The 69,885-nt window shown below is 56.1% G+C and overlaps 2 protein-coding genes across 2 annotated transcripts; one reads left to right on the top strand and one right to left on the bottom strand.

Annotated features, from left to right (window-relative positions):
- Positions 1-18,319: 18,319 nt before the first annotated feature.
- Positions 18,320-35,679, top strand: CD5 (CD5 molecule). The gene is made up of 11 exons (XM_037515702.2): positions 18,320-18,371; positions 26,945-26,989; positions 28,884-29,198; positions 29,614-29,673; positions 29,937-30,269; positions 31,696-31,980; positions 32,940-33,065; positions 33,762-33,815; positions 34,604-34,726; positions 35,156-35,247; positions 35,601-35,679. Exons 1-10 carry the CDS (start codon positions 18,320-18,322, stop codon positions 35,242-35,244), a joined length of 1,482 nt encoding a protein of 493 aa, XP_037371599.1. The 3' UTR covers positions 35,245-35,247; positions 35,601-35,679.
- A 4,300-nt stretch (positions 35,680-39,979) lies between these two features.
- On the bottom strand, positions 39,980-60,843 carry VPS37C (VPS37C subunit of ESCRT-I). The gene is given in 9 exon segments (XM_037515701.1): positions 39,980-40,251; positions 40,254-40,376; positions 40,379-40,708; positions 40,711-40,918; positions 41,478-41,560; positions 42,210-42,381; positions 45,155-45,192; positions 45,195-45,252; positions 60,773-60,843. Coding segments are annotated over 8 exon segments (1,278 nt in total). The 5' UTR covers positions 45,247-45,252; positions 60,773-60,843.
- Positions 60,844-69,885: the final 9,042 nt, after the last annotated feature.

Raw genomic sequence — 69,885 nt, 5'->3', positions numbered from 1 at the left:
CTGAATGGCAGGATGTGGTATTGGCTGGCCCCACGGGGGGCAGCCCCCACTTGCCACCCACCCTCACTTATCCAGATGCTCCCTAGACCCTCCGGCCACTGGCCTGGCGTTGGACAGAGCAGGTGGCACCTGGCCTTCACTGTGCCCTTGAGCCCAGAGGCCTGGAGTGAAATAGGATAAACCACAAGGTACCCACAGGGCCTTCGGGAGTTCTCACCCCAGTTCTCCAACTCGCCGTGTGACTTGGTCCCTTGCCTTCTCTGGGGCTCATTTTTCTGGCCCATGCAATAGAGTGTTTGGTCCCTGAGGTCCCATCTGAACCTAAATAAGTGTAAGTGTCCAGGTCTGGAACCTTCTTCCTGTGCCAGAGGAGAACAACTACCTATTAAAAGTGGAAAGGATCCCCAAAATTTGGTGGGAAGTTGCCTAGGGATTTAAATACATGGACCACTGTTAATGTCTGAATCTTACTAAACCTCTTTGCCACCTGCAAAGCATTCCTGAGATGCTATGGACCTGTTGGCAGGTACTGCCCCTTCCATCCATTTCTTTGTTTGTTTAATCTACTTTTGCTCATAAATCTGGAACCCATCAATTGGCATTTTGGCCATGATTTCTTGTACAAGCTGGATCTCCCCATAGATTAAAAACTCCTAGAAAGTAGGGTTTATCCTCTGCATCCTTGTGCCCAATGTCCAGCACAGTGTTTAAACCCTATGATGAGGGGCCTCCCCAGTGGTGCAGCAGGTTGAGCGCAGCGCTGTGGAGCTATTTGCAGCCTCTGCAGCATGGGTTTGATTCCCGGCCAGCCAGGGAGCAACCCACATGGCGTGGCAGACCTCTCCCGCCTCGCCCACTGCTCCCCTCAGCAGTGTATTTCATCAGTCTGCCTGTTCTATTCACCACTCTGTCTCTGGTGAATCCTCTCACCCTCCTGCTCCTCTGGCCTGTACCCCAGTTCTTGTATAAATAAATAAATCTTTAAATAAATAAATAAACCCTATGATGAGTTATTCTAGTTTTCAATTATAGAACAAAGGGGTGTCACATCTAAGCCAATCTCTCTCTTTACAAATGGGGAAACTGAGGCCCAGAGGGTAAATTTTAGTCTAATACCAGATCCTCAATGGGAAGGTTCAGTATTATAATCTAATTAATTCTACTTCAAATCACTCTATACAGTTAATGGAAGTTTAAATCTCATGGAATTTTTTCAGGCGTGGGGAACTTGACATATTCATTTAAAAATGAGTGAGAATAACTAAGAAATGTTTGAGAAAGAAAAAGAATGACCTTCCAGCTGTCGAGAATAGTAAGTCTACAGATTCATGGAAATTAAAACTGGGTGTACTGTCTTTTCATTAATGGAAAAGAAAAGAGTCCAGAAAAGTCTCAGATTTATAAGGAGGTTCAACAATGTGGAGAGAAAATGTGAAATTTTCAAATAATGGCATTGAAGCAAGGGCCCTCCTGTTAGAGAAAAAATTCAAATAAAATTTTAAAGATAACCTGAAATAATTAAAATGAGTCACAGCTCACACTGTACTCAGACTAAATATATGTGTGTCCTTAAATAAAACAATAAAAACTTAACAAAAACATAGGGGAAATTGTATCCCTTCGAGCTGGAAAAGCTTGATATAAAAAACAGAAACCTTGAAGAAAAAGAAAAAGAATTTGGACCACATAGAAATTTAAACTCATGCGTAGTGAAAGACACCATAAAGAGAAATAACAAACAAAATGGCGGCATTGGACAATGTATTTGCACCAGGTGTTAAAGATAATTACTCTCCATTATACGTCAAGAGCTTCTATAAATCCATCAAAATGTCACAGACAACACAAAAGGAAAACAGACATTTAACAGGAATAGATAATTAACCAATAAAGAACCAATGAAGAAATATAAATGCCCACAAAGCATAAAGAAAAAATCTCCAGCCCCCCTGGTCATGAACAAAATAAAACTTTAGGGGGCCAATGTGGAGGATGTTGCCTTGGAGGAGGGTATGGTGTGATAAAAGACTTCTGAGGTGTGAACCTATCCCACAATCATACAGTGTTGTAAACAAATGCTATCTCAATAAATAAAAAAGATAAATGCTAAACACAATTAGATATTTGATAGCCATCGTGTTGGTAAAAGTTAGAATTATGGTAACATCCAGAACTGAGAAGAGGGAAACAACCAGTATGTTCCTACCTTGACAGTCACCATGGCCACCGAGTCGACTGTCTTAAGAGAACCACTTTGGTGTTATCGTTGACAACTGTAACTGTGAGTGCACACGAAAGCCACACCACATCTGAACAGCCATCCCAAAAGATGCTGAACGTGTGCCTGCTGTCACGCCTCTGTGCCCTCCCTCTAATAGGGGCAGATGTAACATTGAGAGGAAGATAACAGAAATCATAGCACATCCACAGCACTGCACAAACACACCGTTAAAAAAAAAAAAAAGGCATAATCCACAGGGGATGACATAGCAAGAGTCTTGGTTTATTGGAAAGTGAAAAAAGGAAGTAATTCTGTAACCAGTGGTATAACGTGATCCCATTTTGTAAAATAAAAATTCAGGCCAAATTTACTCGCTGTTCTTATATCTGGGACGTAGGTTTGGTGTAGAACGATACACATAAGGGAAAGTTGCTCTTTAAAAATTGATGCTGTTTACGATAGTCAAGATGTGGACACTACCTAATGCCCCAGAATGATGACTGGATCAAGATGTGGTCTATACACACACTGGAATACTACTCAGCCATCAAACAAGATAAACTCAAGCCATTTGTGGCAACATGGATGGTGCTGGAAGGCATTATGCTAAGTGAAGTGAGCCAGAAGGAGAAAGATAAATACTGGTTGGTTTCACCTGTATGTGGAATCTAGAGAAACCAAAGATAGAATCACACAGCAACGGTAAGACTGACCCTTGAAAGCAGAAGGTAGAGCTGAGACACTCGGGAGGGGAGAGCAAGGACTAGAGAAGGAGGAGGCAAGCCAGGTGGAGGGTTGGGGGGGACTGTGGACACTTTGGTGGTGGGAAAACTATAGTGACCCCATCTGAGGGGAGAAATCCTATACTGTGAAAAAATAAACAAGGGATGTTAAATAAAAAAGAAAGAAAAGTGATTAGGTGTGCCTTGAAGATGTGTCATTTGGCACATATGTACTCTGCGGTGTGTAATTAACAACAAAGCAGCTTATCCTTGCAGGCCCCACACAAAGCTGTTATTATTTTTATTTTAGAGATGAGAAAACAGTCCCAGGTTATTTCACCTGCCTGAGACATTTGCAGGCTGTGAGAACTGAAAAGAAATTCTAGTCCCAGTTTGCATGAGCTCATAATCAGAGAGGACTCTTCCACCCACCACCCACCTACCATTACCCCAGAGCCTGGTCTGTGAATTACTTATGTGGCTGTCAGATGAGGGCAGCTGGAGGTAGCGTGAGATTTCATTCCTCCAAGTGTTACATTTAACATTTCTTTCTCTTTTAAATTCATTAGACATATCCCCCCACCTCCCTTATGAATCTCTCTCACCCCATCCCTCTCAACCTCACAAGACTCAATTTGCTTATTAATGTATGTTAGTTTTTATAAGTATTTTACTTAATCAAACTGTCTGCTACATAAATGGCCAATATTTGTCTTTGTCATTCTGACTTGCTTTACTATACCTCATTCCCTGAAATCCCTTCCATTTTGCAGTGAATTGCAATATTTTTCTTCTTTATGGCTGAGTAGTATTCCATAGGGTGGCTAGACCAGTCTTCCATTGAAGGACCTACATTTAACATTTTTGATCATCAAAGTTCCATAGACACTAGGCAAGTAGAGAAATGCGAAGAAGCAGGGGGGAAAAATACCAACCACCCAGAGACCACTGATATTTTGGAATATTTCTTCCAATATTTTTACTTTATTTTTAAAAACATACAAAATGATTTTGTACTTTTCCTTAAAAATTATGTTGTTTCACAGTTCTCAAATACATCTCAGTATTAACACGGTCCTCTACACACACCCTTATTTGCTACTGAAAAGTGAAATTGCACATCAAAAATTAACACCCATTGGTTGTTTTTTATTTGTTTGTTTGTTTTACATTGCTCCCACACAAATTACTTTGCTTTAAATTCCTGTGTTGGGTTCATCTTACTGATTCAGGTATCTAAAATACACAGACAAGACCTATTAATGTGCTTCTTTGAGCTCAATAAAAAAGTGGAACTAAAATAAATTCAAATCATTCACAAGCAAGCTTATGGGCCTTCCTGGTGGCGCAACAGGTTGAGCGCAGCGTTGTGAAGCTGTCCGCAGCCTCTGAAGCGCAGGTTCAATTCCTGGCCGGCCAGGGAGAAACCCACATGGCACGGCAGACCTTTCCTGTCTTTCCCGCTGCTCCCCTCAGCAGTGTTTTTGGTCCACCTGCCTGTTCTGCTCCCCTCTCTGTCTCTGGTGAATTCTCTCACCATCCCATGCCTCTGGCCTGTACCCCAGCTCTTGTATAAATAAAATAAATCTTTAAAAATAAAACAAAAGCAAGCTACATTAGATTCCTAAGTTACTGGAATCAAAATAGACGAGAGATGCAAGAAAGATGTTACAGAACTTACATCGTAGGTTATCCAATTATGGCATGCCGTGTTCACAGCATGGAGTAGCTTTCCCAAGCTGCTAAATAATGATCCTAAAATCATTACTGAGAAAAAGCAGTGCGACAATAAGGTTTATGGCTAATCCCATTCAGTGTCATAATTGTTCTCCATGCTGACCTTCTCAGGAACTTTCAGGCAATAATGAAGACTGCGTTGACATTTTTTTAGTTCTTTTTTTCAATCTCTGTTTCCTTCCATCATATTTCTTCTTGAGCAGAGAAAATCGGTTGACCTGTTGGTGTCTGATTTTCACCATCCTTTCCCTCACTTTCTGCCGAGCAGTCATCAATGTCCCTACTCCCCTCCGATATCGGGGGTACCACTGCCAATCCCCTATAAGTTCTTCTTTCGGTCTTGCTGTTGGGAAGGATATTCTGCTAAACAGGAAGGAAGTTTGATTACTAAGGTTGAGAGTCAAGTTACTAAGATTCTTTATTAATCCTTCTGAGTTAAGTTGAGAGGCAGCTGAATCCTCCTGGGAACTGTCTTCAGTGGACCTGGGAGAAGACTGCAGGTTGAGATTAGGATAAGCTTCTTCCGTGAGTCCAGTAGAGTCTAGTCACAGCCTGAAGTGCCTCCCCATAGATTTTTTTATGATATTAAAATCTTCATAAACATCAGAACTTTTAAGACATATCAATAAGTAGCAGTGTTATATAATCTAATTATCATAACTTGCTGACCCATCCCCTTCCCGCCTAACCTGCAGGCACAGAAGCCTCCCTTCCAAGATAAAGTGTATTCAGGACATATTCTGCACAGGCACAGAGATGACTAAAACATGCTGTGCCTCGAACTACAGAATACCATTAATTCTGTGGATTAAAGGGCTAAAAGGGAGAACTCACAGAAAGACTCACATAATGTTGCTAAGAGTATTTGTCAAACTTTCTAAGCCTAGAGCTGCTGGAGAAACCACAAAAGAAGAGATCTCAAGATTTGGCTACCTAACATGTTGATACTCTGTAAACATTGTGTAGAAAAGTAAAGGTCAAATTGCAACCTGGGGGAAATACTTGCAATAAATGTGAGACGATTAATAGCTATAATATATAAAAAGCTCCCACAAATCAATACAAAATGCCCACTGAGACGCCAATATAGAAGTGTAGAATAGCTTAGACCAGTGCTTTTTAATACAGTGGCCACTACCCACCTAAAGCTAAGTTAATTTAGATTTTAATTCAATCCTTAGTACATACAATTTAATTTAAATTGAAAATTCAGTTTCTCAAACTAGCCACATTTTAACAGTCAGCCATATTTATCTAGTAGCTATCTTTTGGGTGATGTAGGTACATATAGACCACTTTTACCTTTGCGAAAAGCGTGATTGGAAAGCACTTCAGACAATTCACAAAAGAAGATATTCAAATGACTAAACAAAAATTTTAAAATCAACTTCCTTAGGAATAAAAGGAGTGTAAATCAAATGAAGGCAATATTTTATATTAATCTCATTTAAAAAATTTATTCATTTCCTTTTTAAATTGAGGGAACGTTAGGATCTCCCTCAGTTGGGTATCACCAATGTAGTGTTATTAATCTAATTTAGAAGTAAAGCGGGTGGTGTTAATTGAAGAGTAGAGAGTTACTGGCCACCTAGAAAATAATTCAGCAATAGAAATTAAGAACTATAAAAACCCTCAGTCCAATAATTCAGGTTCTGGGAATAGATCTTAAAGAAATAGAATATAGAAACAGTTTTCTGCAGAAAGCTGTTTGCCCCTGAGTAATCTGAAATTCAGAAAGAGAGCCCAGAGCCCCTGGGAAGTGATTATAGTCACTAACCAGCCCCACTCCCTGGACTGATAAAAATCAATACAAATTATGTTTTTCTGAGAGTCTCTAATGACCCAGCAATACCTATGACATAAAATTAGATTTTTTTAAATCATTCAAAACTAAACAGGATAACATCAACTATAAAAATTTGGGGATAATCAATGCACGAAAAGCTATCAAATGTCAGAAATAAACCCCCAGGATAATGGGATTCTGAATATGCTTGAATCTGTTCAGTCATTTCTGAATTGTTAACGATGGCCATTTGCTGCTTTGTGTGGAACAGGAAATGTTGTTAAATATACAGAGGCGTGGACATCACCTAGTGACTGGGGGCAGGGATCCCCAGTACTGCAGCTCCCTGCTCCCCGATCTCAGACAAGGTCACCCCGACTCCTCACCAGTGACATTGACAACAGCCCCTGCCTCATGAGGTCGCAGGCAAATAGGCAAGACCTGCCTGCAAAAGCGAACACACAACAGACCAACCGAGAGAGCCACTCATTACAACAACGTGGGGAAGGATTGGCTACACGATTTCCTGGCAGTTACACAACAACCCAGAAGCCTCTGCAGAACATGCCCTCAACCGCACACTTATTAAATGTCCATTTCAAAATGTCCACAGGGAAGAGGCAGGTATTCCAGCTTGTTCATCAAGCTCCCCTGGAGAACGTGGGTTTATCAGCTGCCTTTTCTTTGTTAAAGAAGCCAGAGAATCTCTTCTGTGCTTTCCAAATTTTCTCCAGTGAGCATGCAACCTTGCCATCGCAAAGCCGGCTTAAAAAACACAAACAAGGTGGAAAGAAAGAAATTCACTTCTTCGGCTGTGTTAAGAGAGCTGATGTAAGCCTGACACCAGCATAGCCTTAGGGGGATGGGTCACCTCTGGGCGATGGATCCCTGGGGTGACCTCAATTTTTTTCTATGTATTTTCTGGGTGGTACTGCTGTTTGTAGTCAGAATAAATAGTAGTTAAAAGAAACGAGGTTCCTTTACCTTGAGTTGGGGGGAAACTGAGTCAGACAGCGATAAGTCCTGAGGGGTCAGAGCTAAGTGTTGGGAGGCGGGCAGTACCATGGACACCCCAAGAGGAGCCCATGGTGCTGGCTGTGGGCGGGGGCTGGCCCCAACAGGCCCCGACCCCCACACCAGCCCCTCCACTCCACCCAGCATAGCAGTCACAGATGGGTTACCTAGACTGAGCAGTGGTGCCTTTTAATTTTCTGAACCTCCCACAAAATGTCTGTGAATTTTTTCACTGTCAGAGCAAATACGAAAGGAACTTGCATTTTGCCGCTCGCATAGCTGACAGATCTCTCGCCTTTCTGTCACTTACAGCTTTTTCCTGACAACCTGGAAGTGGCCATCCCCACCCCTTCCCCGGGAGACCCCAAAGCTGGGACTAGTCATTCCAAGCACTCCTAAACCCACGGTCCTAGGAACAAAAAGGAAACATTTGACCTCAAAAAAGGGCCGTGACTATAAGAGGGGACAAACTTCCTCCCAGCCTGGGGTTCTGTCAGTCCCTCTTTACCAGGCCAAGCTCTGTTTGATTTCCTCTCTTGAGCCCCATGCTCCCCAAATTCCCCAGATCCTCATACCAAGAGTGGGAAGGCTCTTTGTCAAGCAAAAATCAGGGGGTTACAGGGGCCCCTGTCAGATCTGCTCAGCCCTCATGCATCTAGAGATGCCTGAAATGAGTGGACTGAGGCCTGGAGATGAGAAGAAGCCCACAGCGATGCAGGAAGAGGTCACGAACATGTGAGGAGACAGCTCAAGTTCGTGGCACACACGGGGGCCTGAGGAGGACAGCAGGCCCTGGCCTGGTGATTCGTCCATGCTGGGCAGTGGTCTGAGGTGGGACATGATCCTGTTCTTGCCGGGTGGGGTGAGCAGTGGATGAACTAAAAGCAGGAAAGTACTAGGAAATCCCATCTCTCCGGGGACCCTATTCTGTTGTTGCCATGGCAACTGGGAAGCCGGTGATGTTGGGGAATAAAGAGATGAAAGGACCCAGGACCCAGAATCGAAAGTGCCAGAAGCCATTGTGGACTGACAATATGCCAGCACTCGACCTTGGGGGTTTTCTCTGAACAAAGGGGTTCACGGCCCCTGCAGCCAGCGCCAGCCAGAGGCGTCTCAATGAGGGATTGGAGAGAGGACGGAAATGCGAGCAATCTGTCATCTCCGGAGAGCAATCGATGGCCCACGGAGCCCGGCAATAGACACAAAGAGCTCAGCGCCCGGCCCCCAAGCTGCGGTTTCCTAAGTGGGGCGAAACTGTATTCTCTGCAGCCAAGCCACGAAACCACACTTCCCGGGTCCACGGCCTCATCCCACACTGGAGCCCCTAGAGCTTTTGAGCGGGGAGGGAGCCACGGACTCGGACTGAAGATACGGGGCTTCTCCCCAGAAAAATGCACAGATGCACACACGGGACATCAGGCAGCTTAGGGAACGCTGATGCAAAACCTGGGCTCCACCGTGGGGCCCCTGCCCCACCCCAGGACTCAGGGTGCCCCCAGATAACTTGCCCAGCCAGAGGCAGCCCCCAGAGGAAGCAGGAAGTGGCTAGAGGTCCAGCAGCGCTGGGGCCTGACCGCCATCCTGGCTGGTGTCATTCTGGCTGCGCCCAGGAGGTCTCAAGCCTTCTCCCATGGCCCCAAGCTCTGGGAAGAAAAAAGAGGGTCCTGGACCCCAAAGGACCCCCTTTAGATTCACTCAGAAAGGGGCATCATTGTGTAACAGGACTCCCAAAAAGCAGCTCAGTCCCAGGGCCTCTGAGTGCCCCACAGGCAGAAAGGTCCAGAGGTAGGAGCTCTGTGTCCAGCCTGCTCTTCAGCACGGCAGGGCAGCCCGTCTGCCCTCGACCTAGCCCCAGCCCCCACCCCCGCATCAGCCCCCAACCCCAGCATGCAGCTGCCTCTTCAGGGCCCAGCACCCTAGAGGGAGGAGCTCTCCAGCTCACAGAGTTTAGACTTGCAGCTACTTTTCCAGCCCCTTCATCAGAGAAGGGAAGCCGGAGAGCTTAGAGAAGAGAAGGAGATGGAGGGAGAGAGGCAGGCCATCCCTCACTACAGAGTGGGAACCAAGGAGGGCTTCCTGGGGGAGGAACCCCAGGGCCAAAACCTGGCTGAGGGTGAGAGTGGGGGCAAGACCAGCTCCCCCTTCCTTCCGTCCCCCACATTGCTTCCCACGCCCCACCCAGACCTCACCCCTGGGCGCGTGCCCCAGCAGCAAGCCCAGGGCTTCCTCCCCAGTGCCTGGCTCATGGAGGACCCACACCAGCCCTGCACACTGACTGCCATAGGGGCACAGTGCCAGGCCCTGAGAGAGGCCCCTCAAAAGCAGGACCCAGCTTTTGATGCCCCAGGACACACAGCCCAGATAAGGGGCTGCCCTGAAAATAGAGTGGTGCTCCCCCAAATAAGGAGGGCGTAGTTTTTATGCGTGGGGGCATATTTCACTTTCCAAGTGTGGACACACTGTAAGGCCTTCTGGGAACACAACCCTTCCCTGCTCTAGCGGACAAGAGAGCAAGGCCTTCGGCAGAGACCTGAGGTCTGAGAAACGGCCCCGCAAAACCTGCAACCTGAGGCTCAGCCTTTTCAACCCTGATCACCAAGAAGAACTTTCTAGAATATAAAACCAGCTCCAGAAGTCTATTTAGCCCCCTGACCCCACCAGGGAGGTTATCGTAAAATCAGCCTGCTTGGGGTTCTCTGACACCTCACCCCTCAGCCTCCTTGCCTGGACCCCAACCTGCAGGTGACGGGAGGAAGGAGCCATGGGCTCCCGCTTGGCCTGACTTTTCCTCTGTGTGTCCTAGGGAAGCCCCTAAAATCACAAGGCCCCTTGTCCCTGTTGCAGACCCCAAGGCCTCAATATGGAGGTTCTCAAAAAGAGCCCCGCAGGGGTAGCGGACAAGGCCTAGCATAGCTGCAGGAACGCCCATGCTCTGGGTCTGAGAGGGGGGACCGTGGGTCCCTGTTCTTAGCCCGCCAAGTGACGATGGGCGGGTCGCTCCACCTCTTTGAAAAATGGGGCAAATGTCATGGGCGCTGCCTTCCTCCTCGTGGTTGTAAGTTCGCCTCCAGTGAATGTGAAAGTACACGGCTGGGTGAGGATGACAGGCAGGGTTGTCTGATCCTTGGGACACCACCCTCCCCCTGGGGAGAAGCAGGGACCCTCCTGGTGTTTTTCAAATAAAATAGCATGAAGCTCAATGGAAGGAAGGTAACCTCTCACTCCAAACCCAGGGGTCTGTTCGGGTGTCAAATCCTTCTCAGAAGCCAGCTCAAATCCCCAGCTCAAGGGTCTCCAGCGCCCAGCAGGCCCCCGGAAGGAGGCTGAGGCCAAGGACTCAGGCTCAGGAGACCCAAGTTCAGAGCCTGCCTCAGTTTCTTTGTGGCCATGTGATGTGTCTAGTCCTGCCCTGAGCCTCGGCTTCCTTGTTGACAGCTCATTGGTAGGGCGGTGAGATGCTGCTGGGAAAAGTGCTTTATAAAGTACGATGCTGCAAGAGAAACGTTAAGATTGTCCAAACCACTCACCACCCAGGCCACCTCAAGGCTGCTTTGCAATTAGGAAAGCACCAGCCTCTGTAATTGTGGGTTTGTGTGTTTCACACCCGTTTTGGTCTCTAGCTCTTTGAAAGTCCTGCTTACTCTGTGATGAGCAGGTATCTGTGTGAGCAGCAGAGCGCCAAGGTTAAAACACATGGATTTTGTGCAACCTGAATGGCGAACACGGTGGAATGGCTAAAAGGTGGTGTCCTATCACAGTGGAATACTATACGGCAATGAAGAACAAACTCCTCTTGTCCGCAAACATACAGGCAAATCTCCCGAGCACGATGTCGAATGAAAAAAACAGATGCAAAAATGTACAAACTGTGTGGTAACATTTAAAGTTCAAGACCAAGTAAATGCAATCTATGATGATGAAAGTCAGGATGGGGAGCGTTTGGGCGATGTCGGGGGTGACCAGAGGAAGGTACAAGAGAGCGCCTCTGGGTCCTGTTTCTGGAGCTGAGTGCTGCTTACATGAGTGTGTTCAGTTGGTGAAGCTCTTCAGAGGTGATTCGTGACCTTGTCTGTGTGGGGCCCATATTAAAATGAAAAGACTTTAAAATTCAGCGTCTGGGTTCAGGGCCAGCTCTGTCACTGGTACCCGGTGATTTCAGGCTAGACTCTCCGTTCTACTCTCCTCCGCAAAACAGGACCAACAATGCATCTGCCTCAAAAGGTCCCAAACTTCAACTACTTTAAAGTCTCACCTTCTTAACATCTACCTTTTCCAGGTGGCAAGTACTAATATTTCCCCCTCTATTCAACTCAATAGCTTTATATAAATAATCTACAAATGTGGGCCTCCCTGGTGGCACAAGGGGTTAAGACACAACCTATGAAGCTGTCCACAGCTACTGCAGCACAAGTTCGATCCCCGGCCGGCCAGGGAGCTACCCACATGGCACAGCAGACCTCTCCTGTCTCACCCGCTGCTCCCCTCAGCAGTGTATTTCAGTCAATCTGCCTGTTCTGTTCCCCACTCTGTCTCTGGTGAATCCTCTCACCCCCCATCTCTGGCCTGTACCCCAGCTCTTGTATGCATAAATAAATAAATCTTTAAAAAAAATAATCTACAAATGAAACTTTATGCCACTGTTATAAATCATGATTTGGTATGTTGTCTATTTTCTAGTATATTAATTTATTATAAATGAAAACAAACAGATAACTAGTGAGATAAAGATGTTCATCTGTGAGGATCCTCCCTGGTGGTGCAAAGGGTTAAGTCTCAGCACTATGAAGCTATCAGCAGCACTGTGTTCGATCCCTGGCCAGAGAACTGAGCCACATGCCTCAGCAGACCTCTCCTGTCTCTCCCGCTGCTCCCCTCAGCAGTGTATTTCAGTCAGTCTGCCTGTCCTGTTCCCCACTCTGTCTCTGGTGAATCCTCTCACCCTCCCGCACATCTGGCCTATATTCCGGTTCTTGCATAAATAAATTTTAAAAATCTTTAAAAAAAAAAAAAATATATATATATATAAAAGGTGTTAAACAAATACCAGGACTCATATATTAGCTATTATAGAGTTATTTTAAAAAAAAGTTAGATAAGCCTTGACTAGGGAAGATACCCAATATATATTTTAAGAGAAAAATCAGGTTACAAAGATATATAGTGTATGTATGTGTGTGTCTGTGTAGCATATATCTGTATATGCGTATATCTTTATGTATATATCTTCTATATACATATATATCTTATATATAAATACATACACACATGACATCAATTTTGACACAAAATATAATTATTATAATTATAAATAAAAATTTATAGCTATGATTATAGATAGAAAATAGAATAAAAATATATGCACTTATATGTTAACAATGGTGCTATTGCATAGAAGATTGTGGGAGGCTTTATTTTTGTCTTTATTCATACTATACTTGCTGCTTTTTCTCAATAAGCCTTCCTTATTTTTATCATTAAAGAAAATCGTATTTATAACAATGTTCTATGCCATGTAGAACTACAAATAAAGACAGGGAAATTTTAAAGATTTTCAGCAGATCCTTTTATGTCATTTTGTCTTGCAAGCATTTTTTATTTACAAAAGATATTTTTGCCTTATAATTAACATTTAATTAACAATAAGAATGTTTTATATTATTTTAATCATAATATATATTCAATGAAAAAATGAATGCACAGAAGTGTAAGAAAATAAAAACAAAAGTCCTCATTCTTCCATCTCTATCAAATCCACCCCCCATGATTCATTATGTTGTCATTATTTTTATGAAATTCTGTAAAATCTATTTCTGTGAATGTTGAAACCTTTTCTCTAACTACGCAATCCACTCCCGTTTTTATTTTGTGAATATATGATATATATAAGCTTCCCTGAAACTGGTTTTGTCATTGAACATCAGTATATTGGATCTGTGTTCCTTTTTCTTGCCTGTATTATACTCCAGAATGGAGCTGGGGTACAACTTAGGTGCCCTGTACTCTGCGTTTCATTGCCCCATCTGACCAAAACACCCTTACATATACTTTTCTGGTAAATTGCATTCTTTAAATAAGATCCCAGATGACCTCAACTCACAGACTGAAGAATCTTGGGGACCATCTGGTGTAACCCCTTTATGTCATAGGTAAACTAAGACCTAACAGAGACACTCACAGTTAGTGAGGGCTGAGTCAGGCCTGATACCCAGGTCTCCCAACTTCTAGACCCTTCTCACTTATAGTAACATGGATATTGTGCTAACAAGACCCACTTTGCCTTCAATCTGGAAAACCAATCCCACTGCCAAACTGACGAGCTCCTACTCACCCTTTGGGTCTCAGCCTGGATGTCACTCCCTCCAGGAAGACTTCCTTGACTCTCCCAGAGTTGGACGGGACATGCCTCCTCCTGCAGGTGCCCTCAGGCCTAGCCCTTCCATGCACTGTCCCAGACGCCTGCCAGGTGATTGCCCACTATACTAGAAGCCGAGGGCCAGGACGGGGGTGGGGGAGCTTGTCAGCCTGCTTCATCAGTCCATGCTGAAAGCTCCCTCTCATTCATTCATTCACGTGTAGGAGAAGATGTCTGCCAGATGCTGGGTGCCGGGAGAGAAGACTCGGGTTGGAGTACTAAAGGAGACTGAAGAGCTTCCAACAAGCCAGGGACTTTAAAAACAAGGGACACTGCTCAATCAGCTGGGGAGCCCAGGGCTCTGAAGACACCTCACTGAAGACACACGACGGGCCTTTGCACAGGTGCAGCAGCCACACTTGCCCAACCCTCAAGACATGTTCTGCTCTGCCCATTTTACAGAAGCGATCTGAGGCTGCCGGCCAAGGACACACACATGGGGCCCCATGATCTCTACTGTAATACAGCCACCCCTCAAAGGGCAGGAAAGCCCCAACTATGAGAGATGCTGTGCTGAAAGGGTCATCTACATGCCAGGAGACCGGGAGTCCAGTCTGAGCTCAGGGTTGGTTTCTGTGTGCCATGTGGAATTCACCTAACCTCTCTGCTCCTTAGTCCTTTCACCTGAAAAATGGGCTGGGTTAGCTCTTGCCCTCTGTCCACAAGGTGGCCTTGTTTTCTCAATCAAGATTTATGCCTTGTGGTCGAACAAGTCTAATCTCACCGACAGAGCATCAGAAAACATGAAGGCCGGGTCCTCGAGACTTACGACTCACGCACACCGTGTGTGTTTGTAGGACACCCCCGGGGGAGGCCTGCAGTCGGGGGTGGGAGTGAAAGAGTAGGTCAGTCCGTTGAAGGGGTCTGCAGGGCCTGTGTGCACACAGCCCAGTGGGGAAATGAGGCCCAAAGCTGGCCGGTCCTCACCCTCAAGGGGGGGGCACAAGGTTTACAGGCCTTTCACGTCATTCTAATAGAAACGACCAGAACCCCTGAGATGCAGGGATGGCTCCCTACACACATTTTTATAGAGCAAGATAATCAGCCTCAGAAAGGGGATATGACCTACTCAAGGTCACCCACCTATTCAGATGGGCCCCCAAAACCTGTACCCCTGCTACCCTCCCCCAATACTCATCATAACACAATAGCTATAGCTCCTGGAGCCCTCAGGATGAATCACAATCCTGACTGTGCTTTGGTTTTAACAGAGAGTCCTCTCATAGTCAACCATATTTTACAAATGGGGGGATTTAGGGAACTTGTCAAGGTTTTATGAAGGAATTTGAGGCCAGTGTTAAATGATAACAAACCCCTGGCTCCACAGAAGAGCTTGGAAAATGGGAAGGAGTCCCTGACCTGTACCTGCAGGACCCACAGCCCGGAGGAGCCCCACTCCCACCTGGGACTCTGCAGGGCACACACGTCCCAGAACCAGCTGTGCCCACCACCGCTGCACCTCTGCCCTTTGCTCTTCCCAAAAGCATCCTTGACACGCAAGCCACAAGAGACAGTCAAGCCCTCCAGGCTCCAGAACCAAGAAATTCCCCACCTCCAGCTCCGTTCCTAGACCTGGCCTCAGGGTCACCCAAGCCCATTTTACAGAGGAGCCAACTGAGACCCTGAGTGGGCAGGGGGTCCTTTTGGGCTGAGATGGACTCCGAGGCAGGTGCCCCCCCCCCCGGGCCAGTGGCCCTCTGCCACTCCTGCCTGCCCCTCAGCTGTCCGTCAGAACAAGAACCACGATCTCAAGTGCCTCTTCCCCCACCTCCCTGCCTCCAAACCAGAGATGGATTGGGCTGAGCAAAGGTGGTGGAAGGGCGCGCTTCTGGAGCTGGAGGGAGAGCTGCCGCAAAACCTGGCCCCTCCTTGGGCGCCCCCTCTCTGGGCTGCCAAGTACAGGTCGTGAAAGATTCAGATCACTGAGTCATTCAACAAATACTCGCGGGGCTCTTCCTACGCTCCACAGAGCTGAGGCGCCTCCTGAGGCCACCAGTTGACCCGTGGTCCTTGGGATCATCCCACAGAGTCGTGCATTCACTCAGCAAACGCTGAGGTCCGACCGGGCACCAGTCGTGTTTCTGCTCCTTCCTCCACGCCGCCCAGTCCAGCCCCTCCCCTTCCCCCCGTGCTGTCCCAAAGTCCCTTGCCACCCCACGCGGCGAGGGCAAATCCTGGGGGTGCTGGAGAGTCACGAAGCCAGAGGGACCGGGCAGCCCGGGAGGACCGGCGGGCAGACGCGCACCGTGGTTACCTGGGCTGGGCCGGGAGCGCAGCGGCCGCCTCTCCCGCTGAGGCCGAGCAGACACTGAGCTGGGGGGGAGCCTGCGGGCCCGGGGGCTGCCTGCCCCCTCCCCACCCTTCGGCCTCTGCCCTCCCGGCCGTCAGGGCGGCCTGGAAAACCCGGCCGGGCGCAGCTGACTTCCTCTTGAGTCATGGAAAGTGCGGTGATGGTGAGGGCAGGAAGCTGCACGCCGGGATCTGGGGTCTGCGTGCGGACTGGGCTGGAGGCCCGGTGGCAGGGAGGGGACCCGACTGGGGTGGCGGCAGGGCGGGTGGGGCTGTGGGAGGCAGAGGATGAAGCAGTGGCTTTGGGGTGTGGGGACCCCGTCCCCCGGACAGGCAGGTCCCACGCCCTAGGGGCCATCCGCGCGCCCTTGGGCTGCTTCCAACTTTCCAAGCACAAATGAATAAACAAACAAAAAGCAGAAAACATGCCCCTGCCTGTGCCGAATACTCCGGTAGGGACTAAGGAGCCCAATTTTCTTTTTTCTTTGCTTTGGGGACGGGCAGGGTGGAGGTAGAGGCAAGGGTTGGTGGGTTCTCGCCTGACACTCTGAGCTTTGGCTTCCTGGGTGTGCAACAGAAAGCCCCACCCGCTCCCTGGGCACGTCAGGAAGGCCCAGGTCTCTGGAACACAAATCCCTCGCCCTGTCAGCGCAAGTCTGTGAAGTCTGGAGACCGGGCGAGGAGGGCCGCCGGGTGCGCACAGCCAGCGTGGCCCGTGCACGCCGAGGCCTCCGCGAGAAATGATGGGGGAGGCCTTGGGGCGGACGCAGGGCGGACACCAGGCCCGTCGCCACACCCCTGGTCCAGAACCATGGCAGACCCGAGGCACGAGGGACCGAACAAGCGAAGCAATGGGTGAAAGCCAGGGCGTTCCCGAGCCGCAGGGCAGCGGGGACCGACACAGGGCAGGGGCAGCCGGGTGAGGCCTCTGCTGGGCAGACACCCCGCCTCACCACCCAGGAAGGACGGGGGGCCCCTCCCGCCCGAGGCAGGGGGTGTGGCCCTCGAGCCAAGATGGAAGCTCTGGTTCCCCGGCCTGGACCTTTCCCCTGGTGAACATAGTCAAACTCCTCCAGCCCTGATGTTAGCAGACGGGGAGTGTGGCCTGGCGGAGCGTGAGTGGCCGCAGCCGGGTGGCTGCCGAGCCGCCCACTGGCCAGGGCGGGGGAGCCCACCGTCCGTGGGAGGGAGAGAGGAGGGAGGAGAGGCTGCAGCCATAGCTGTTCACGCTCAGCTATGGAGTGGCCTTTACTGCTTCACTTCTGCCTGGGATGGCCCGGATCTGAGCAGGGCTGGCAGCCTGGCTCTGGGTCTTGGTCGACCCCACCTGGAAAGCAGAGGCCTGGAGGGAGTCGCTGAACCCACCCAGGGCTGGAAGCTGCAGCCCTACCCTTCAGCCCTGGCCTCCCCACCAGCTCCCAGGACCCAGCGCCCTGAGCCCTGCCCGTCCTCAACAGCCCCAGTGGGACTCTGGGGCAGCATCCATCCAACCAGAGACCGGCACACATTGTCACAGTGAGCGCGCACACACACACACACACACACGCACACACACACACACACACACACACAGCGTTCCTCCCTGCAGGAACCCTCCCCTGCTTGCTGGTAAAATACCACCTGGGGATTCACCTCCAACTCCCACCTCATCACAATCAAAAGGGGAGGTGGAGGCGCCTCTGGATTTCCATCAGGCTGCAGCAAGAACCGTGTTGCACCCTGCGGCCCACTCCGTCCACTCCGGCACAGCTCAGTCCTCAACCTGGGCCCCTGCCCTGCGACCCCACAGACCCGCCCTCCCTCCTGGCAGCTCCACCCCACTTGGGCTCCCCACACCGTGGTCCTGTGCCAGGGTGGCACAGAGGGGCACCTCACACAGCCGCTCCAGCCCGGCCACCCCACGCAGGAAGCTGGCAGAGGCCAGAGGCGCCATTCAAACTCCGGCAGGTGGTTTTACCAGAAGGAAGTTGACAGTTCAACTTCAAACACGGTGACGCAGGCCCGCAGTGCCTGCTCCCCGGCCCACCCCTGCCCACGCCTGCCGCCCCGCCCCTCCTCTCTGGAGGGTGCCTGGAGCCATACACCCTCACCCACGGGTGCTGAACTTGCCGGGACTGAGGCAGGAGGAGGCCGCGCCCATGGGATCTCAGCTACCGCCACTGGCCGCCCTGTACCTGCTGGGGGTGCTGGGTGAGTACCCCTTTGGGGCGTCCGCCAGGGTGTCTGGGAGCAGGAAAGGAGATGCTAATTCTTCCCTTGGTCTGATTCTGGTGCCCACATGTCACCTCTCTAGAGCATCACGGGGGGCATTCAGGCTCCCGCAACTTGGTCTCAGTTCTCAGCCTTGCAGGGACCACCCCGCGGCTGCCATTCTGCTCTGCCTTGCACTGCTGGGGACCTGACTGCGCCCTTCCAGGGGGTGTCCGTGCTCAATTCAGACTCAGCCTGGAAATCAGGGCCACTTCCCTCAGCAGCATCCCCACCCTCACCCGGTGAGTGCCCGGCCTTTACCTGGAAGCCTCCAGGGACGGGAAACTCACCATCCCCCTCGACCTGGGCAGGATGGACCAAGGCAGGGCAGGGACTGCCTCTGAAAAGGCGGCAGAGCAGATGGCAAACGCACACCGTCCTTCTTGTCCTGCCCGTTCGGTCCCAGAGGTCCCAGTCGGGACAGCCAGGCAAGGCTTGAGCACACCCCGGCCTGGAAGAGGGGTCCTGGCCAGTCCCCAGGGGCCACTTGGAAAGTTCCGGGGCTCTGGGGAAGCTGGGAGGGAATGAAGTCAGGGGAGACTGAGCTGGGGCCTCCGCGTGGTGGGGAGGAAGCGGGGTGTCCTCCACCTCAAAGCTGTGGCCCCGGCTCGGGACCAGACCCCCGCCCTGCCCCTGGCACTGGCACCGGGGCATGGGGAGGCGCCTGGGCCAGCCGGGTGAGAGACGGGAGTGCCGGTGGCCAGCGCTCTGGGTCACAGCCCGGGCACCTCCGGGCCGCCATCCTCCCATTCGTAAAACGCAGCGGCGCCAACAGGACGGGCTCCGACCATTTCTCAGGGGCATGGAAGGTCTGGCGGGGTGAGAGAGCTACCTGGCTCCAGGGCTGGGACGAGCGGTGTGGGGGCATCAGGTGGGGACTGGGGGAGCTGTGTCTTCCACGTCTGCCGGGGACTGACTTGGGAGACGTGACTGGCCTGGACAGGGAGCCACAGTCCCTGCTGGAGAGGCCAGCGTGTGAGTGCGTGTGTAAGGGGTGAGTGTGTGAGAAGGGAGTTGTGGATTTGTGTGAGAAGTGTGTGTGTGTGGGCATAGTACACATGGGTGTGCGTGTGAATGTGAGCATCTGTGTGTGAGGATGTGTGTGAATTTGTGTATGTGCATGGGATAAGGGTGTGTGTAAACATGTGTGAGGGGTGTGTGCGTGTGTGTGCACGCGCGTGCTTTCACAGGAGTGGGGGGGCGCTCAGCCCCACATGCAGGTTCACGTCCCCGGCTGTGTTCACGTGGCTGTTCTACATGGAGCTGCTGGAGCAACGGGAGGTACAGAGGCCTCCCGTCCCCAGGGCAGAGGGCGCGGGCCGCCCGGGCTGCCTCCGGGACCCTCCCAGGAGCTACTGGGGCCTCCTGGGCCCTGGGGACTTTAGGCCCTAAGCCTCCACGTACCCTCACCTGTGGCCTCTGACCCCACCAGCTAGGTGGGGGGTGGGAGCCCTGCTCCTACCCCCTGAGGCCCGTCGTGAGGCTGACTCCTGGCAGGACAAGGCAGGGTCTCCGGCCCGCAGAGCCCAGAGTCGGGAGCACAGGGAGGCAGTGCCTTCCCCTGAGTGTGGAAGCCCCTGGAACCCAGGAGCACGCAGTGCCCAGGGCACAAGCGTGCGTGTTGGGGGATCACAGGCATCCCCTGCTCAGAGGGCCACCGCCTGCAAAATACCGTTAAAGCCATTTTCTTCTATACGCTTCACAACAGCCTGCGGCATAGCCTGGGCCAAGTGGCCCCATTTTACAGAGGGGAGAACTAAGACCCCCAAGACCCAAGTGGCAAGTCCAGGCAGGGGTAGCTGGTGAGCAGCAGAGCGACCCCCGCCCTGCACTCATGCCCCCCTGTGATCCCCGGTATCCCCTTGCAAATCACTCCCACAACTAAGAAAATGGCTGCCAGACACAACCAACCACCGCCAGTGACACGCAGCCACCAAGGGCCGTGCTGGGACTGGCCGCAGCACAGGCACCCTTCCAGCCGTCCCAGGAAGAGAGGCCTTCTGCCCGCGCCCCAGGTGCCAGCTCCCTGACTGGCCGTGGGGGCTGTGCCTGTGCCCTGGGGACCTTGAGGTGTGAAGATGCCCACGGCTGGCCTGAGGTGTCAGGGACCAGGCTTCCCACAGGCGCCGATCCGGCCCTACCCGTAGCCCCAGCCTGCCTGGGGAGCACCTGCTGCTGGGGGTGCAGGGAGGCAGCCCTGGGCCCTACAGGTGGTGCCCAGGCTGGACTCCAGAAGCCAGCACTGGGGCACGGGACAGTCAGGGACTTGGGGTTTGAATTCCCGTCTGCACTTGCCAACTGGGTGACCTTGGGCTCTTTCTGGTAGCTTCCGTTAGCTTTTCTGTACAGTGGGAATGACGGACACACCGGCCTCGTGGATCCGTAAGGACTGAATGGCACAGGGAACGTGGAGCTTCGGCAGGAGGGTCTCGTCGTGTAGGAAGTGCTCAGGAAGCGCCAGTGATTCCTGGGGCCAGTATGTGCTCGCAGGTATCATCACCATCAGAGTCAGCAAGAAACAAGGCCGGGCCGGCCCTGGTGGGAAGGGGTCCTGCCGGACGTCAGGGAGCCAGCAGCTTTCCCTCCCCCAGTCCTCTTGCACAGGCTGTTCATTCATTCATTCATTCATTCATTCGTTCATCTGTCAGACTGAGCGTCTGCTCTGCGTTCAGCTCTGTGCAAAGTTCTGGGGTGCAGCAGGGAACAAACCCGGAGCGCCGCCCCGCACGGAGCTGGCACATGCACAGGGCTCCAGAGACCCCTTAGAGGACACAGGCTGACTGGCACCCAAAAAGTATTTCTAAATACAGCGAGAAGTGCAGGGGAGGAAGTGAAGGGTGAGATGCAGGGACCGAGTGCACTGAGGGACTGTCCCCCAGGCTGGGCAGGCGGGAGGGCCTCTCTGAGGCGGTGCGGCCTCACTGAGAGAGAAAGATGGAAGGAGTCAGTCAGGCAGAGAAAAGGGGAACAACGCCCGCAGGGACTGGCAGAGGGAGACAGGCCGAGGGGCTGGGCCCACACAGGAGAGGAGGGGATAGGCTCCAGGAAGGAGCAGGCTGCCTGGCCGGGCCCAGGCTGCAGAGGCGGAGGCCCTTGCTGGCCCTTGTTGGCACTGGGCACAAGGCACCATGCCCGGAGCACCAACCCAGCTCCTCGGGGAATGGAGGCTCTGAGAGCTCGGGAGGGGGCTGGCCCTCCCGGTCACTCTGCCCAGGCCCACAGTGACCCAGTGTGGCCCTTACCACAGTGACCAGGGAGGGACTTCGGTTCCATCCAACAAAACTCAACAGCTATGAGTATGTAGGAGCATACGTAAGCATGCGGGGCGCATGCATGTGTGCCGGGGCACGTGTGTTGTGTGTGTACATGTATGACAGTGGCGTGTGTTGTGTGCTGTGTTGCGTTGCTGTGTTCATGTTTGTGCATGCACACGTGTGTGTTGTGAAGGTCTATAGGGCTTGGAACAAAGCAGATCCAGGTTCGAGTCCTACCTGGCCACTCGCTGATGACAAAGACCTCTCCAAGGGTCAGCTGCTCGTCTCTAAAATGGGGGAGACCAAGTTGATGAAGGGTCGTGGCAATCATGAAATCCAATCCACGCAAGTATTTATTGAGCACCTACTGCATGCCAGGCACTGCTCTAAGTGCTGGAGACAAAAAGTCAAAATCCCTGCCGGGTGGACCATCACAGTTGTCGGAGTGGGGCAGGGGTGGGACGGGACGGCAGACGAGAGGCCCCCAGGCCAGTGGGTGTAGGGGTGCCCGAGGTTGTGAGCTGCATGGAGACAGCTGGTTGGGGGGGTGCTTTATCTGGCAGATGCCAGAACAAGGAAAGGCTAAAATCTGAGCAAATACCCACAGAGGCGGGTGAGTGCTGGAGGGTGGGGGTCTGGGGAGGCCCAGCAGGTGAAGAGCTGGTCAGCACGCGGCGGCGGGAGGCAGCTGGCCTCTTCGAGGACTTGGACTTTTTCCTCTTTGAACTTGAGCCACCTGATGCCCAGCACCCTGGGAAGAAACGGTAGCTCGCTTCTCCAGGCCTTGCGGCGGGAGCATGTCAGAGCTCAGAATTTTTCAGATTTTAGAGGGTAACATCGTATGTGCTGTGTGCAATTAGAGCCAGCCAGCCTGGGAGGGTAACACCACCTCATCAAGTCCATCCGCATCTCTGCAGTGAAAGAGACAATTCCTGCCCTACCAGGGTCCCTGGAAGCTACAAACAGCCTCCCACCAAATGCGTTAGAAAAGACTTTGCTTTTGGAATTGGAAATGCAGACAAGGGAGCGTGGCCCCGATTCACCGCCTCTGTCACTGTGCCCACTACCAGCGCCCTCATCCTTATGTGCCCCGGGGCTGGCTCTTACCTTCTCACAGGGACTCCACACTCTCTCCGAGGCTCCTCTGCCCGCCATCACCTCTCCATGCTCTTGGCACAGGTCTTGGCTGAGCAAGAGCAGAGACCCGAAAGTGCTGGGCCTCCCACCCGCTCCTTTCCGCGGGCCACTCCTGGCAAAAGTCCGGGGTGATTCTCTGCAACTTTGCACTTAAAAAGGGTCCTGATCATAAGCCGCCTCATCCGGGCTCCCCTGCCCCAAGCAGAATCGCAGCACTTTGTTTCCCTGAAGCTCTGATACAGCTTCCGTCAGACAAGTCTCTGCTGATTTGTGTTGTTGCCAGTAAGAGGGATTTCTGGCCTCCAGGTCAAACTCTCATCAGAGGATGAAAGGAAGGAAAAGCCAGAAAGCCCCTGAGGCTGTCGGGCATGTCACGTTGGAGGTGAATTGATGGCTGTGGCTGCCGCACATCAGGCCCCACGGCACACCAAGCGCCTGCTGGCTTCACTACCCGGCAAGCAGGGTGAACACGGGCCCCCTCATGGAGGGAAGAACGAGGTCTTTATGAAACCAACTGGGGTCTGCTGGGGGAGGAGTCCCATAAACGCCTCAGCATCCTTGGGGGTCCCGATGCCAGAGGACCCTCAGCAGACCATGCCCTGGCCTCAGTTTCCCAGCCTAGGGGCTACAATGAGATGCTCATGGGTTCAGGCAGGGCCTATGAATGAGCAGGAGGGGCCTGGCCTGGGCTATTTCTGACCCTGGGGAGCGCTGTGAAGCTGACCGCACACAGAGCCGTAAGTGTTCACCTGCTGTCCTGAAGCCAGAAGATACTGTGAGTTTCTGGCAGATGCTCTCCATGCAAATTCTGCCCTGAGCCAACAGGAGGCTATTAAAAATCTTGATGCTTTCCCACGTAGGAAAATGCCCATGGGTCTGCAGAAACCATCAAGGATTTGAAGCTGGGGCTCGCCAGAGGCAGGGGCCCTGGGATGCCGGTAACCCAATCCGGACAGGCTCCCCATGACATGGCTTGCCATGGCCAGGGCGTCCTACTTTTAAAAAAACATCTAGATCTTTTGATTTTTTTTTTTCAAAAAGCAAAGTAAAGCAAAGAAACTTATTTTAAAAGGGGTGGGGGGACTCAAAAAATATCTCAAGCACTGTGCAGACCCAACAGAACTCACCCGTGGCCTGATGCAGGCTCTGGGGCTGTTTCGCAGGGAGCCAGCATGAGAATCATCCAGAATGATGGGGGGCCAGCGGAGTAGGTATAGGGGATGAAGGTACCGTGCCTTCAGGATTCACCCTCACTGAGACCTCACCAGGGCAGGTAGGGTCAAAAGCCCAGGCATTTCTCAGTCTAAGCCCTAAATTGTGGGGGCTGCACAAGGGTTGGCAGGGGAAGGAAGGAAGAACATTCTCCTTCCCAGCTCCAGCCTCAGGAGCAGTTGTGGGTGCAGACGTGGAAATGGCAAATGCTTCCGCGCCTCATCCCGTGGTCTAAAGGATCTCAAGGTTTCTGTTTGCAGATTCTGCAGCAGGAAAGCCTTGGGCTCCAGCCGCTGGCAGGGGCTGAGAAAACTGTAAGCCCAGGGGGGTCACGAGAACCTGAGCCCAGTTTGCCAGGTTCAGGAGAAGGAGGATGTTGGGCTGGCGCCTTTGAGAAGCAGCAAAAAGAATGAAAATAAGTTGCAGAGGATCCAAAGCTGACTGCATCCCTAGACGAACAGAGAGGCTAAGTCCCCGGGTCAGGATGCCGCACCGTCCACCTCCACCCACACCCTGCCCTCCCCTGATCAGGAGCCAAAGATCAGAGATCGCAGAAGGAGCTGAGGGCTTGTGGAGTCTACATAAAAAACCAAGCCCAGAGAGGTTGAGTGACTTGCCAAGGACACACAGCAAGTTCGAGGAGGTCTTCCTGCAGCACGTGTCACTGCTCACAGGCATTCCCTCCCATCAGGCCTGCCCGCAGGAAGAGCAGGAGGCAGCCATCGCTGCCTGCCCTCTGCCCGGAGGGACGGCAGCCTGGCCCGCGGCCAAAGTGCAGACTGTGCCAGATGGCTTGATTTAGAGTCCGGCCCAGCACGCACCAGTTGCTCGGGCAAGTTATTTATTCTCTTTCCATTCTCTTGTCTGTGAAATGGAGATCAAAATAATAAGTACCTACTTTACAGAGCTGTGGTGAGGTTTGAGAGCGTTAATTCATAAAAATGCCTGGGAAAACACCAGGTCGTGTCTCTTACATGTGGAATATAAAGAAGCAAAACAAAGGGACAGATGAAAGCAAACCCTAGAACTCTGACTGCAGAATTGAGGCCACCAGAGCGGGAGGGGGCAGGGCAGAGTGGGGAGGGGGCACAATGGACTGTGGTGGAGGACTGTGGGTGCCTGGTGGTGGGTGTGTTGTGGTGACATACACCTGAGGGGTGTGAATCTATACCTCTAAGTCACATACAGCATTGTAAACCAATGGTGCATCCATTAGAAAACCTTAAAATAGCAAAGGAGAATAAAATCAACAATAGTATTAAAAAATGATGATAATGCTCGGGATGGTGGTGGTGCTGGTGATGGTGGTGCTGGTGATGGTCATGGTGATGGTGATGGTCATGGTGCTGGTGATGGTGATGCTGGTGATGGTGGTGCTGGTGATGGTGGTGCTAGTGATGATCATGGTGCTGGTGATGGTCATGGTGCTGGTGATGGTCATTGTGTGGTGATGGTGGTGCTGGTGATGGTGGTGATGGTGATGGTGGTGATGGTGGTTAGTGGTGGAGATGGTGGTTGGTCATGGTGCTGGTGATGGTCATGGTGCTGGTGATGGTCATGGTGCTGGTGATGGTGGTGCTGGTGATGATGGTGGTGGTGATGGTCGCGGTGGTGGAGATGGTGGAGGTGGTGGTGATGTCCTCCTGAGGTGCCCTGTCCACTACAAGAGATCAGATGATTGAGCTGGTTGACACGCTTCTCCCCTCACGCCCTCCAGACCACTGCTCTGGATGGACACTCCCCGTCTGTGAGAAATTCTCTGCCCTTCGGAGGCCCGTCACCCCAGGGCGACGGTGACAGACTCTAGTCAAGATGGAGGAAGTCATCTTTTCTTCTTCAAAGAGTCTGGTCACAGGAAGGGTGTTGGTGGGGGCACATCCCCTTAAAATTTCACCAGCAGCTTCAGAACACTTGGGCAAGAATAGGCTTTTAAAAATACACCTATTTTTTTTTTTTTTAACACCCAGCAACCATTTCCCAAAAGCTACTTCAACACAGCCACGTACTGTGTTGCGTGCGCTGACCTGACCCGACACCGCAGCTGCCCCCGGCTCCCGGCTGAGCAGCCGCTGGGGAGTGAGACCCGGGCCAGCTCACAGCTGCTCCCGGACACTCAGAACTGGGGGCAGCCAGGGCCCAGCACCAGCGGGCCACCCACCCTGTCCCCACCCACAGAGGAGCTGGCTACCGGTCACTCTGCAGGGAGCCCCCCACTTTCTAAGCCGCCATCCCACATTTCTACTGGATGGCCAGAGGGAGGGCCAGGTCCCTAGGGACCCAAGTCCCCCAGGGCTGTGGTCCCTGCTCCCGCACCAGCTGTGGCACCACCTTGGGCAAGTCCCTTTGCATCAAAGTCTCTCTGAGCTCTGGTTTCCTCTGCTGGAAACTGGGAGCTGTTACAATAAATTGCTCTCCTTCTTCCTCTGATGGAAAGCAACACACAGGCTATTTTGCATTGCAACCCAATCCTTAGCCACACGACGTCGTGTGCATTGGACAGCCTCTGTTCTAGTCCATTCCATTAAAAATTACTATTGGTGGTAGCATGTCCGCGAAAGGATAGCATGAGGGAATCCGGGGGCAGGACGGCAGTGCCGTCGACGCCGTGATGGTGCTGGCGACCACGGATCTGTCTATGATACGGAAAATTCATTTTACTATACGTTCATTTAAAAAGTAAAGTTTTTTTAAAGAGAACAAAAATGATGGTCGCAACCCCCGCAACTCATTCCACGCCCACCCAGGGCTTAGGACCGTGGCCCGGCCCTGGGAGCAACCCAGGCGGTGTAGCATGAAAACCCTGCCCGGAGCCCCAGCGGTGGGGGGACAGGACCGTCACCAGGCCTCGGGCGGGCGAGCGCGATGGGGGAGCAGCGGGAGGCTCACCTGACACCTCTCTCCTTTCTCCAGCCACGTCCTGCCGACTGGGAGAGCTCAAGGGGAGCGATGATGCAGGTAAGGAGAAAATGCAGGAGGCCTGCGAGGGGGCAAGAAGCCGGGGAGGGAGCAAGACAGATCCCTCAGGCTGTCGCCACCCCACGCACAGAAAGCAGGCTGCCCAGAAACGCGCCTTGCCACGTCCCTGCCGAGTTCTCAGCAAAGACGCTTGCAGCTCAGTTCCCGACGGAACGTGAAGCCTAGAGACTGCCGCTTCCCGAGCAGGGTTCCACGGAACATGTCGGACAAAGGGTGGGCACTGGCACATCACCCGCTGAGTGACGGTGCGCGCGGCCTAGCGGAGGCTCTGAGAAGTCCTGCGGGGGAGAAGCCTGCGACATCTTTAAGCTCAGCTGTTCCAAACCCATTTCACCACAGAGCACTTGTTGTCACGTTTCCCGAGGTAGCACCATGTTGAATGCATTTAGGGGACCATGGGGCTGGAGCTTCTCAGGAAGCCACCCTGCACCGAGAAAGGGCCGGCGGGACTTTGCTGGGCCCTGGGCCAGAACCCGGAACCCCACAATAGTGTCCTAGCTCCTAGCTCTAGCAAGTTCCTTGTTGTCTGAGCCCCACCAGTTCCCCGACTGTAAAATGGGGAGGGCTGAATCCTTCCTCGCGAGGCTTCCACCAGTCTGCTCGCTGGAGGGAAGGGCAGTGCCAGGGTTGGGGCGAGGGTCTCTGACGAGCCATGTGTCCTTGGCTCGGGCTCTGGGCCCCAGGCGTCTCATCTGTGGGAAGAGAACGTCAGTCTGCCTGGTAGTCCCCAAGCAGGGTTGGCCTCCGCCTCAGAGCCACTTGGAAGAGGCTTTTACATTTTTGAAAAATTCCTTGACTGGCTCAAAACCTTACAAATATGAAAAGACCTAAGTAAAGAATCTTATTTCCATTTCCGCCCCCCATCCGCCCAGTTCTTCCCCACCCTGACACCCCACACAATAACCGCATATATTCGTGTTTTGCATGTCCTTCCAGAATCCCTTCACGCAAATACAAATATATACGGTTCTTTTTTCCTTCGTGGAACTTTAGAAAATCACATTAGCTCTGCTCCTCGCTATGATCCAGCAGCTCCACTCCTAGGTATTTACCCAAGAGAAGAGCGTCACGTCCCCCACACAAAGGCAAAGGACAGGAATGTTCCTAGCAGCTCTATTCACAGTAACCCAAACCTGGGGGCGCCCAAGTGGTGGACAATGCCGGGACAGCCAGACAATGGCATGTTATCTGCAGTCAGAAGGAGTGACCAGGACGCAGGCAGCGACACAGAGAAAACTCCACCCCTGCTGAGCCAAAGCAGTCAGGCGGGAACGCAAACAAATGAGACTGTGTTCTCAGGGCCACGTCTGTGACATCTGCCCACAATCAGGACCCGCGTCTAATGACAGAAAACAGGCCTGTGACTGCCTGGGGCTGGATTCAGGGCAATGGAGGGAAGTTTCCAGGTGATGGAAATGTCCTTTGTGCTGAGTGTGGCGCTGCTCACAGGTGTGTGTGAATTTGTCCAAATCTATTGGACAAATACCCTTGAAGTGAGAACATTTCACCACATGCAAATTAGACCATCGTATTGATTTTACAAGTTGGGGTGGGGGTGTCGCAGGCTGTCTCAGATCTATTGGAACAGAATTTCCTGGGGTGGGTGAGTCTGCTGAGCAGCGGCTGCCGAGAACCTGCGTCCACCGCTCCACGGTTCCCACTGAGGTCTCGAGCCTCATCCGCCCGGGCTTTGGGGACCACCTGGGTCAGGTGCAGCCCCAGCCTGGGTTTCTGAGAAGTTCCTGCAGAAATTCTCATGGGGCAAGGCGGGTAGACTGGGGCAAAAGGGAGCTTTGCTGGAGGGGGGGTGCAGGGAGGGGCCCCCTGGAGGGCCCTTCCCTGCCTGAACCACACACACCTCTTTGATCCACAGTTGGCCTGGTGGAGCTAAATGCCTCCAACTCGAGGTGCCAGGGCCAGGTGAAAGTGCCCTACGACGGCGAGCAGCGCACAGTGAGCAGCCGGAGCTGGCGCCTGAGCCGGGGCCAGAACCGGGATGACTGGGAGAAGTGGGCCTCGGAGCAATGCCAGAGTCTGCAGTGTGGAGATGCCGTGGCCCTTGGCTACTTGCCTATCTTCAACCATCTCCAGAGCCATCCCCAGATCTTCTGCCGAGGACAAGTGGGGTCTCTCTCCAACTGCACTGAGGAGACAGGCCCGCAGGACTCTCTGAGCCTGATCTGCTTAGGTGGGTAACTAGTCGGCCACATGGAGGCCCCTGACCTGGCACCACCCTGAGGAGGCCACCCAGGAACTGGGATGTGGGGCCTGAGCAGGCATGTGGGAGGGGGTCCCTGATTTACAATCACACCCCCCAGAAATATAGCCCAGGGGTGCTGGCCTCTGCCTGCTGGGATGGAAAAGATCAAGTTGGCTCCTTATTCCTTCAGAGCCTGTTTTCCCAACTGTAAAAATGAGCTGGTACTGCCCACCCCCAGGGGCTCAGAGACAGTGTGTGGGTGAGCCGGGCTTCCTGGGGAGCGGGGGCCACATGGTGATCCAGGTCTTTCTCAACACTGCCGGCTGCCCCAGCCCTCCCTGGGCACCCCCCGCGCCCGCCCACCCAGGTCCCCTGCCCTTCCTCACCAGGAGTCTCATTTCAGAGCCGAAGACGACACCTCCTCCCACGAGCCCCCCGCCCACAGCCCCTCCGGCGCCCACAGGTAAGAGGGTTCTCAGCCCCTGGATCCTGGTGTTTTAGCCAACGGCTTGTTTAGCAAAATGTTGGTGATTTAGCAAATAAAGCACAGGAAGCCCAGTTACGCTGCACTCAAACACGAGTGTCAGCGCGTCCCAGACGGTACCTGGGGCCTCACAGGCCCCCAAAGCCCCCGCCTGCCATTCGCGTAATGTCTGTGTGTGGGAACCACAAGGCTCCGAGTAAGGTGGGCCCCCGCGCGGCCATCCCTGTCTCCCCTCCCTCTAGCTCCTCCCGTGCTGCAGCTGGTGCCAGGGCCCTGGGGCCTGCGGTGTGCCGGCGCGGTGGAGTTCTACAACGGCAGCCTGGCTGGCTTGGTGAGCTCTGAGGACCGGGGCAGGATCCAGGGCCTGGAGGACCGCATCTGTGCACAAGTCCAGTGTGGCTCCTTCGTGGAGCACCTCCCAGAGCCCGAGGCGCCGTGGGGACCTCACCCAGGGGCTAGCGGCTCCTTGCCCATTCGGTGGAAGGTCGAGAACACCAGCTGTGGCCTGCTGGAGCCGTGCTTCTGGAAGGACCAGCACCGGGACGGCGGCCAGGCGCTCGCCCTCGTCTGCTCTGGTGAGTGAGAGCCGGCCAGCACCCGGGACTTTTCCAGATGAGCCGTCAACTCGTGCTCCCCAGGGTGCCGGCGCTGTGCAGAGCGCAGGGTGGTGGACAGCTGACCGCTGGCCTCAAACACAGGGCTGACCAGGCCCAGCAAGGCTGTTCTCATACCCAGCAAGAGCCGTGGCGATCTCTGCAGAGGGACACCCCAAACCCAAACATACTGCTGGCTTGGCAGCCATGGGGGGGGTAGGACCCCAGGACTTCCAGGGAGGCAAGGTCTCCTCCTGGGTTTGGTGAAGAGGAGGAGGTGGGGAGTCATGGCTTGGGCCAAGGGCATTTTTACAAGGTGGGTGCTATTAGTATCCCCCACTTTATAGAGAAGAAGCTGAGGCTCAGAGAGCTCAAATTTCTTGCCCAGGACCACACAGCCCTCGCTGGATGTCCACTCAAGCAGTGTCACTCCCAGAGGCTACTGTCTACACAGGGGCTACTCGAAGTGTGTCCTGGGTCAGTCTGGGGCAGGGGTCTGGCTAGACACGAGATGCTCGGCCACAGCTGACCCGGTGAATCAAGATCTGCATTTCAGCAAGGTCCCAGGGATCCTCGAAATCCCTGGAATCCAAGACGCCCTGCTCAGGACCCCGGCTTATCTTGCAAGCAGGCCCCCACCCCCACCCCTTGGCTGGGTGTGAGCTAGTACCCTGCTGCCCGCTCCAGGCAGAAGCGACCCCAAGCCCTCTGGCCTGTGGAGGGAAAGTGAGTTGACTCCCAACCCACTCAGCCCTGGGCCAGGGGCCCCGCAGGTCGCTGCCTGCAGAGCCATAGGCTATTTTTTCTAAACAGAAGAATCACTAGGGCTTGTCCTGGTGAACCTCCACAGAGGTTCTCTAACCTACGCAGTGCGTGTCCCCCGGTGGACACCAGGCCCGCCCTGACAAGCAGCAGTGAATTCTGTCTCCGCTGACTAGGTCTCCCAGCACACAGGGCCTGGGCAGCAGCGTTCCTGCCCTGAACCCCCACCTGGACCCCAGGGCTCAGGGCAGGAGGTAGTTCCCATCCCTGGCCTCAGTTTCCCCTTTCGGATGAGCCTTACCCCTCCCAAGGAGCAGCCAGGAAATGAGCAGGTGTTTCTGCAAGGGAAGTGGCCCAGGTGGGAGCTGTTTCCTGTTGCTCATCTCTGGCCTCCACCTGGGAGGAGGCCACTTCCTGGGGGTGGCATCACCACCACTGAGGGGCCCACGCAGCTCAGAGGCACCAGGACACCCTGTCTTTGGATGAGAGGATGCCAGCGGGAGCGGAGGGTGGAAGGGAAGGTGGTCCCACATGGTGCCGAATGTCCCCTGACCTGCACCCCTGCGCCAGGCCAGCGGCACGGGGCCCAGTGGCAGGCTTGCTGCCTCCAAGCCCGCCCCTCACCTCCCACCGCTTCCCTTCACAGGTTTCCAGCCCAAGGTGCAGAGCCGCCTGGTGGGGGGCAGCGGCCCGTGTGCTGGCTCTGTGGAGGTTCGCCTGGCCAAGCAGTGGTTGCCCCTGTGCCACAAGACCCCGGTCAAGAGCAGAGCGAGGTGGGAGGAGGTGTGCCAGGAGCACCAGTGTGGCCAGTTCATCTCCCACCAGGTGCTGGACCCCCGCGCGACCTCCAAGGGGCTCAGCTGTTCCCAGGAGAATCTGTCCCAGTGCCACCAGCTTCAGGAGAAAACCTGCCAGAGGGTATTTATCACATGTGAGTTGGCCACAGCCGCCGTGGGTGGGGGCGGGTCTGCGCTCAACCTCCAGGGCCCAGTCTGAGCGCATGTCTGACAAGTAGGCCCAGGAGCTAGACAGGCGCCCCGGAGCACAGAAGGCACATGGCAGGGAGGGGGGACCAGACTCGGACAGCAGTGCGCGTGAACCCTAACATGCAGAGTGGCGATCGTGTCGGCAGCCAATGAGTGGCTGACTCTTCATTCTACCATCCGCTCTTCCAGAATGGCAGACAGACAAGCAAGGGCTAGATGGCACATGTTTGTTACACTAATGGCAACTGAGTAATGAACACGAGAGAGAAATGGATGGATGGCTGGCGGATGGATGGCGGATGGTGGATATGGATGGATGATGGATGTGGATGGCTGGTGGCTGGTGGCTGGCTGCTGGACGGGTGGGGGATGGTGGCTGGTGGCTGGACGGGTGGGGGATGGTGGCTGGTGGCTGGCGGCTGGACGGGTGGTGGCTGGTGGCTGGTGGCTGGACGGGTGGGGGATGGTGGCTGGCTGCTGGACGGGTGGGGGATGGTGGCTGGTGGCTGGCGGCTGGACGGGTGGTGGCTGGTGGCTGGACGGGTGGGGGGTGGTGGTGGTGGGCTGGGCGGCTGGACGGGTGGGTGCATAGAAGGATGGAAGTTCTATGATCACATAGTGGTGTCTGATGGCAAGGTGATTACTGATAAGCAACAGAAATGGTAGAAAGTTAAATAGTTGGTAACAAGAGTGGCGAGCGATAGTGGCAGGGTCACTTGTCAGATGAGAAACGGAGGATGGAGGAAGGGAGAGCAGAGAATTCAGAAATGGGCGGAGAGACAGCCTTTCGCACATGCTGGTGAGATCCCTGGGAAAAGCAGCCGGTCGGTCAGTCACGTCCCTCTGAATGGACAGTCTCGATGCCCCTGGGCCGGCACGGAGTTAACTCCTCTGCCTCCCCCAGGCCAGGACCCCAACCCACCGGGCCTGGGCACCGGCTCCGTGATGAGCATCCTCCTGGCGCTGGTGCTCCTGGCAGTGCTGCTGGTCGTGTGCGGCCCTCTCGTCTACAAGAAACTGGTGAAGAAATGTAGGTGCAAGAGGCCCAAAGCACCTGCCTTTCGAGCCCCATGGGGGGGATCGAGGGGTTACACTCAAGCCCCACGGGGGAGGGTCCCACCCAAGATAGACGCTTGAGGTCATCTCTGCTTCCACACCCAGCCAGTCCCCTCTGCCGCCCACTGGCCTTTTTCTGCTAAGGTAGAGGAAACAGAAAGCCGGGACATGGTGGCAGCTGATTCGCCCACCTCTGGGCTGGGAATCCTGGGGCGTCAGCTGGGCCTCTGACCTCAGGAGGCCGCAGGCCAGGCCCACTCCAGCCCTCAGCAGCCGCAGGTGCTGCAGACAAGCCGCTGCCTCCCTGAGCCTCAGTTTCCTCCTTATCCTCGCAGACGCAGAGGAAAGGGCCTGAGTTAAGGAAGTGAGAGTCAAGGAGTTGGGAGGAGAGGCGAGGGGAGCTGCAGGCGGGCAGGGTCCCTGCGCCCTCCGGGTCTCAACCCCGCCTCTAAGCACCGGTCCCAGGTCTCCTCCGACACTTGACCTGCTCCTGTAGCTCCCCCTGGGACAGGCCCCCTCTGAACCAGTCAGAAAGCCCAGACCTCAAAGGCTGCAGGGGGCAGAACTTCTGCCGCTGCCCCACACCTTGGCCCCTCCCTGGCTGCCCCTGCCCTCCGGCTCCTCAGCGCCCCCCGCCCCGCTCTGAGCCCCTCTCCTGTCTGCTGCCTAGTTCAACAGAAGAAGCAGCGCCAGTGGATCGGCCCCACAGAAATGAGCCAGAACAGTAAGTGTCGGCAGGCAGGTCCTCCCTCACCCGCGCCAGTGTCCTGGGCCGCGGGAGGAGGCTGTGAGCACGCGGGGGGCGGGGGGAGCTCACGGTGACCACAGACAGAGCCAGCGGCCGCACGTCGAAGGGGTCACTGTGGAACCGAAGGGGCCCCACTGTCGTATTTGGAAATCAGGCTGCGTCTCTGCTCCAGGACTTGGCAGAAGCTTAACGGGCTTCGTTGCCTTGTTCATCTCCAAAGCGGGACATGCTCGGGCCTGTCCCACGGCGAGAGCCTGGAGTCCGTCACGGGCGCGCCCAAAGGCCAGGTTTAGAACAGGCCGATGCAGCCCCGGGTCTCCGCGCATGGCCAGGCCACTCTCTGGATGGAGCCGCAGCTCTCCTGCCTCCCACTCCAATTCTTCCTCCCTGTACAGATCAAGGGCCAAATCCTTCAAGAAGGTTCCGTATTCAAATCTTTTTACCACACATAGGCCCTCAGTTCCAGATCGGCCCTTTCACGTGTTCTAATGCCCAGCTTAGCGCTTGATGACTGACTAACTGATGGTCGGAGGGCCCACTCCACACGTCAGGTGGCTGATCGACCCCCAGCTGCTCCAAAGCCTGGCCCCTGCTCGTACGAACCTCCCCAAGAGGAGAGGGGAAAGGGGCTGCCTGAGGAGCTGCAGGGGCTGGGGCTCCCGCCACCAATTCCACGAGGGGACCAGGACACGGACTTCCGGGCCCCGCTGGGCAGGGGGAGGTGGACCGAGCAGCGAGTCTAACCGTCTCCTGCCTCTGCTCAGTGTCTTTCCACCGCAACCACATGGCCACCGTCCGCCGGTCCCAGGCGGAGAACCCCACGGCCTCCCACGTGGAGAACGAATACAGCCAGCCCCCCAGGAACTCCCGCGCCTCGGCCTACCCAGGTGAGCCCCGGCCGGGCAGCGACCGTCCAGAGAGGGCAGCGGGGCCCCGGGAGGGGGGTCTGCCTGTCCTCTCGACAGCCGGCCTTGGCAGGGCGTGGAAGGAGTCAGCCCAGCCCGCCGCGCCTGCCTGCAGAGAGCCGCGCTGGGCAGCCGTCCGCGCAGGCCTGTTTCTCGCGGGGCCTCACGGCCCCTGGTAAACGAGGCCCTCGGGGCAGAACAGAGCCCTGCGGGGCGGCCCCTGACTGGCCCCAACAAGTCAGTCCCAGGGAGCGTGGAGGGCGGCACCATTAGCGAGCCCGGGCCCAAATGACCAAAGCAGCCCCGGGCGCGCAGCCGCCAGCCCAGGGCCCGGGGATCTGCCGCCCGCGGGCCTCGCGGCGCTGGTGGGGAGCCCCGCCACAGATGGCAGCCTTTCTCCCCTCCCCGCAGCCTTGGAGGGCGCCCCGCATCGGGTCTCCACCCCGCTGGATAACTCCTCCGACAGCGACTACGATCTGCACATGACGCTGAGGCTGTAGAAGGTGGGTGTGTCCCCCCCACCCCACCCCGGGCACCCCGGACCCCAGGATCCCTGGGAATAAGCACCAGCCCCTCGGCCCCGGCCCCCGCCACCCTGCCCTTCCCTTGCGCCGGGGGCTCTGAGCTTCAAGCTCCTGAAAGCGAAAGAATAAGCAGCAGCGATTTCGGGGGCGGGAGCTGACTGGCGAGTAGCACAAGAGGGGCCCCCTCCGCGCTGCCTGGTGACACCGTCCCCACGACCCCAAGGCCCCAAGAGAATCCTGAGGGGCCGCACCTCAGGGGACTTGGGGGTTTGGGGCTGCCCCACCTCCCAGCCACCTCCAGGGTGCGAGGTTTCCTCCTCCTCACCCCACAGAACTGGGAACAGGAACGAAACACCCAAGGGCCCCACCTTTGGTCCCAGCACGCGGCCCTCCACGCTGGAAACGGGGTCTCGGTTTCCCACCCGGCGGGGCAGAGGTGAGGCGGCCCTTCCAAGTGCCCCTCTGCCCTGCGAGCTGCTCTGCCCCGCCCCGCCAAGCCCAGCCCAGTGAAGACCCAGCCACCCTCCCGGCTGGCCCCGGCTCCCGTGGGCGCCAAGAAAGAAAAGGCTGAACCCGGACCTAATGAGCGCTCCAAGCAGACACACGTGGCCGCTGGAGCACCCAACCCGTGCATGGGGAGCACGGCCCCAAGGCACCCGCTCTCGGGACACTGTGACCCCAGTGGGGCGGACACGAGGCTCGCGCTGGGGCAGGGGCGTTTCTCCAGTGTGTGTCTAACATGGTCTTGTCAATAAGCTTCGTTCACCCCCGGGACTCGAGCGCTCCTCCGTGCAGCTCCACCCGTGATCCCTCTGGGGAGCAGGAGGGAAAGATACCGGGGCACCTGCAGCCTGGAGGTCACAGCAGCTGCCAGCAAGGCCTCGTGGCCCCCCGACCCAGTGTCCCCCCACCCCTCCGCGGCTCCCCCACTGCTTCAGTCTCTGACAGAGAGCAGGGTCCCTGCTGTCCAGACCAAAGGGCACCAGTGCTCCCTCAGGGCCCTGCACAAAGGGGTCCCCAGAAATCCTACCCTGGAGGCTGTTTCCACAACAGTCAGCAGCCCAGAGCTAGAGCGCTTTCTGCCCATGACAGTTAAGAGGCAGAGAAACGCTGCTGGACCCTGGGGGTGCAAACCCTCTCCACCACAGTCAGGCCCTCCCGTCATCGGGGCCTGCGAGGTTTCCTTACCTGCAAGCTAGGCATAGGGGTCTCGCAAGGGGAGAGACCGCAGGGCCTCGCCCAGCCCCTGGCCCACCCATCTGGCCCTGTGCCCGCAGGGAGAACAGATGTCGAGGGTCCAAGCCCAGAAGCCAACTCTGGAAAAGCAACTGGGAGTTAGGTGGGCATGGGGAGGGGTGCTCCCAGTCAATGAAGCGGGGGAGGGGGCGCTGGCACCCCAGAAGGCCCTGGGTGACACTGGGCCCCCCCAACACTCTTCACCCAGGCCCCGCCCTGCCCTGCTCACGACTCAGCTCCACGAGAGCCCGGGGTTGACCTACTGGGAACCCCAAGGTGGGACCCCCAGTCATGGCCCTGCACTGGACAGCACTCAGGGCGCCTCTCTGGCACCTGGGAGGCAACCCTGAGAGGCAGACCAAGGACGGGAGGCACCGGGGCCCTACCAGCCTTTCCACATCGGTGCCCCTTTTGTGCCCCAGTGGCCTCAAAGCCACCATGGCCTACTTGGAAAACAAACCTCCCCCAAAAGTTGCACTAAAGCAAAACATCTCTAGAAAGCGGTTTTCCCAGTGGTGGGCAATGCAGTCCTGAAAGAGCCCTCCAGGAAGCGACCCAACGGCAGCATCCTTGACCACCCAGGAGCCTGCCCAGGGGTGGCCCTGGCAGAGGCACAGCCCCCAGGCCTGGGTCGGGGCTGTTTCCCTGGCGAGCAGCCCTCTCTGCCCTGCCTCCCCGGGCTGGAGAGGATGCCCAGGGTGACCTGGACCACCTCACGCCCACTTCCTGCCTGCAGCAACCAGCCAGCCAGAGCGAAGAGTGGCCCCACATTCCTGAGCAGGTTACTCACCTGACCCCCAGAGGCATTTCAGTGTGCCACCTGGTTCTAGCACATTCCATGTCAAGTCAAGGAAACCAAGGACCCCAGGGGAACACTCAGACTGCAGAGGATCTGGGAGAATCGAACAGACGAACATGTCGGCCAAAGGGATGCCTGAAATGGCCTCACCCCCACCGGCACAGCCAGTGACCTTCTCACCAGAGGGGGAGTCTCTGAGGCTCAAATTTGACCTTAGGGTGTCCCCACATCCACTGTGGACTTGGGGAGGGGGCCCAAGGGAGTCCGTGGTTTCTGTGCAGGGCGGAAAAGGGTCTGGGGAGGAAGGCAGAGAGCCGTGCTGAGCAACCAGCCGAAGCAGCCCCCAACCAGCCCCCTCTAAAAGTGGCACCCCCTCGCTTTAGCCCAGGCACCCCCACCACCACCCAGCACCAACCCAAGCCTGTGACTTGATTAGTCTCTTGAACGAGGTGTCAGCTTCTTTCTACACCACCATGTGGTCCAACATGCCCTGCAGCCCGTTCCTCAGACCCGACCAGAGGTCAGAGGGGGCAGAGGGCAGCACGCACGTGACCGGAGCCCCGCCAAGGTTGTCCAGGCTTTCCCAGGGGCTGCTACCTCTCAGTCCCAGGAGCCAGAGCAGCATGGACAGGCAGGTGGTGAGCCTCCCACCTGCCTCCAGGCTGTGTGCTCAGCCTGGCCCCACCCCTGCAATCTCCTCCCTCTAGTTAAAGTTGGGGGGCCAAGGGCTGTTAAGAGAACCCAAGAGACAACCACCATGGAAAGTCTAACAGGAGGGGCAGCAGCTCCTGGATTCGTCCTCGCATGTGTCCCCTCGCAGGGAACAGCAGGAGGCCGCCTGGTCTCCTGACTCCCCTGACCTGCCCTTCCTGCCGCGAGCAGAGGACGCCCTCCCAGGCCTGAGATAAGCCGAGTGCAGGGCAGCTAGGGAGGGGCAGGCTGGGCAAAGGCAGGAGCCGGCTAGTTGAGGGGCTTGACGGCCGCCGCCCCTTAGCAGAGGCGGGACGCGAAGCCTGGCGAGCTGCCGGTCCTGGCTAGCCCAGCGGGGGGCAGGAACGTGGCAGGCTGAGCTGGATTGGGGCCGACCGCCCCTCGTGGGCCCCTGAGGCATGGCGGGGCCCCAGCTCACTGCCAGGCCCAGCCCGAGTGAGGCTCCAGCAAGCAAACAGCTAAGGGGGAAACCCCGAGGAGAGGGAAGGGAATACGGACAGAGCCAGGCCTGGGGCACAGGCCAGCGGGGCACCCTGCGCGGGAGTGACGCCTGGATGAGGGGGCTTCGTGGACGGGACTCAGCGGGGCCTCTCAGCAGAACGTGACCCCAAGGACGGGGAAATCCATGTCCCGCCAAGCTGCCACACCTTCACCTCCCAACCCCAGAAGGCCGGCACTGCTGGACTCATCCACGTTTATTATGGCAATTGATTACACAGACACACGGGCGATCGCTCATGTGGTTCCGAAGCGCTCGAACCGGTGGAGTCCATGAGTGACGTCTCTTCATAAATACCAGGAGACGCGAGCACAGTGGGAAGGAGCCGCCGGTGCCGGCCGAGCACCATGCTGCGCGCACACCACGCGCGCGGGCCCGGAGCCGGCAGGCACCAGAAGGTCAAGTTTCCTTGTGGGCCCCAGCTCCTCGGCCGCCAGATGCTAAGCCCTCGAGGAGCGGACATTGCAAGGCACATGTGACATCCTCACCCCCAGCAGCTCGAGTCCGCCCTGGAGACCCGGCTCTTGCCGGAGCCGCCAAGTTAATGCTTCATTCTTTACCCCCTTGGGCCTGTGAGGCCACTGCTTATTGCTGAGCACGCTCTAAATCCCCGGCGTGCTGGAGGCCACAGTGACACGGAGTCACAGTCCCTGCCCTTGACATGCTGAAGACAAGAGAAGCAAAGACACGGAGCCCGACACAGCGGTGGTGTTCTAGAAAGCACCACTGGGGAAGCGACTGTTAGGGCTTCTGCTGACATCATCTTTAGCTGGGGAGCGGGTGGGGAGTTATATCCGGGGCTCAGAGGAAGGGGATGAGGGCAGGGCTGCTGCCAATGAGATTCAAGGCACTAGAGGAGTGACTCAGAGGAGTCAGCCAGAAGTGGAGCACCCCGAGGAGGGGGGGAGGCTGTGGGAGGGCAGCCGGCCCTCCACTCCTAAATGAGCTCCCAGGTGGCCAGTTTCCTGGGCCACAGCTACTCGCTCCCAGCCACAGGGCACAAGGGGGTCCCCAAATTCTCCACCAGTGCAAGTCAGGTTGGGGCCCACCCTCACAACCCTGACTTCTCGATGCACAGCACCCGGCCCCCGCGCATCTGACATCAGCCTGTCATATCAGGTATGGCTTTAAGTCACGTGACAGTGCTTGAGCGTCCTGCTGAGCTGCTCTCTCTCCCCGCACCCGGCCCTGGGCGTGGGTGGTGCGGGCATCCTCAGGGGCCACACACACACACACACAGAGCAGCAGCCCTCGGCATGGGCACCACGTCGAGAGGCCAACACCAGGGAAAGGCGGGGGGAGCCAAGGCCAGATGTAGGGAGCCTCATCACCGAGGTGACCCGCATTGGGTTCGGTGCCGCGAGTGTGGGGCACAAGTAGATGATCACAAACACACGCCCGCTCACACACACTCACGGAGAGGTGTGAACTCCCAGTCGGGCTCACGGCGCAGAAGTTAGAGCCAGTCACTGCAAGGAGGCGCCCCCTTCCCCGGGAAGGTCGATGAGTTGTGCCCACTGTCCCCACGGCCCGCAGGGCCCCAGCCAGGTGCCCCAGGTCCCTGCGTGCCCCCACAAGTCCATGAGGAGTGCCAGCTCCACTCCCAGTTTCACCTGGAATCTCAGGAGGGTGGGCCCAAGGCTGAGGGACAGGGGAGGTAGGGAAGGGCCAGGCCAGCCTCTAATACCCAGCCAGGCAGGCCCCTGAGGCTGGGGGAACCCGTAGGGAGGGGTGGGGCGGTGGGATAGGGCGGCCGAGGCAGGCCTGAGGGCTGGGGCGGGCCTGGGAACTGGGGCTGAGTGGGGTACGGTGGCTTGCCTCCCGTCGAGGGGTAGGACGGCTGCTGAGGATAGCCAGCACTGGGGCGCGGCCCCCCGCCAACGGGTACCCTGGGCCAGAAGCACCAGCGGGGGCCATGGGATAGCTGGGCAGGGGCGGCGTGCTCCTCTGCGGGGACCAGGAGTAGCCCCCAGCAGCCCTGGGTGCTGGCTGGGCTGACGGGTAAGCAGGGCCCATGGGCCCGCTGGCGGGGGGCTGGGGTAGGGCTGGGACAGCGCGGGAGGGGAAGGGGGCCGGCGGGAGGGCGCCATGCGCCGTGGGGCCTGCGGGCATGCCGGGAGATGGGCTGTAGGGCAGCGGGTAGGGCAGGCCTGCCGAGGGCGGGGGCGGCAGTGGCTGTTCGCCAGCCACAGGGGCGTCGCCTGGGGGGCCGGGCGAGGCGGGGGAGGTGGGCGAGGAGGAAGAGCATCCCCCGCCAGCTCCGGAGATACTCTGGGCCTCCTCATCACCTCCTGGAGCTTCTCCACACGGACCCGGCGCAGGTGGGACAGCATCCTCATGGAGGAAAAGGTCTCCAGGAACGTTTCCAAGGGCACCTCACCCTCCAGGAACTTCTCAGCCATGGCCTGGAAGACATGAAGGCCCGTGACAACAGGGCCAGGGGCTCGGCTGCTCCCGACCTGCTCTGATCCCCACCGGCGAATGGCTCCCCGAGGCCCTTCTCCCTGCAGACAGACTGGAATGCACTCCTGGGTTCACCCCGATCTGCCTCACCAGAGTCAGCTCCCGGAGGGCAGGGACTGTCTTGTCTAGTCACCGCTGTCCCCACCCTGACCTGGTGCCAGGCCCACAGTGGGCACTGCACACGTGTGTTGAGTGACAGGACAAACACCGGCCACTCGGTCACTCGAGCAGGCTGGCCTGGAGCTGGGAAGACAAGGCAGCCCGGGAGAGGACAGTGGCTGGGGCCAGGCTCCAGTCCTGGGTCTACAGCCACAGCGCCCCCTTCTGGGTCTGCCAGCTGCCGGGGTCTTGTGATCCATGGCCCAATTCAGCGGCAGCTCCTGAGATCCGACTGGGCTCACTCATCCAAAAGGGCTCACTCCTCTCTGCGTCTACTGCAGACACCCGGCGCCCCTCCACGGGCTCCTGCTCAGGAAGAGGGGGTGTCCGCGGCTCTCTCACCTCTGACTCTTCTTCGATCTTCATGCCTTCGATTTGCAGAAGGTCTAGCAAAGTACTTGGCCGCAGTGTTGAAGAAAATTTCTCTGGAAGGGAAGGCAGAAAGGTCGACATCTCAAAAGAGCTCTGGACTCAGGCCTGGCGGCTGAGGTTTCAGCAAAGTCTGTGGCCTGTGTGCACTGAGGCCCTGTCACCGCCCCGGGGTCTGCTGGGCCCCTCCTTTCAGTCCAGTCCCCTTGGGTCTCCTTTCTGAGCAAAGGGCAGCTCAGCGCGGCCCAGCCACTGACTAACCAGCTGCCCAGCAGCAGCCTGGGAAGCAAAAGGACCCGGACTTTGAAATCCACCCCCACCCCAATCCTGCTCTTCTTCCTGGGGGAGGGTGACCAGGCCAGCCCCCACCCCTACCTTCAGCCGCGCCGAGACTGAGCTGGCGAGCTCAGCACAGGACGCAGGCTCGCTGACTCAGAGCCCCACAGCAGCCTTCCCACTGCCTCACGAGCCCCGTGCTTCCCACCCGAGGCGAAGATGACAACCTACCCTTCCTCGGCTGCTGAAAAGCGTATGTAAAGCACTTAGGGGCGGGGACGACCATCAGGGAGCTGGCCCATGGGGAAGGGAGAAGGCACCTACTCTTCCACGCTACTCCACCACTCTCCCGTCCAACCTTGACAGAGACCCTGAATTATTAACAGAGGCGCCCCCCGAGTGCACACGCCGGGGATCTGGCCCACCTACCCAGCTTGGCCTTCTGCTCCTGGCACCGCTCCACGAGCTTCCGGAGCTCCTGGTATTTGTCCGAGAGATTCGAGCGGCTGATCTCCAGGGGACCCTGGAACTCCAGGTTCTGCTCAGCCAGGCTGCGGTTGGTGGCCAGTGCCATCTCGCGTTCCAGCTGCAGGTCCTGGACCTAGAAGAACAAGCCACTGGACCGTAACAAACACCACTGCTACCACTCACCTCCAGCCGCTGGGTCAGGGTTCCTGGGATCCTGGCACACAGTGGGGTCCCCTGAGCTTGGTCTAGTTCTAGCCCTGGGCAGGGCACGCAGACACAGGCACCTTCCCGAATCCTCCACCCAATGGTGGCGGTGGTGGGCACAGGTGGGAAGCGGGCGCCTGGGGGCCAGGCCCACCATGGGGTGTGCAGACTCCAGGGAGGTGGGGACCCATTTATATCAGAAAGTCAGCGGCTTTCAGGCAGAAGCAACCAAAAGTCCTGACCACTTATCCCAAGATTCAGGGTCAAGGGGCCTACTCTGAGGTGGACTAAGGGCCCAGCCAGACCACAAGATGGACAGATGTGGTCCCAAAACAGTGAGTGAGAAAGCCAGGTGACAGCAATTCAGGGAGACGTGTCCCTTCCTCCTCGGCCACGTGTGAGCACTGCAGAGAAGCTGTGCCAATGAGGCGGCAGAGGGGCCACCAGGGGCTGGTGGGGTGCCCCCATCAGCACAGCACAGGGGCCACCCAAGGCCCTAAGGCCAACCTCCATGGCTGGACAGCCCCCTGACAGCACGTCCCCAACATGAGCAGCAGCCTGCCCTCAGCTGGGTCCTAGGTTGCCACTGGCCGGTGAGGTGGCAGCCACAGGACCGCGCCCACATCCAAAGCCCCTGCCATGACCCAAAGCCCCATCTACTCTCCAGGGAAGCCCCTCTACCGGGGGCGGAGAGCATCAGCCCACCACCCCTGAAACAGTGAGGACAACACACCGACAGCACACGGGCCCAGAAGAGACTCGGGCCTGCTGGGGGCTCAGGCCAAGCTCAGCAACACCAGCTTGCCTAGGGGAGCCACTGTTGGCATCGCCGCCATGACAGCACCTGATGGACAGGCCGGCTTGGCTTGTCCACCCCTGACATGGGGGGTTCAGAATAGGGGGCTATGGGAAGGCTGAGCTGCTGACCCCTACATAGGGGCTCGAGCCCTGTGCTGGGGCAGGCCTGGGCCTGCTCCTCCTGCGCCATCCAAGTTCCAGGCTCCCTCCGCCCCGCAGACATGGTTGCTGGGGCACAGGGTCACGGGGCTGGATTCCTGGGCCTCCCAGGCCAGAGCTGTGCTGCCACAGACAGCAAGCTGCCCCCCAGAGCCGCCTGGTTGGCTGCCACAAGCACCCACAAACACATGGACTCGGACGTCGACGCTGGGGAGTCTGCCTCGCGTTTTCATTAGCGAGGAAAGCTTTTCTCCCCATATGTGCTGCCAGAGTGGAAGGCCTGAAGCCCTCTGCTCAGCTGCCCCTTGGGGGCCCCTCGGGGCCTCCATGGATATGCCTCTTTACACATCCACTGCCTTTCCCGAGTCTTAACCAACCTTGTATCACTTCCCCCAAACCTTGTCTTACCCACTTCTGCCTCCTCTCCCCACAGTATCCCCAAATCTTTCTCCACTAGGGGAGCCCCCCACCCGGCAATTATGGGGGTCACTAAGACAGTTCAAGCACTCCACCCAAAGAGCTCAACCTCACCGCTCAACCTTCCACATGGCAAGGTAGCCCCCAACCCACTTCTCTAAGCAAGCTGCACACCCCAACTAAAGGCACCCCACCTCTCCTGGCGGCCCACAGCGACACCATCACGCCCTCACAGCCCTGGTGGAAAAGCCCGTCAAAGGGGTCTTGGAAGCCTGAGGGGCTCATTCTCCCGAGTTTTCTCTTCATGCCGGGAGAGTTGTTCCTGCAGATCAGTGAGGCCCAGCCGTGCCCACACAGTCACGCTGCCTTTGCCCAGAGGTGTCCCTGCTTATGCTTCCCACCACCCGCGCGTTCCTCACAGACCCCGTCAGCTGCTCGCGGGGCGGTCGGCTGACTGTGCCTAGTGAGGCCCTGCCGCCACCCACCCTGAGAGTCCGAGTGGGCCGGGAGCCTGACCAGACTCGCCAGCTTCCGTCCTGCTGAGGGAGCTCAGGGCGAGGACAGACCAGCCTTGCGCAGCTCCCACGCCTCTCCCCTCTCCTCACAGTCTGTCCAGGCCGCAGCCCCACGGAGGCTGCTCATTTGGGAAGGGGGCCTCCCCCAGAGAGAGCACAGTGAGGTGGGGAGCAAGGCAACCGGCCCACAGCCCGCATCTGCAGGCCGCAGAGAACGGGAAGCGCCCTGGGAGGCGAAAGCGGGAGCGGGCCTTCCCGTTCCTCAGTGTGAACTTACAGACCACACACCTGCTCACCCGTGAAAACGAAAACACATCCGAATGCTAATCAAACGAGCTTGCGTATCTGCGCCTGTGACGCCTCCTAATGCAGGGGCGGGAGGCGGCAGCTTCCAGAGCACGGACGGCCCGGCCGCTCCCAGCATGCCTGTGGGTCCATCCAGCTCTGTGGCCACATCCGGTCACCGGACCTCACAGAGGAGTCGGGTCAAAGAGACAGGAAGGGCTTTCGAAAAGCATAAAGCTCTGAGACAGAAGGGTTATTTTTATCCCCCTGACGGGAGCTGACGAGGTGCGCTTACGACAGGAAACGGTCAAGCAGGTGAGCCCAAACCCGACATGAGCCCAAACCCCAGGCCGAGAAGGGCTCTTCCCAGACGCCTGCCAGCGGGCCCTGGACTCCCAGCACTGGCCCCTACAGCTCCAGAGGAGCAGGCTGGGATCTCAGGGGCTCCCTGGCTGGGTCAAACCAGAGATCAGCCATGGGAGGGAGGGGGGGGGAGGAACGTGGCCTGTCCCAGCTGCAGACCTTTACCTCGGGGGCCTCCTGGGCCAGACGGTCAATGGCCTCGGGTCATTCTGCATCTCCTCCAGCTCCTCCAGGGTCTTGTCTTTCAGGGTCTCCATCTTCCCCTGCGAAGAGAAAAAGACACTGCAGTGGGGGGGGGGGGCAGTGCGGGGTAAAGGGCCCCCTGAGCCCAGAAATACAATCGGTCGAAGACAAACGAGCACTGCAGGGGAGGCTGAGGAGGGGCAAGGCTCCATCCAGCACTGTTCCCGCCACCCGATCCATCCCCACTTGTGGGAGATGCCAGCCGCTCCTTCCCCAGAAAGCGGGGCTGCTGCCCGAGGCCAGACCACAACTCCTGTGGTGCTGAACGAAGCTCTCCAGGGGGCAGCTGGGACAGCAGACAACGGGAAAGAGCCAAAACTCGGCCGGCGGCCACCACGATGCCAGCATGTGCTCTGCAGGCGTGTAACTCTGTCCGAACCAGAAATCACACTATGCCGCGGACCAGCCCAGCAGCAGTGGGTAAATCGAGGCACTCTCAGGGAATGAGCGAGAACAAGCACGAGGTGGTCGAAGGAATTAGGGCGAGGGACGAAAAGAAAGAAATGACACACAGACACACTCTGAGGGAGTGAAAATCTGAGTGTGATTTGCTGGAATTAACTTTCTCTTTTTATACATTATTTTGACCATTACATAAGATTATTTTTTACAGTTTGTGGTTAATTATACATGAGATTATTACATGCAGTGAAACATAACAAAAAACAATATGCACCATTTCTAGATTCCATTCATGTACAATCATCAATAAATCAAGTTCACACCGAGACCACAGCAAGAGAGGTCTCCTTCGTCCTAAACCATTTTTGACCCTCAGGTCTTTCCTATTAACCTTAGTTTAAACATTGACTCAACTATTAATTTTCCATCTACATTGTGTATTATGTATATACTATAATATGGATATTTCTTTACTATTACTTATAACTATTTCTGTTGATTAAATTTACTATTATAAAATCACAACAGCTATTTCTCACATTTAGATTCTTAGGCATTTTCTGTAAGTAGCCAAACCAGTTTAAGGTAGCAACTGGGCAGTGAAGCACAAAGCTATTGAATTGTAAGCTAAAGATGAGCGGTGTGGTCTCAGCAAGCTGGGCAGTGTCAGCTGGAATACAATGGCATTGCTTTATAGCAGCCATCTTCTTCTAAGGCCAAAGAAGGGGTTTTTATGAATCCCCTCGGGGACTGCGCCTGTCTTAGGTTGTCAGGAGTCGCAGACACTTGTGCAGGCAGTGCCTTCTGTCGTCTGCCCCCGATCTTACCCGTCATTGGCTGTCCAGTCCAGCGCCCAGGGGAAGGGGGTCTTATGTACTCTGACTTTCTGGGTCTGAGTAACTGCCACCCTTTGTTCAGCATGCTCACTGACGTTCAGCAGCAGAGGCTGCCGCAGGGGCAGAAGCTGCCACAGTTCCTTCGACCACCCCGTGCTTGTTCTCGCTCATTCCCTGAGAGTGCTTCGATTTACCCGCCGCTGCTGGGCTGGTCCGCGGCAACAGTACTCTGCAAGCACCGGGCCTTCGAGGACGCCAACGTCACAGGCCCCGGCACATCGCTGCTCACTGAAGTGCGTGCACCAGCCACCTGGGGTTCCCCCCAGCAGCCTCAGCAACTGCTGCCCTCTTCACATGCCACAGAAACAGATTGTCACGTGTGTCCTCGCTGGAGTGGAACAGAACCCCCAAACACCCCCCCACACTCCCCAAGCAGTCAGGAGGAAGAGTAACTCACCCACCCAGACAGAACATCTGCTGACATGGAGCTGCCTCGCAGTCCTCAACCTGTCACTGCCTGGGGGGCACCGGTCGGCAGGGGCAGAGGGGTCACCCCAAGAAGAGGAAGCACAAACCCACCCGGTGCTCACTTCCTTTCTGCGGACAGGATCTTCTGCTTTTCTATTTTCTGGACGTGCGTGTCAGGGCCTGAATGCATGCGGCTTTTTCTCATGACAAAGTTATATTCATTTTCAAGAGACTCCAGCACTACAGCAATCTGGAGGCCCCACAGCGCTGGGTCACGGGGAGCCGGCACCCACCATCCAGACAGGGAGGCATTTGGGAATTAAAGACAGTTGTGTGGCCCGAATAACCTTCTCTGGGTCTCAGTTCCCCCCACCCCAACCCGGGGCGAGTGCACTGAAAACACACGTGCCAGACAGGGCTCAGGAAGTCAGTCTCTCGCTGGAGATGCTGAACCGGGGCCAGATTCTGAGAAAGGAAACAGCTCCTTGCTAGTCGTGTGGCAGCAGAGGCCTCGGTGACTGCGCTGTCTCCCCTCAGCCTGTGAGGTGGGGAGCAATCAAGCCACCCAGCAGCCAAAGCACAGTCCACACCTCACCCTGCTGCTCTGAGACCCTCGGTGCAAATGCTGGGGCAGGGGACCTGCGGACGGTGACACTGCCAGGTGCCCAGTGAGTGGCCGAGAGCAGGACAGGCAAAGTGACATTGTGAAGACGCAAAGCCACGTCAGCAGACTGGGCTGGGTCACCAGACCTAGCCTGAGTCCAGGGCCTGCCTCCTGCCAGCCATGGTAACATCCCTGAGCTCAAGGGCAGCCCCTTGAGCCAGCGTCTGTGAACCGGGCTGGCCCTGGCCGGTGCAGGATGAACCAGATAAGGCAGGCGCGCAGGTGGAGCTGGCCTAGATCAAACCATCTCCACACTACAGGGATTGCCGAGCGATGACTAAGGCCTCCAGCACCCAAAGCTGTGACCCAACCCTATCCCGCCCAGGGAGGGACCTGCCCCAGGAGAGGGCAGGGCGGAGCAGAGACAGCCCTGGGGGTCAGCAGCTGGCCAACCACAAGCCATCTGCACAAAGAAGCCAGCGGTGTGGAGGGCTCCCGGGCAAGGGGAGGCTGCCAGGCACCTGCTGGGAGGCCCTGAGCAGGCTACCTGGGTGGCCCCACTCTCCCCCAGCACTCACCCTGGGGCGTTAGGCTCCACGCTGCCAGGGAGGGAAGGTGCAGCCCTGAGCCACCAGTCACAGATTTTCTGGTTTCAGGACCCCCCTTGGCTCCAGACCCCCGAGTTTTTATTGATGGGGATTTTTTATTTTTTAAATAAATGTCTGTTGTTTTTTTCCAGTCTATGGTATTTTTTTTTTTAAGATTTATTTATTTATACATGCACTGGGTACAGTCAGAAGCGCGGGAGGGTGAGAGAATCCACCAGAGCCAGAGCGGGGAGCAGAGCAGGCAGAAGGACCCGAAGTACACTGCTGAGGGGAGCAGCGGGCGGCAGGAGAGGTCTGCGCGCCATGTGGGACCCTCCGGTGGCTGGGGAGCAGCTCAACCGCTGCGCCACCGGGGAGGCCCCCTGATGTGGATTTTAGTGATCAATATTTATCGCATTAATTAGAAAATTAAGTCAGGAAATGTTCGAACAATATGCAAGCACCCACATTCCACTGGCCACAGAACAATGACGTCATCACGTGCATGTATTCGCCAAAAATTCCACTGTCCATTCACTGGAGAAAGACAGCAAGAAAGGAAACTCTTAATTATGAAAGTCGTTCTGGACTCATAGATGGCTTGAGAGGGTCTCAGAGCTGCCCCCCAGGGGCCCCACACATACTTAGAGAACCACTGGCCTGGAGGTTAGAATGGAACTCTAGGGCCTGACTGCCTGGGTTCAGATCCTGGCTCTGCCTCTTACGAGCTATTTTAACCTCTTGCTGTCTCGGTTTCTCCATCTGCAAGACAGCAGTGCCTGGGACAGTCAGCATGGGGGGCGCTCACCTTCACACCACCTTCCAGGTGTGCACCCAGAGTATCACCCTTGCCCAATCTCGCAGAGGAGGCTTGGAGGAGCCCCAGGGACATGCCCCACCAGCCCAGATTGGGGGGGAGGGGTCTCAGAATCACCTGAAGTCCTCATGTAAAGCCTGAATCCCGAGTCCTAACTCCAGGGTTCTTAATGGAATTTTCACGTTTCATTCTAAGTGGCCCAGGTCAAACTCGTCTGGCATCTACTGCCTTGTTCTCCCGAAGGAACTCAGAGTGCACAGCCCCATCTGACAGAGGAAGAGACTTGAGGGTAGTTCCTGCAGAGGCCAATGCAGATGTGGGCTTCATCCTCTGAGCAGTTCCTGCTGCCTCTGCCAGGCCACCCAGGCACTTCCCCTCAGTGCCCAGGGCTGGCTCGGAGTGGGACCGTGACAGGCACACCGGGGTGCATGAGATGGGTCCCTCACTCCAGGATTCCAGCACTGGAGTTGCAGCCCAGTGACAAGGGCATCACCAAGGGAGGCAGCACTGGAGGCCCCGGCGGGCCCAGCACCACGACCACATTACTCGACAACCCAGTGAGGCCCACGCTGTGGCAGAGTCACGTGGCGACCACAGCTGCAAGGCCAGGCCAGGGAGCCCCCACAGGGCAGCCAAGGCGGAGTAAGGCCAAGGGGTCCGAGGACCCAGCCAGAGTTTATCTCAGCAGGACACAGGCAGCCGGGAGCATTTATGGGGGTTTCCTCCAAGAAGATTTGTTTTGATTATGGGAAAATCAACAAAACAAAACCTTTTTAAAACAGTCCAGTATTTTACAACGTTCTGATGTTTCCTCACTGGGGCTGATAGGAGGGTGTCCCTGAGCCTCTGTGGAGCTAGTCGGGGCCTGTCCTTCTTGGCCTTGTAGGGAACCCGCAGGGAATGCGGCGCTTGACAGAAGAGTCTGTGAAAGCAAAGCTGTCAAGCCCCCACCCACAGGCTTAAAAGTCCCAGTTCACACAAAGCAGGGCCTGATGTTGCTAAAACCTGCATGAGGCCGCCGCCCGCTTTCACAAGGGACAGGGGTTGGGGACCGCTATGGTGGCGGCTGCAATGACGTGACTTGTCATCCAATAATTGGCCAAGCAATAAACAGATGAGCGAGCGAGCCTCCTAAGGCACTGCTGGCCCGGGGAAGAGCCACGTGACCCCACTTCTTCCAAAATGAGGCGTATTCAAGACCCCACTCAATTGTGCCAAACATGCTTTTCCTGGGGACTCACTTGGCCAGCTGTCAAAGGGGTGAACCACCTCTGAGGGTCCCGTGGCGCCTTTCTTTGCAATCAAAGCCTTGCAAACGTGCCCATTAGTTTATACAGTGAGTGAAGCACACACGGGCTGCCTGACTACACCCATCGCAGAGCTGAAGTGAAGCCCAGAAAGAAACGGAGGACGGGCCGGGCTCCTGGGAGCGGGGACCCAGCAGGCAGCTCTCATTCCGTAACCAAGCGCCTGGCTTGAGCTTCGAGGCCCGGGTATCCACGTCCCAGAGGGCCAGCCGAGTAAACACCGAGCCGACCTCACTCCGGTAAGAGCCAGGCTGCCACCCCCGGCCCCTCCAGGTGCCTTGTTCTCAAATCCTGGTCATCTGGAGGCCACGTGTGGCTTCCTTTTCTGTCTCTTTCTTCCTGTGTTTTAAATTCCTGCTCCAATGTTTTAAACTCACCCATAAAGAGCGAGCCGCTTGAAACCTAAGCCCCGCCCTCGACCGCAATAGAAGCAGGCCACCCGGCCCCTGTCGCCTCCCCTCTCCAACCTCGCTGTGGTCCAGGTGTGTTGCAATAATAAGCAGTAAGACGCCCTCTTCACTTTCTCAGCGTCCCCTGGCGGGGCTGCTGAAGGGCATCTGGCGATCACAGTAAGAACCAAAAGGACCGGTCCAGCCACGCAGCGCTGGTTACGCAGGGCTGACACGGCCGAGGCCGGCACAGAGCAGTCCTGTCCGCTGTGGCGGTCGCCGAGAGGCTCAACCCCTTCCCCTCTGAGCACCTCTGCCCCTGCTCTTCCACCCCCGCGAACAACGAGGAGAGTCTAGTTAGAAAGTCGCAGAGGCTACGTGCTCACACAGGCACCCCAGCCTTCGGGGCTCCGGCCCCCTTTCCCAGGTGAGGTGACTCACACCTCGCCCTCCGCCACACCCTCAGCCCTGGCAGCAGGTGCACCCTGTGAGAGGCAAATCAGCACCACCCCACCCGGGAAGCTCCCGGAGCACACACCTGCCCCTCAGCGCGCGCGGCAGGCAGGGCCGGGGCCTGCAAGCGCGTCTCTGGGCCCACCATCTGGAAAAGGAGGGGAAAAGGCAAAATTTGCCCAAGGCCCGCAAAGCAGGTGCCCCTGAAACCTGGGCACCTGCCCCTGCAGTGTCCTGCCTCCCAGCCACCAAATGTGGCGAAAAAGCCAAAGCAGCAGGTCTCAGAGCAGCCGCGACTACGGGAGTGTAGGGGAAGGTAAAAAGCATCAGGCTTTTCTGCCCTCCCGCCATTAGGATGGATGATGGATCCCTGCGGTCCCGAACGCGTGCCTGACGGCGGGCACCTGGAGTGGGGTGTGCGCATGCGTAAGCGGGTACACCTGGCCTGAGAGACTGGGCTTACAAGGGCGGCGTCAAGGGGCTGCCAGAGGAAGAGCAGAAACCAGAGAGCAGCAGAGAGGACGAGAGTGAGAGAGCGAAAGAGCGAAAGTGACGCAGAGAACGCCAGAGAGCCCAGAAAGAGTGAAGACTTGCTGGAGGCTGGGAGGCCTACCAGCCTCCCGGCCCCCCAGCACCCCTGCCTGCCGTGTACCCAGTAAAATCCCAATAGAAGCCTGCAAAACCCCCCGAGGGCCCAGGACTCCTCCCTCACCCATCTGCTCCAATCATAGAAATCCTGCTCCGTCCCTGTCCTGCCACTACAGGGAGTGTTACTGAGAAGTTACTTGGGGAGCCAGAGACCTTGGGCTTTTGTTTCTGGAGGACCTGCCCTGACTCGATCCCCTTCCAATTAACAAAGTGCCCAGGAGGATGTTGGGTACTCTGAGGGCTGTGGGGTGAGGGGGATGGAGCCCACTGGTTAGGGAGGTGAGAGAAGAGTTGAGCTGAGAAGAGAAAGCCCCTTGAAGGCAGGAGAATGACTTGTCACCTTTGTGGGTTTTTTTTTTTTTTTTTCAGATTTATTTATGCATACAAGAACTGGGGTACAGGCCAGAGATGTGGCAGGTGAGAGGATTCACCAGAGACACACTGGGGAGCAGAACATGTGGATCTACTGAAATACACTGCTGAGGAGAGCAGCGGGGAGACGGGAGAGGTCTGCCGCGCCATGTGGGTCAGCTCCCTGGCCGGGAATCGAACTCAGGCTGCAGTGGCTAGCGACAGATTGATAGTGCTGCGACTTAACCCCTGCACCACCAAGGAGGCCCTTTGATTCCCAGGCCCTCGACGGGCACAGGCAGCCCATAATAACACTTGGGGAGGAAAGAGTGGGCCAGGAGGGGCTGACCACATTAGGAGGTCAAGAAGTGCTGAGTTCCCACTATGTGCCAGCATGGATTTACCATGCAAAACCAATGCTGAGCCTTCAGGTGCTCAGACTGGTTTTAAAATGTTAAGGAAATAAAAATAACCACGGTGAAGACACCTGAGAAGGGCCGTGGCAGAGGAGGCAACCAATGGCATGGGGAGTGGGGAGGTGGCCTCTTGGAGGAGTGGGGTCCAGCGCCCCGGAAGGTGGCTGCTCCTGTGGGGGCAGGGGCCAGGGTATGGGGGCGGGCACTCAGTCCCCGCATCTGCTCAGACTGGCGAGGCAGGCGGCCACCTGAGTTCACAGGAAACAGGTAACAGGCAAGGCGCCACCACACCCCTGCTGGGGTGAGACCTGCATTCAGAGATCAGTCTGGGAGAGAAAATGTCACAGCCTCCTCGCTAACCAGCCTGAGAAGCAGAAGAGCTTGCGTCGCTTCCCGGCCTTGGTCTCTGCAGCTTTCCCTCCGCCAGCGCGCACAACCTGCGGGGCCGGTAAGGACCCCACAAGGGCAGCGTGTCAGAGACCAAGCCCCATCATCAGAAGGCCGGGGTGCACCGCCAGCACCATGATAACACCCCCACAGGGAGGAGGGCACCCAGAACTCTGCTACACCTGCCACTCTCTGAGGGGGGCTAGAAAACCAGACCAAATGATGCCCCCACTCTCACATCTCAGCAGTTAGCTCAAAGCTGCACGAAACACTGGGTGAGCGGCCGTTTGCAACAGAGATTGCCCCTCCGTGAGCCTCGCCCCGGGAGGACAGTTCCGCAGACAGGAGCGGGATCACGGGCCCAGGTGATAAAGGCCCAGGTGTGGGGCTGACAGAGCAGGGGCAGGGCAACCAGACCCCAGGAGCTGCTTTCCAGCCTCAGCAGGACTCCCCGGCCAACCCCAGCAGTCTGTGCCTCAGCAGCTTCCCCGTACTTTAAACCATGACTAAATTCATCTTGTGCCTTCAACACCATCTAGAGGAAGACAGCGGGCCGGGGCAGGGCCAGGGGTGTGGGGGGAAGGAGACTGCAGCGCCTGGAGCTGGGGAGGGATGCTGGGAATAGTAAAGTCAGGGCTGCCTTCCAGGCCTGTCCTTTGAGGGGTGTGGGGGAGCAATGGGCTAATAGCTGATGGTTCCTGCTCAGTGAGGAGCTTTCCCAGGATCATTGAACTCAAAAGCAGTTTCAAGTGATATCAGATCCCCACAAGGGCAGGCCGCGCGGGCGCTCAGGCGGAGGAAGGCCTGCTGGTGCCTCCCATGGCCCCTCACCATGTCCCCTCCACACAGGAAGCAGAGCAGCAAAAAGCAAGGACTCTGGAAAGAGGACCTGGGCTTGCAACTGCACCCCGCAGCTCTGTAAGTGAGCTCTTGCGTGGCCCTGATCACGCTGGTCACCTCGGTTTTCTTGTCTGGAACATGGGTGCCCCGGTGATGGTGCCCCTGGGGGTTGTAAGCCTCTGAGGCGCACACAGCCCTGACGCAGTCTTGCAAGCTCAGGAGCACTGAACAAATATCATTCTGCCTCTTGGAGTGGGGGTGGTAATCTGAAGATGGGGTGACTCCTGACACCCCTCAGCCTCAACCTTCAGTCACGCAAAACGACAGCTGTCATCGAATGGTAACAGGGAATGTGTTTCCGTTTTCCTGCTCTACCCAGGAGCAAGAGCTCCAGCCACTGCCTCTCCCCAGGGCAGACACCTTCTTGCCAGCTCCGCAAGCCTGACTTAGCTGAAGGAGAGCTTCTCGTAAATCTCCCACATCCACCTGTCATCAGAAGCAGCCATTCCCATAGCAACCTGCTCCACAGGACCAGCCCAGGCCGCCCATGTCAGGAACCCCTGCAGTTGCCCGAGAAACCTTCCCTAATCCTGCCGCTTCGTGAGGAAACAGCGGCTGACCAGAGCCGGGCTCCTCAGCCGGGAGGCCGCCTGCCGCGCACCCCACCACCAGGTGTTCGCGGCCTGACTTGCCACAGAGAGCTGATCAGATCACGGTGCTCGTGTCCGAGGCCCAGGACCCTGGGGAAATGACCTTCCCCACGATTTGCAATGTCAGCAAGTAAGCCCAGAAAGGAGACCTGTTCACTTTCCATTCTAAGAAATGGCAAGTGCTGGGGTGGAGAGCCCCAGTTGTCTTAAACAGTCAAGACAGCATGAAGGGCAGTGGAGAAAGAGTTCAGGGCCTTAGAGCCAGACACTCCTAGATTTACGCCCCAGAGTGACCCTCTGCTCGCGATTTGACCCTGGGCAAATGACTCAGTCTTTCCTGCTCTCCATGGTATTACGTCCCACCAGCTCGGGTGTTTGTGAGACTTAATGGGAATGGAGACCATCTCTGGAAGGACTAGAAAAACCACCCAGCAGCAGGCCCACCTTGGGGAGGCACGAGGGAGCACACTCACACCTTACAGTCGGCAAAAGCTGCCTGACAACCCCACCAGGCCCTCGAGTGGAAGACCCCTGAAAGGGGTGTGGCTCCCCTTGCTTCAGGCTCCAAACCCATCTGAACAGTGGTCCTCAAACAGAAGGTGTCCATGCACCTATGCGGGGAATGTACGTTATCTCAGCAGGTGTTCTGAAGACAGTCACCTTCACATACATATTTACATAACGCCCACATGCTCCACTGAATAAGTCTATCTGGTCGCCCCTTTTCCCAGAGCCAGTGCCCCCATCTGAGAAGATGTGAGAATGAGAAGCCCAATGACAATGCCCTTTAAGCCCCCATTTAATGTGGGGGTGCTCAGGAAACTGACTTCCCCACGCCACAGGCTGCCGAGACTCCCAGCACTCCCTGCGCCTGGAGCAGAGGGCCACACAGCCTGAGCCCCCTCCCCTCTCACCTTTACTTTCCTTTGAGGACCCAGCCCATCCCCTTAAGGCACTCCTCCCTAGCCCCAGGACCCTCCACCCCACTGCCTCCAGGGGACACATCACCCTGTTCTGCCCCCCAAGCCAGATAACCTTCCCATCGCCTCAGCTTCTGGCCTCTTCTGAGCCTCGAGGCCACCTGAGGTCCCCTCGCCAGGGGCTAGCTAGCTGTCCCTCCCATCTGTCTTAAGTGCACCTATCTCTGCCTTTGGCAAGCTCCAAATGGGCCTTCTCACCTCCTGTGTCTCTTACAACCACCTGGCAGGCACCTCTGGGCTACGGTCTTTCAGAAGTACCCTAAAGTTGGCTATCTCTTCCCTCCCCCAACCCTCATCTCCCAGGCCTCGGCGGAGAGCAGCCGTGCAGCCAGGGCCTACTCCCCTGAGCTGAGCCTGTCAAGCTGCTTCCAGCTGCTTTCCAGTACCAGCTGTGCCCCTCCTGCTGTTATTCTTAACTTTTTCAACTTTTTTTAAAGAACATCTTTGTTTTGGGGTTTTCCCCCCAAGCAAAACATTCTCCTAAACTCTCCCCATGCACAGAACAGGTCACAGAGGACAGGCACTGGCTCAGTTGCCCCTAAATCTCAAGGGGTCCCTGAGGCACCTTCCCAGACAGCAGTTTGAAAACCACTGCCCTAGCTTCTCACCTCTGCTGAGCTCACCAGGCCCCTGCCCAGACCCTCCTGCATCCCCTCTGGGCTGTGCAGCCTCGGCAGGGGGTGGTGGGGAGCTGAGTGATGAATGCCGCCTGGTACCCTGCATCAGGAGAGCCGCTGACATCTGCAGGAAGGCGGGGCGGGCACTGGGCAGCTGGAGGAGGAGGAGGAGAGCGGATTCCAGGCTGAGGGACTGGCAGGAGCCGGCGGCAGTAGAGCCAGGCGCTGCGTGAGGGCAGGGGTGGGGGCAGGCGTGACCGCCGAGCCCTCAGGTCCTCTCCAAGCCTCAGTGTCCCGACAACTGTCCCCAGCTAACGTGCATGGCCTCCTGCGACAGGCGTGTCCTAGGTGCGCCCCACTGCAACCCACAAGCCCACGCGGCCACGGAGTACGGCCCGGGACACCGAGCGGAAGAGCCTGTGCCCACTGGGGTCTCACAACAAGCAGATGACGAGGCAGGACGGGAACTGTAACTGAGGCTGTCAGCTTCAGGGCACGTTCTCCCCCGACGCCCAACAGCCTCGCAGTCAAGTCCAAGTCCGTGAAACACAGGCCAGTCCTGGTAGAAACCTGGTAATGCCGCCATTACTGCCAGCTTTCGGCCAGACTTCTAAAGAACAGAACCTGTTGATGTTCAGGAGCTGGCAAACCGCTGCCCTCAACAAACACGAGTGACACTGACTCTCCTGAGCTGGGGTGCGAGCCCTGGCGCTCACCCCACACGCACGCCAAAGCACCTGGAGCAGCACCTCCTTCTGACCTCAGCCCTGAGGGGGAAGCCCGAGGATTCAAGGCTCAGGTCTAGACAGCAGGACGCCCTAGCTCTCGGTCACTCTCTGGCTGGGAGTTCGGGCAGGTTACTTAATCCTTTCATGCCTCGGTTTCTTCTGTACAGCTTTTCTAAGGACACAAGGAGTGGACACCCCCACAGCCCTATATGCAGCTCTCAGGCTGGCCTCAATCAACAACCCTGACTTTCACTGCCGTGGCTGAGCCCACACTCATCCATTCCCACCTGCCACCCAAGCGCTTCCCATGTGGGCATGGAGGAGAGGGCGTAAGGCTCCTCCAGAGACAGCGCCAGCCAACCCAGCAACACAGCTCCACGGCTGAACAGAACTCGGATCGATAGCCTTCAGCTTCAATCAATATGACGGCCAAGAAACAGGTTATTTAATAAGTGGCCCATTCTTGAAACTTGCTGACAGAGAAGCACAAGCCAGTTCCTTGGCAAAGCCTCTTCTTTCTCTAGCCTGTGACTCTGGCGGGAAAAGAAGCACTCCCCCTGCCCCCACCCCACTGTCTGTCTCTATGAATTTAACTACTCTAAGAAGCGTATGTAAGAGAAATTATGCAATGTTTGTCCTTTTGTGACTGGCTTGTTTTTGCTCAGCAACCTTTCTTCAAGTTTCACCCATGTTGTTGCATGCGTCAAAATATCCTTTTTGAAGGCTGAATACTATTCCATTTTATGTAGCTACCATGTTTTGTTTGCCCATTCATCTGCCAGTGGACATCTGATTTGCTTCCACCTGTTGGCTATTACGAATAGCGCTGCTATGAACAAGGGTGTACATTTGTTTGAGTCTCTGTTTATAACTTCTTTAGGGCAAATACCCATAGTGGGAATTGTTGGATCATATGGTAACTTTATGTGTAATTTTCCTGGAGGGACTACCACATTATTTTCCACAGCAGCTGCACATTTTACATTCCTATGGGCAATAAATATGGGCTCTGATTTCTCCACATCCTTGTCACCCTGCTGGTTTTGCTGATAACAGCCACCCTCATGGGTGTGAAAAGGTCTCTCGTTGCCCTTGATCCTCCTTTCCTTGATGCTGAGTGATGCTGAGTAACGCCCTGTGCTCACCGGCCATTTGTATGTCTTCTTCAGGGAAATGTCCATTCAAGGCCTTTGCCTGTTTTAATCAGATTGTTTGCTTGCTTATCACTGAGTTGTAGAAATTGTTTATACAGTCTGGCTATCAATCCACAAAATGCTAGTTTTAAGAGCTGAACTGGTGATAATAAAATAGACTTCAGAGCAATGAATACTCCCAGGGTCTAAAAGGATCACTTCATGATAAAAGAGGTCAATTCATCAAAGGAATATCACACTCCAAAATGTTTGTGTACTTATTCACAGCACTGTGAACCACATGAAATAAACCGATAAAACTACAAGAAGGAACAAATTCCACAAAGACAGCCAGAGGTTCCAACGCGCCCTTTTCCATAATTGACAGGACAAGTAGAGAGAGAAGCAGGAAAGTCTTGAACAGCACGGCTGGCCTTTGCTGACACCTATAGACACGCCACTCCACACAGGTAGGAAGGCCCTTCCTCTCAGTGCTCACAGAACACCAAGGTAGGCCGGGGCCTGGGCCACCAAATAGTAAACTGAAACCATTCAAATTCCACAAAGCACATCCTCTATTTACAAAGAAATTAAGTTAGAATTCAATGTTTACTGGACAGGAGGAAATGAAGTAATAGTATCCAGCTGTTTTGCCTCTGTGAGACCCCTCAGCTTGCAGAGGAAGAGGCACAAGATCAGCAGGGGAACTGCAAGTACTCACATGTACCTGGGGGATCTGTTTGAAGTTCTTGGTGGAGTCTTTCCTCTCCTCCCTGACCCATCCCAAGCCCCAGGGGCCCCCACTGTCAAGCCCCAGCTAAATCACGACAAACCTGTTTGCATATGCTCAAGGCTTTCTCATAAACCAAGGAGACAGATAAAGAGGAGAGACGTGCAATGCGGGGAGCCCACGCTAAGTCAACATGCCTTGGAAAAGCCTCAACGTTGCCACTACAAAGGTGTCTCCACCATGGAGTAGCAGACCAGAACTTTCTGGAAACTCCAGCCCTAGGAGGAGCAGAAATAAACAGAATTTCCAAGAGAGCTCCAATCGGACTAAAAGATGGTCTTCAAATGACCTGATTATGTTAGTCTGGAAAACCCCTGAACTATAGGCCAACAATGTCCGGAGATGATTCATATGGCCACTTACCCCCGGTGCCCTTTTAATGACAGACTGTGGGCAGATTAGCAAATTGCGCAGTAGTAAGCAAAAAGAAACAAGATTCCTTAGACATAATCTCACTTCCAAGATCAGCAAATCTACAAACTCCTTAAGGCAGTGCTTCCCAAACTGGTCTTGCAGTAAGAATCACCCAGTACACCTTCTAAAAATACTGATTCCTGGGACCCCACCAACCAGATCTAAGTGAGAATCTTCTCCAGGAACTGGGGTGTGTGTGGGGGGGTGTCTGTATTTTTACCAAGTATCACAGATCAGGCAAGTCCATTAGCTTTCAAATGAGACTGATGGTTACAAATCCCAACTTGGCCACCTATTGGCTGTGACCCTGGTCAATTTACTTAACTTCTCTGTTACATCATCATGTAAAACAGGATTGCCACCCACCTTGCAATGTTTCCCAGAGGTCAGTGTGTTCACAAAGCCCCTAGAACAGTGCCTGCAGCACATGGCAGCCAAGCGAGAAATCAGAACAAATTGCTACCTAACAAAAACAGCTACTGAAGCTGTCAAGATGACAAGTGTCTACTAAATGGAAACCACACAGGCACCGAGCCAGACTTCCAAGATAATCTAGGAAAAAAGCTTTTCTGGGCACTGGTGGCCAAGAATAAAGACTCTCACAACAAAGACTTCGCCATCCAGTTATCACCCCAAGTCCTCACTCCGGTCCAGAACCACAGAGCCCAGGCTGTGCAGGGCGACAGCTCTGGACAACAACCAGAGAAAGCCCTTCCTTCCCAGATCCTTCTGTCACCACCATCTCCAGCCGAGGGCAAAGTCACACAACTGAGAGTGGCAGCATCTTGGGTTCCCCAGTAGGAAATGAGAGTCCTGGAAAAGAGGATGGCAGCCAGCGAAGGAGGCCTGGGTCAGCCAGCGGATCACTGAGAGACTGCGGAGGGAAGGACAGTGAGCCTGGGAAGTGTCCAGAGCTCCAGGTGGACATTCTAGGGTGAGTGGACCAGGACGCCGTGTAGCTGACAAAAGACTGGTGCGGAAACCTGAAGTATGGTCATTACCTGCCAGTAAGTCACCACATAGCCCCGGGCTACCGCTTCCCTGGTCATAAAATAGGAAAATAAGCACCCACTGATGGGAGGTAAAGAGGAGCCAGGCACACAGCAGAGACATGTATCCAACAGAGACACGGACACCCAGAGATGCTCCGGTGTCCTCTGCGCCCAGGAGGAACCAGTCCAAGCTGCAGACACGCTCACACACACCACCGCCCTCTGAACCCGGCGGGGCCAGGGGTAAAGATTGGTTAGTGATGCTGGACGGCTCGAGGCCGACTCCAGGTTAAAGGATAAGAACAGACACAGCTAAAAGCCCCGTCCTCCCCGCGCCCCTGGACAGGACACCGCGGGAATCCAAGGCCAGAGTCCCCGCGGCCCTGCTGTGCCCCCCGGCGGGTCGGACCCCACCGCAGCCTTGTTTCCCCGTCCGGACAGCGGGCAAACTGGCTCCAGGGTCACGAGACGTGCCCAGCGAGACGCTCGCACTTGGGGTGCGGGGTGGAGGTGAGGGGGCGCGGGGCCGGAGCGCCCTCCCCGGCAGGCCCGGCCGCGCCCCCTCCATCCCCTCCCTCCGGCGCGCGGGGCAGGGGCGCCGGCGTCCGCGCGAGTCACGCGCCCCTCGCGCCCAATCACCGGCCTCCGCCGGGGGGGGCAGGCAGGCGGGGGCGCGCCGGCAGGCACGGGGCGCCACCCCACCCCGTCCTCGCCCCCCGGGCCCCGCTCACCTGCCGGGGCCGCCGCCGCCGCGGGTTAAACCACAGCCGGCGCCGCACTTCCGGGTGCGCAGCCCGCCCGCCGGAAGTGACGCCGCCAACGTCCGGGCGCCGGAGCCGGGCGCGCGCCGGGCCCCTACCGCGCCGTCGCCGGGCGGCCCTGAGTCGCCGACACGCCGGCCCCCCGGAGCGCGCCCACGCGGCCCCCCGGGGCCGCACCCCCGGGCGAACCCACGAGACCCCACCGGCGCCGGCGACCCCCCGGCCCCGCCCCCGAGGGCTCGGCTCCGCCCAGGGGAGGCCCCGCCCACGGGGCGGAGTTCAGGCCCCCGGGGCGCGTGCGCGTGCGCGGCCGTCCCGGCGCCTCGGCCGTGACGCGCGACCCCAGGGCTCCGCGGCCTGGCGTGGGGGGGCCGCGCTCGCCCCCCCAGAAGAGGGGCCCGGCGCCCACGGGACGCCCTCGATGCCCCGAGCTCGGGCTGCGGCCCCAAGGCCGACCGGACGCCCACTTGCGTGACTCCGCGTGGGCCCCGCGGCTGGAGTGGCCCCGACCCGAGCGTCCCCGGCTGGACGGCGGGCGCCTCGGAGCAGCCTGAGCGCTTCCCCGGCCTGGCCTGGTTCCCGGGGCCCTGGGGCCCGCCTGGGCCGCCCCGCCTGGGCGGTGCTCCGTGCATCGCAGAGCCGCCTTCCGCAGGCCTGGGCGCTGGCCCCGAGTCCGAGTGCCAGGACTGCGCCCCCTCCCCTGGGCAGCGTGTCCTGAGCAGCCGGGGCTGCCGGTGAACCCCACTCCCTGTTCTGCCCCTCGGCAGCGTCCATAATTCTGGTTTTTGTAAAAATGAAGCCCAAAAAGGAGCGCTTCTTAGACCAAGGAAGCGCGTGTCCCCCAACATTCAGAGCCACAGCAGCAGCTACGTTGAACCACTGCGCCTCTCAGTCCAGGGGGAAACCGGCCCGCAGCCAGCGGCGCCTTTGGCTGCAAAAGGCGCTCGCGAGGGCACGCGACCGTGAATTCCCAGGCCCCATGGTGGTGACCCCAGGAAGAACGGTGCTCCAAACCTCGTCCTTCAGTGTGACTCTGCTTTGTTTTTTGTTAGCATCCTTTTTTCCCCAGCCGAATCTCGTAAGTCTAATTTCACAGTCTAGAGAGAACAGATCTGGTTGACTAAGACAGTCTCCATTGCTCCTACGCTGCAGAACGTTCTCTCTCACCACCTCGCAGGCTGCCAGGTAGCTGTGGATGAAGGACCCTTGGGTAAATCCCCCTTCTCCAATCAGCAGTCATCCCTTAGAGTGCCCAAGCAGTCCGTGAGGAAGGCAGTCTCAGCTGCTGACCCTTCCGAGACCCAGTGGCTCCTTTGAGGGTTGTCCTGATGGGTCTGCAAATATTTCACTTGGACTTGCATTAAGGAGCGCTTCCAGAAGGGAGGGTTGAAACTTTCTGAGGGCCAGGGAGGGCCAAGGCAGTGACCTAACATTGTCATCTGTCTTGTTAGGTCATGTGGCGGCAAGATGAAAATGGATTACTCAGGGCCTCCCTGGTGGCACAAGAGGTTAAACACCGCACTATGAAGCAATTCACAGCCTCTGCAGCAAGAGTTCAATCCCTGGGCCAGCCAGGGAGAAACCCACACGGCAGGGCAGACCTCTCCTGTCTCACCCGCTGCTCCCCTCAGCAGTGTATTTCGGTCAGTCGGCCTGTTCTGTTCCCCACTCTGTCTCTGGTGGATCCTCTCACCCCCTGCATCTCTGGTCTGTCCCCCAGCTCTTGTATGCATAAATAAATAAATAAATCTTTAGAAAAAAGAAAATGGATTACTCAGAGTCCGTGTCCAGAACAATGAGAAGCTTAGAGGGACTCCACCACGAAAGTGCAGCCCAGCTCCAAGGGCAGTCTTGTTTTTATTTAGAATCAGACAGAAAATAAAAAGATCAAAGAAGCAAGCAGGCAAGTGGGGAATGCACAAGTGTTTGGGGGATGGGTACCACCTTGCCCCAGCCAAGGTTGAGAAATAAGGAGAAAGTCAAGGAAAGTCTCAGTGTTTATGCTGCTCTAGCCATAACACCTATTGCTGTTTCTGCACGTGCTGTTTTCAGCATGTAGAGATCCTCACACCAGGACTTTTGCCCTGAGATATTCCCTATCTCAGACTCCCTGTTTCTGCACATTGAGACGCACAGAACAGTCAAAGCAAAGAATAATCAAGGCAAAGACATGGAATAGTTGAGGCTCACAATAAGACAAGCTCCCACAATCATGCCTCCTTTTGTCCTATATAATTTTGACTCCAGTTTATAATAAGCAATCCTCTTGTTGGTGTTGGGAGGTGGAATGTGGGTGTGATGGCTGGAGCTGGTGCAGCCCTCTGGACATACAAGGTCACCATGGGAATGGAGGCCACACCTCATGACACAACGAAACAGAGGGAACCTGACCCCTGACACCATGGGGCTCGTGACACCACTGGATGCCCCACTCTGGATGCCCCCCTCTGGACACCCCCCTCTGGGCACCTCCCTCTGGATGCCCCCCTCTGGACTTTTACCACAGAGGGAAATAAACCACCTTGTGGAAGCTTCCATTGTTTTGGGTTTTCTGTCACTCATACCTTTTAGGTCTTAGGTCTTTCCATTCTGGAAAGTGCCTCTGTAACCCCCAAGACAAGTTAAGTGGCCCCTTTATAATGTCTTTAACCACACTTTTTCCTTTCTCATCATTTACCACATCTTTCTGTAACTGACCATTCACTCCCCTAGGATAGAAACTTCTCTAAGGATACATCATTTCACAGAGAGACTAGAAACTCCTAAAACCATGCCAACAATAACTTGTGGGTGTGACAGACACCATTGTTCCACTAGGGTGTTGAGGGAGGAAATGACAAACAGCTGTGTAGTCTTCATCAACTGGGTCACTGCCAAGTCATCTTGCGGGGTGGGAGGGGAAGCGGGCCCTTCTAAGGAGCCAAAGATAGAGAATTAGGACAACGGAGGGAGGAAGAGAAAGTGACGGAAATTTCAAGCCATCTGAGGCAGGTGGCATTTTGGGAAGGGTGCTCTTTCTACCTTGTCTCCCATTTTCCCCTCCTGGTTCTTTTCCACTTTCCTGGCACCTGCCGCACCCCTATGGCCCCGTGTTCTACCTTTTGCACCTCTGTCTCCAAATACCACGCCTCCATGCGCATTCAGAATGGCACTGACGAGAGCGAGGGGCGCTGATTCTCTTCTCTCTTTCATTCATTCCTCACGTGTTCACTGAATACCTGCCCGGAGACCTGGGAACACAGATGAACAGACGCAGTCTCCAGCCTCAGGGGAGTCACTTTCTCAGTTGGGCTATCCCAGGAGATCTCAGTCCTTCCGATGATCTTGATCAGGAACAGAAAATATCAAAGTAGAATTACTCGTGGTGTTTCCTCTACACCCTTCTGCAAAGTGTCTGTGCTGCCCCTCAGCCCTGTTGTGCCGGTTGACTGGACGCAGAAGTGATGTAAACAGATGTAAGGATGGCTAGACAGCAGGTAGGTCAGAGTTTGGTGGTCACAAAGATAAGAAATTTGAGAAGCTGCGGTATTGAGAAAGACTTGGGGACCAGGCTAGAAAAGCAGTTTTTGAAGGAAGTCGTCTACATGATACATATCACTCTCTATTCACTCAGTCTTCATTCCTGAATTCACTTCATGAAAGCGTCTAGAGCTGCAAGTCAGATCTGTCTGGCTGTTCTCTCACTCCAGCTTCTCCCTCCTGGTTCCCACCCAGTGTGGTGGCACAGATGGCACCCTCCAAAAAGGTGTCCTGCCTCTGGGTCAGAGACTGGTGGCTGCCTACAGAATTATTCTTAAAAGTAGGGCCTATTTTGTTATACAGCAATGTGCCCAGTAGCTAAAACACTGCATTTCCCAACCTCCACTGTTTAGTTATGACAGGGCTGGGGGGAGGCACTTGTGATATTGAGAGGGATTTCTTGGAAGGCTGCTTTAAAGAAGTTGACACATCAAGGAGGTGAGGTGGGGTTTTTTTGGGTTTTTTTTTGTTTGTTTTGTTTTGTTTTTTTTGCCTTCCCCACCTATTTGTGAGCTATTGGATTTCAGATGTGAGGGCTGGAACTCCTGCGGTCATACTGGCCCATGAGGTAATCTTAAACACAGAAACCATGCTGGCTCTGGAAGGCCTACCTCCAAATTATTTTAAATGGGAGGAACAGAGTTTTATCTTGCTTCAGTTATGGTTATTTTAGGATTTTTGTAATGTGTATCAGATTTAAATCTGATACTACTCTGTGGTTAATATGTATAACTTTGTTAGGTACAAATTTGTCTCATTTGAGATCTGTCTGTGTTTTCCAAATTACTTTTCTTTATTTTGTTAAATTTATGCATAAGCCCCACATGTACCTGCTCTTGGTATAAATGCAGAATTGTGATGATCAACATGCTTTTGGAAAGTGTAGTTTGGAGATAGTTTTTTGGTGTGGTTTCCCTACTTAGTAACAGGCCAGTGGATGTCCTCTCATATAATCTCATCTGACTGCATCTGCGGGCCGAAAGAGGGTGGGAAGAAACTTAAGAAGAGTAAAGCATATTTCGGAAGGGGGGTCATAACTACAGCAGGATCACACTTCCTTCTGCCCTGGAGGCCCCCTCCCCAGATTTGCCAAGACCATGAGATCGACTTTGGCCAATGGAAGGTGAGCAGAGGTGAGACGTATCCCTTCCAGGTAGAAATCTTTAGAAATCAGAGTCCAGTCCATCACACATCACCTTCCCTCACATCAAGAATGTCCCTCTGAGCTCCCCTCTGAGCGATGGTAATGAACAGGGCTCCCTGCCATTACAGAGGACTTTCCTGTGCGTTGGCCTGCTTCGACAGTCAGCACAGGTGGATCTGCTTATGCGGACTGACAGGCAAGTTGGGGGAGACCCTGCCCTCCGGAACACTGGCCTAGCAGGGGGTTTGGGGAAGTGAGCCACAGCTGAGCCACGTGGCAGAGAAAACGTCAAGGAGCTCTAGGAACATTTGGGCGGGGGCTGTCTTAGGTCATGTTCCCCAGAAGCAACCCATGCCAGGAAGCTTCACGTCTAAGTGATTTATCCAATGTTGCTCCCAGAGAAGGGGGGAAGCGGGAGAGGGAAGGGAGGAAGATGGGATTGCATGCGGGTCCTGTGAAGGGACCTGGACTTAAGTCATCCTCAGAAGCACCTCAACCCAAGGTCAGGGAGTGTGCACATACACTCACACGCATGCACACATGCACACACTCCTCAGCCTGCACACACAAATTTTTTTGTGAGCAAGATGCAGCCAGTGGTATGATTGTTGATAAAGGACCCAGCCAAGACAGGCCAGGCTCCATCTCTGGTTTGCACCTCCAGGATCTTGAAGCTGTGCTGTCACCTGCAGCGCCCCACCCTTCAGTGTTCACAGGCATGGAGGTCAAACAAACACCCCCAGGGCCTCTCCTGGTGGCACAGCGGTTGAGAGCTGGGCTGTGAAGTGCCTGCAGCCTCTGCAGCGCCAGTTCAATCCCCAGCCGCCAGGCGAGGGTCCCACATGGCGCGCAGACCTCTCCTGCCGCCCGCTGCTCCCCTCAGCAGTGTATTTCAGTCTATCTGCCTGTTCTGCTCACCGCTCTGGCTCTGGTGAATTCTCTCACCCTCCGGGCGTGTCTGACTGTACCCAGTGCATGTATAAATAAATAAATCAATTAAAAAAATACTAAAAAACAAAAACAAAAACAAACACTCCCAACCCCCAGGGCGATCTGGACGTCAGACACAAGGAGAAGCTCTGCTCCAGGGCAGCTGGAGATCAGACAGCCCCTGAGCTCCAGCACAGGCCTGGAGGCGCATCAACAGCATTCATTCCAAAGCTGGCCGTCCAGAGCGAAACCACAGCCAGGGAGAGACTCGGGGCTTAAACTTGGGGCTTTCTGACTCCAGAGTGTCAGTCTCTGTTTTAAACTAAATTACTCGGTCCAGGGTGACCTTCTGCTCTCTGGGCCTCAATCCCCCATCTGCAAAGTCAGAGACCGGACCAGATGGCCCCTCAAGACATTACATTACACTATGAAGCAGCTCCCTCTCAACCCCTCAATCCCAGACAGGCTCCCACCAAAGGCAGTGTGTGAATTTGGGTCCAAAATGCATAATTGACTTCGTATAATGCTCAGATAGCACTGCCATGACTCAAAGCACCCCACACCTGTTAACTCCTTAGGCTCTGTTATTATGCTCCATTCGCAATTGGGGTGCAAAGCAGAGAGAGGAAGTACCTTGTACAAGATCTCTCCGTGAGCTGGTACCCAAGCAGGCACTTGAGCCAGGCCATAGGGCCCTGCACACGGAGCCAGCCACAGCCACACGAGGAAGCCACCAGCACCCCTCCACCAAAGGGGGCTTCCTCCTCTGCACCCAGTCTCTGCCTGTGGGCACTCTTGTTTGATTTCACGTGCCAACGCTGGCTGGGGTGGGCATTCTAGAAAGCAGCAAAGCCACTGACCACCACTTTTCCTCCCAGCCTGGAGTGGGGCCTGGTCCTTTTCCCCCACAGCTGGGCGCGCAGAACAGAAGCAAGCGTTTCTCACTATCACATGCAGAGGGCTCGGCAGATAGTTCGAATAACTGCATTAAGTTGATAACAGAAGTGATATCACGTGGAAGGTAAATCCACCTGCCTGCATGTCTTAACCTTTGCCCTTGTTCTACCTGGAAATGCACCCTCGAATAAATCAAGGCCTTGGGAAGGTCGCGTGCAGATTTTTCAGATATCTGAGGTGGAGCCTGCTGCCCTGCCAAGATCTTGATTCTCCAGCGTAAATATCCAGTGAAAAGTCCATTTCCAGGGAAATGCGGGATTGGAAGCCAAGGCCTCAGGCCACGGCCGGCTGCCCCTCGCCCCCCGTTCCCACTTCCCTCTCTCTGGGGCTGTGATCTTCCTCCCTCTTAACGTCTCCCCTCTTCCTGTCCCCCTCATGTTTTACCCCCGCTTTGCTTTTTCCTCCTCCTCTCTCCAACTTCTAACCCCTGTTCTAAGTCCCCCCCACACACAGGAGAAACGCCACGCTTTTGTCCTTGACCTGCAAGGCCCACCGGTGACCTCCCTGGCCCGCCTTCTCCACGTTCTCCGAGCATCATGATGCTGTTCGCCCAGGTTTCCAGTCCTCCCCTGGACGTGGCCTCGGGGGCCTGCCAGCCTCCCTTGCCCGTCCGTGTGGCCATGGGGCTTGTGGGGACCGATGAGACGGGGCCGTGTGACACATGTCACGCCTGCCAAACACTTGTCTGCCGCCCAAGTCTCCGCCTGCCTCATTCCCCAGGGAAGATGTCCCAAGTGACCCTCACGACCCGGGGAGGGCGCGGGGAACCTGTCTTTAGATTGTGTGTGGCTTGTTGCTGCCCGCACTGCCCAAGCTGCCGAATGTCCCTCAGTCAGGGGGTCTTGCCCTCCCCCCGGGCCTCTCACCAGCCCTGAGTCCACGCCACGCCCTCTTCCCTGGCCCACTGGGCAAGTCCACTCAGCCGTTGAGACCTGGCAGTGAGACTCCACCAGGACGGTCTCCTGGCTTTCTACCTAAGGCGGCCTGGGGCATCTGCGGGGTCACAACCTTGGGGGTGCCACGCAGCATCTGAAGCCAGGACCGGGAGGGCGAAGCAAGCCAGAGGACAGTGGGGCGATGGCAGTTTTCATGGCCAAGGGCTTGGGCGCTACGAATCAGTTTTCTAACCCAGATCCTGAAAGTTCATGCAGAGGTTTGAACCGAGTTTAGCCTTGTGCACCCTCCAGGTGGTCTCAACATCTAGAATTTTTATTTTTTTTACATTTTAAAAGGGCAGGTTTATTGGGAAAAGGAGAAAAAGAGAGGCCCCTGCAGAGTCACAGGCGGGCGGGAGAGGCTGCCCTTTACAACGTCGGGGATTTTATCTTAAGAATATGTCCTTGGGCAGCTTCTGGGAGCGGGAGAGTAGGCAGCGCGCCCGCTCCTGGAGGTGGCAGGGCGCTGAGCTTACCTTCCCCGAGGCCCGGCCTCCCCGGACGCCTGGAGGAGCCGCCCTTTCTGGGTTGGGTTATTCTGCCTCCTTGGTCTGCAAGACCTGCGAGCCGGAGGGACGCTGGCCCTGCAGGGTAGCAGCCGGGCTCCCCGGGGGTTGCTGGGCAGTGGCTCAAGGGGGGGGACTTCAGGCCTCCTTCCTGCCTGCCTGGCTCTGGTGTCCCGGAACAGTCTGCACACTGTCCCCTCTGCACAGGAGCCTTGACCACTGTCAAGGGGAGTTCACTGAAAGCATGAATATCTTCCTGCAGACAACCATTTTCCTTCTTGGTCCCCCTTCCCTCCCCACTCGCCCCTCTGCCCCTCCCCACCCAGCCCAGCCCTGGGCCATGGATGTGCAGCCCTCGGTTGGCTCCTCCACTTCCTCGTCTGTATGTCTTCCAGGAGTTACCAGTCACATCCAGACTTCAGCTGCCTCCTCTGTAAAGTGGGGACCCTCTCGATCTCATAGGGCTCCCATGAAAAGCACGAGGGAAAATGCATTCAGTGTCTCAGGGGAGGACGCCCTTGAATGAGGAGCCTCAGTGCCCGGGAGACTGGAGTGTTCGGGGAAAGCCTCCCATTTGAGGTGACAGCTGAACTTGGGGAAGCAGCCACCCGTGCAACAAGCTGGGAGAAGAACCTTCCAGAACGAGGGAAGTAGCAATGGCAAAGACCCAAGATGGCCAAGCTCAGTCAATGGCTGCTCCCCAGGCAGGGGAGCATCAAGGCCACAGCTGTCCCCCAGGGCACATCGAGACCACAGCCACCCACCATGACCTCATCACACACCTCACTAGTGAGTCCCCAGCAGTGAGCCTCACTCGGCTGCCAGGAGGGCAGCTTCTGCGGCCATGCGCCCACTGGGATGGAAGATCTGAGGCTATGGGGCTATTGCCAGCAGCAACGGGTCTTGGAGCACAGTGGAGCCACCAGCAATCACTCCGACCCCCTCAATCTGCCTGTCCTCCTGGGTGGAGCCTCTAGCGCACTAGCCCGGGCATCTATTTTCCCTGAGGTGAGCCTGGGGCCCCGGGGAAGGGCCAGTCCCTCAGCATAATCTGGTTCCTCCATCACTTCTCTAAAGGTGCCCACAGGGTAT

The sequence above is a fragment of the Talpa occidentalis genome, unplaced genomic scaffold (assembly GCF_014898055.3).
Source record: "Talpa occidentalis isolate TD23 unplaced genomic scaffold, MPIMG_talOcc4v2.1 talOcc4.17, whole genome shotgun sequence".
Classification (NCBI taxonomy): domain Eukaryota; kingdom Metazoa; phylum Chordata; class Mammalia; order Eulipotyphla; family Talpidae; genus Talpa; species Talpa occidentalis.
Note: the sequence above shows the minus strand (reverse complement) of the source record. Positions and strands in the feature narration are given on the sequence as shown.

What these genes read in the sequence shown, in the direction of transcription:
- CD5 (XM_037515702.2), top strand. Translation starts at nt 18,320, where the DNA reads ATGGGATCTCAGCTACCGCCACTGGCCGCCCTGTACCTGCTGGGGGTG. An exon ending in GTACCTGCTGGGGGTGCTGG is followed by an intron (nt 18,372 to 26,944) that starts GTGAGTACCCCT and finishes TCCTTTCTCCAG; the next exon opens with CCACGTCCTGCCGACTGGGA. An exon ending in CCAGAGGGTATTTATCACAT is followed by an intron (nt 31,981 to 32,939) that starts GTGAGTTGGCCA and finishes TGCCTCCCCCAG; the next exon opens with GCCAGGACCCCAACCCACCG.